We start from the raw sequence: 68939 nt of genomic DNA on the forward strand, positions 1-68939 counted from the left end.
AGGAGCAGAACCTGAAGCAAGCGTCCCCGCTCAAGGGCACATCCTGGTGCTATGACAGACTATGACAGGCAATACTATGACAGGGCAATACAACGCAAGACGTAACTTTACACAGGGCAGTACAAGGCCAATACACAGTCAAATAGGGAACGACCGATCACAAAATTGATGCACGGTCAAATAGAGTACAACAGCCTAAGAAGCTCTCAATACAGCGCCTGTCAACGCCAGAATACATCAGATGGCTCGCGGCACGGTGAGAGGGCAATACGACACAAGACTTGGGAAAATACAGGGCAGTACAAAGCAATACGTAGTCAAATATAGAACAGCCGATCAAAAACACCCTCAGTTCGGTGCGGTACAACCCCAGAGAGTGTAAAAGGACAGTTAAGACTATTTCATGGCAACACAACGCACAATGTAACACAATACAGGTTGCTACAACGCAATACAGAATAATAAACCACCGATCAAAACGCCACAATACGGTGCAGTACGATCCCACACGGTCTCGGGTGGCAGTCAAGACAACTATAGGGCGACACGATCCAAGATGCAACATTACACGACAGAGCAGAACGGAAGACGCAGTCAACTAAATACCAACCGATTAGGAGAACCGCAATACAGTGCGGGAGAAAACAAAAATAAGTGGAGATGCCAGTCAAGACAATGACAGAGCAATACGAGGCAAGAAATAACGCAATACAGGGCAGTACAGTGAAATACACGGTCAAATAAATAACTGATTAAGTATCCCGCAATACCGTGCGATGCAATGCCAAAACGCGTGAGACAGCAGTCGAGGCAGTGACAGAGCTATACAATGGAAGACATAACGCAGGGCTGTACAACACCGAAACGTATCAGATGGCACTCAGAACAACAACATGGCGATACAACGCAAGCCGCAACACAATACAAGGTGGTAACAAGGCAATACACGGGTCAAACACAGAACAACGAATAAAACCTGCACAATACGGATCGCTGCAATCCCAGAACGTCTAAAGTGACAGTGAACGGAATGACGGGGCAGTACAATGCAAGATACAACACTAGACAGGGCAACACGCATTCAAATAACGCAAAACCGATTAAAAAACCCACAATACACACCAGTACAATGCCGGAACAGATCAGATGGCAGTCCGGGCGAATAGAGGGCAACACAATGCCAAACGTGACACCATACAGGGCTGGACAAGGCAATACACTGTTGTGGCAGGCCGAGCGGCTAACTTCGCCTCTAAGAGAGAAGCAGTGAAACATTCAGAAACATCACCACAGTGATTCTCCAAAGGCAGCAGCGCACGTGACGGCGCTTTACCAGATTCCATATGGCCACGCACGCCGGATTATTTCCTGCCTAGGGGCCAGGGTCAGACAAGCTGTCTGGGAGACCCTCCCCTTGAGTCACGAGGCTCGGAAAGGACCCCCTTGCTTTCTAAACTCCTTCTCCGAGAGGAGTCTAGGTGCGGCTGGATCCAATTCCTAGCTCGGAAAGGACCCCCTTGCTTTCTAAACTCCTTCTCCGAGAGGAGTCTAGGTGCGGCTGGATCCAATTCCTAGCCCCGGACTTAGGCAATGGTTCACCTCTAAAGGATTGTATCTGCGCCATCGACCCTTTATATCACTGAGCTAAGGCTACAAGGTTTTGCATGCTATTAGTGACTTACTGAGAATCTGTTGCGGCAAGGCATATCTCAATCTCGAGGAGCAGAACCTTAATCGAGCGTCCCTGCTCAAGGGGAGATCCTGGCATGGAGGCCCCTGCCATGCAGAAGTAGTCAAAAGGCTCTTGGGCTGTCCACTACTTATGGGGTAAGCCAATTGACTTATAGTCACATCAGCACGGGAACAAAATATCTAGGTCCCCACTGTGTTGCCAACCATCCCCCAACTTCAAGTACCACTCAGAACAACTCCATGGATGATTGGGGCGCCAAAACGAAGGGGCGCCCACACCACCCCAGCAGTCAAATAAGGAACAACCAATGGAACTTTCACAATAAATAAGTACAATCCCAGACAGTCCAAAGTAACAGCCAAGACAATGACAGACCAATACAGTGCAAGACCTAACATCATACAGAGCAGTAAAAGGCAACGCGCAGCCAAGTCAAGAACAGTTAAAATACCCAAAATCCAGTGCAGCACTATGACACTGTCCCAAAACACAGTCAAAACAACAACAGAGTAATGCAACACGAGCCGTAACACAACACAGGGCAGCACAAGGCAATACACAGTCACACAAAGAACAGCCAATTAAAAAACCCACAACAGAACACCCTACAATCTCAGGAAGTCTCAGAGGGCCGTCACAGCAAATACAGGGCAATACGGTGCAAGACAACACAATACAGGCCACTGCCAGCCACTATCAGTCAAATAAATAACAGACAGTCAAAAAATTCACAGTGCAGTGCACTACTATGACACCATGGGTCAGGCGGCAATCATGACAACGACAGGGCAACACAAGGCAAGACGTAACCCAATACGGGGCCGGACAAGGCAATATGCAGTTGTGGCGGGTGGAGCCATTCACTTCAGTCCTAAGAGAAAAGTAGAGAAACATTCAGAAACATCAACACAGTGATTCTCCAAAGGCAGCAGCGCACATGACGGCGCTTTATCAGGTTCCGTGGCCACGTACCCTGGATTATTTCCTGCCTAGGGGCCAGGGTCAGACGAGCTGTCTGGGAGACCCTCCCCTTGAGTCACGAGGCTCGGAAAGGACCCCCTTGCTTTCTAAACTCCTTCTCCGAGAGGAGTCTAGGTGCGGCTGGATCCAATTCCTAGCCCCGGACTTGGGCAACGGTTCTCCTCTAAAGGATTATGTCTGTGCCATCAACCCTTTATGTGGCTCATAAAAAACAGCTGATGAAGGAAGTGGCAGTATGGTGGCCTACAACGGCAGAATAGATCAGATGACAATCAAGACAACAACAGAGCGATACAATGGAAGACGTAACACCACACGGGGCCGGACAAGGCAATACGCAGCCACATCAGAACCCACGAGAGACATCACACTACAGTCCAGACCTAGGACAGATTCTCTAACGTGACCGTCAAGACGACGGGGCAATACAACGCAAGACGTAACACAGGCCATATGCAGTTGTGGCGGGTGCAGTGATAAAATTCACTCCTAAGAGAGAGGCAGAGAAACATTTACAAACATAACAGCAGTGATTCACCAAAGGTAGCAGCGCACGTGATGGCACTTTACCAGACTGCACGGCCACGCACCCCGGGTCATTTACTGCCTTGGGGCCAGGGTCAGACGAGCTGTCAGGGAGACCCTCCCCTTGAGTCACGAGGCTCGGAAAGGACCCCCTTGCTTTCTAAACTCCTTCTCCGAGAGGAGTCTAGGTGCGGCTGGATCCCATCCTCGCCCCGGACTTGGGCAACGGTTCACCTCTAAAGGATCATATCTGCGTGATCAAACCCTTGGTATCGCTCAGCCAAGATGGCAAAGTCTGGCATGCTGTTAGTCACTGACCCAGAATCTGTTGTGGCAAGGCTTCTCTCAGCCTCGAGGAGCAGAACCTTAAGTGAGTGTCCCCGGGAAATGCTGGTGAACAGGCCGCTGCCTTGCAAGAAAGCTCCAAGGGCTCTTGGTCTGTCCGCTAGGTCTATAGCGAGCTAACTGACTCACAGTGTCTTGACTCTGGTGCCAGCCATCCCACAAAGTTCAAGTGCCACTCGTAGCGACTCCTCCTGGTCGTTATAGCTCGAGCAGCAGCCCGGGGGAAAAAGGGGGGTGACATCCCAACAGCGGTCAAATACAGAACAACCGGTTAAAAATTGCACAATACAGTGCCAGAGACTCTAAAATAACTGGCAAGACAACGACAGGGCAACACCATGCAAGATCTAACCTTACACAGGGCAGTACAAGGCAACGTACAATCAAATGCAGAGCAGACAATGAAAGAATTGACGGTACAGTGCCACGCAATGGTAGACTATATCAGATGTCGGTCACCACAATGACAGAGCAATACAAGGCAAGACGTAACGCGATACGGGGCCCTACCAGGCGACACAGTCAAGGAAACAACCACCCCATGAAAGAACTCACAACACAGCGCGGTCCTAGGACGGAAGGTGTAAAACGACCGTCGAGACAGTGACAGGGCAATACAATGCAAGATGCAACACCATACCAAGGCAACATGCAGCCAAATGAACAACCCATTAAGAAACCCAGCATACATTCAACTGTAATACCAGAAAAGATCAGAAGGCAGTCAAGACAATGACAGCGCACTATAACGCGAGAAGTAACACAATACAGGGCAGTACAAGGCATTACACAGGCAAATAAAGAAGAACCCATTAAAAACCACACAATACAGTGCGGTGCGAGGCCAGAGTAGATCAGAAGGCAGTCGAGACTACGACGGGGCAATATAATGCGAGGTGTTACATGGTACAGGGCAGTACAAGGCATTAGAAAGCCAAACGAAGAACAACCCCAAATGAAGAACAACCGATTAAAAAAACCCGCAATACAGCGTGGTACGAGGCCCGAACAGATCAGAAGGCAGTCAAGGCTACGACAGGGCAATATAACGCTAGACGTAACGCAATAGAGGGCGGTACAAGGCATTACACAGTCAAAGAACAACGGATTAAAAAAAAAAAAATGCAACACAGTATGGTACGATGCCAGAATAGATCACAGAGCAGTCAAGAGCGTGACGGGGCAACACGATGCGAAACCGATACTGAGTGAGGCGGAGCAATACTATTTCAAATATACAAGAACACAGTACGGAACCAAGTTCTTAAGCGTACGACGCAAGACCATCTCAAATGGCAGTCAAGGAAGTTCCTGAGCAACGTAATCCCGATTTGCACAAAATGGTGCCATCAGGCACCATCGCGTCGGTCAACACTAAGTTGTACTGCAATATCCCCCGCATCACACGCGCCGTACCCTCCTGCTCACCTGCTCCGCATGGATTCCGGATTCGGACTTCATGGCACTCTCTGGTTCTGGCACCTAAAACACCTAAGACACACAATATTCCTGTTGAGCTTACGGGAAACCGCCACCCCCATGCGCTACCTCTCTGCTACCCAGCTCACCTCCAACGCTCGTCCGGCTCCGGATGCCTGCGGCGCCTGCAAAACCAAAGACAAACACTCCCCTGAGCTCCCCAACGTGTCCACAACCGCCTCACTCGCTGGGACTACTCAGTGGGCGTGCAGCATCGCCCCTCTGACCCTGCGTGTCACACCAACCGAAGAAACGCACGCCGAGATACCGCCCAAAACCCTACCAAATTCCCATCTCCCGCTCCCTCACCTTGCCCGCCCGTCCTCCCCCGAGGCGTGCAACCTGAAGGCTCGCAAACCACCCATAAAACCCAACCGACACGGGTTGCTTTACAACTTGAAAGTTGCTCCCTCTGAGGCAGATGTGATACTTCAGCCCACCCGCCCCTGCTGACCTTGACTGGCTCATCCCCATCCCCACATCCCACATCATTCATTGCTTCAAAACTTCAAATTGGAAAGAACCAATACATACAGTACTCAGAGCCACATCTTCTCTCTAACACCACGTGCTGACCCACCTTCTTACGTCGCTCTCCTCCTCTACGCTGCCCCGCCAAGCTTGTCCCGCTGCATCTGCAAGAACGACATCAGAGAAATCACCCTGAGGCAGAGCAATAGAGTCATAACAACAAAAAGTCTTGCACCTTTTCACAAATACCACCTAAGGTCCAAATACAACCGTACACAAAGAAAATTACAAAAAAAAAATCCGCACCAAAACCAGCCATACCCTCTTGGACATGAGCTCTTCTTCACTGCTGCTGTGTTGCCTTCCCAACATGCCTCTGCTCTTCCCAAACAAAACAGAAGAGGTGTCTACACAGCCTCCCGATGGCTACCCTGAGATGACTCTAACACCTTTGCCCCGATCTACAGGGATTCACGTACTACATACAGACTCTCCACAGGATTCCACCCACCCTGGACACTACGCGCCCGGGCAGGGCAGCCCCGAGCCAAACACTCACGGTTACAGACAGACACTACACGGAACGCTACAAACGACACGCCTCAAAGATGAGAGAAAACTCTCAGCAAGAAAGATGACACGGGGACCAAAGTCACCATCGTGCAAGAAAATCTGTGGGATCGTGATGATGTCAACGTGAAGACGCTCTACGGAACCCCCTGAAGCAAACTGTAGAACGTGATGGTACGGAATAAGAATGGACTGTTGAGCCCAATAAGATGGACGTGCAGGAAGCCTGGCTTCAAGACCTAAGAACGTAACGACGCAGGGAAGAACTCCCAGACATGGAAGTGGGCCGTCCAGAAACTTCCGAGAGGCAAGACTGATGCACGCTTTAAGATGCTAACGCAAGAAGAGCATCAGATGAATGGTGCTACGCCCACAGGCCCGAGCAGTCGAGACCCTAAGAATGACGCCCAGGGCCCCACGTCGTGCTCCTGGAGCTCAAAGATGACCTCGAGACCCAAGAAGGGGCGAAGATACACAACACAGACCACATGAACGACATGACAACACGCACAGGCTGGAACTGCCCTGCCCGGGACACGCTAGCGTCACACTGAACAGTAAGCAACATCCTTTACCTTCCTAAATATGACTGTGCCCCGGGACAGCCCTCGCCACTACGCTAACGTCAAAGACCCCATTTTGCAATTGTCCACCTCGGCCCCTCTCCGGCGCCTGACTGTCAACTTAGCTTTTGGAGGGCCAGGCATCTGAATCCTTCTTCGATGCGGTCCGCAAAAACCAGCCATCCGATACATTTCCGCAGTCACCAGGTTCCTCCTCTTCCTCTGCAAAAGGAAAATAAAACATAACCCCAGAGGCCGCCACAGCACCAGCAATAAGCATCCTGAGAGGAGACGCCAACCTCTTCCACGACACCCTCAGCCTCCCAAAGGCCGTGGCGTTCTGCTCGCCCGCTCCGCGCCGATTCCGGAGTCCGAGGCTGCGGTGATAGTTATTCACAGCACCCAAGAGGCCAAGAAACACAACTTTACCACTGCGCTTCTGCCAAACCACCACACCATCGACTCCTATCTTCTGTCTTCATTCACATGAGAAAAAAAAGCACCCAATTGTATTCATAGAGGCGCCAGTCACATCTTCCCTCTAACGCCACACGCCGAGCCACCTCCGTACAGCACTCCTCTCGGCTCCCCTGCATCACCCTGCACATCTCGTCTCTCGGCATCTAAAAAGAGAAAAAAAAAAAAAAAATCAAGCATTACCCTGATGGCAGAGTGATAGCTTAATTCCAAAGGTCTTGTTTCTACTTCGGAACACTGTTCAATTAGATCCAACTACAGCCTGCCGTCAAAAAAAAAAACACCACAGAAAAAGCCCACAAACATTACACCCCACACAAAGCAGCCCGAACGTCTTTGAGATACTGCGTCCTTCACTGGCTGTGAACAGCCTCTCCGACTTGGCTCTGCTTATGCCAACACCCACTAATGAAACACCCCCGCACCCAACCTACTGAGAGCCAATTAATTCCAGACGACTACCCAACCTTTGCCTCGGTCTCCACAGATCCACATATTAACCATAGACTCCCGTCACTATTCTGCCTGCCCTGGACTCTACACACCCGGGCAGGGGGGCTCCGAGCCAGACACACACACAAGCACAGACCAACACTACACAGAACGCTAAAAACCACGCGCCTCAAGGATGAGAGAAAACTCTCAGCAAGAAGGATGACACCCGGACGGAAGTCACCGTCGGGCAAGACGACCTGGAGACCGTGGTGGTGATGCGAAGAGGCTCTATGGAAGCCCCTGAAACAGAGTGTAGGACATCATTGTCTGCGATAAGAAGGGACTGTCAAGACTGATAAGATGTATGCGGGGGAAGCCTGGCTTCAAGACCTAAGAACGTAATGACATAGGGAAGAAGTCCCAGTTGTAGACGCGGGCCATCCGGAAACTTCCAAGACGCAAGACCGATGCGAGCTTTAAGCTTCTAACGCAAGAAGACCAGCAGCTGAACGGTGCTATGCCCACGGGTGCAGGTGTTCGAGACCCTAGGGATGGTGCCTGAGGCACCATGCCGTGCTCCTGGAGCTTAAAGACGACCTCGAGACCCGAGAAAGGTCTAAGACACAGAACACGGACCACACGAAAGACACGACAACACACACAGGCTGGAACCGCCCTGCCCGGGAATGCCGAACAGTAAGCCACGTCCCTTACGTGCCTAAAGGAGACTGCGCTCCAGGACAAACCTCTCCCCTACGCCAACTTCAAAGACACCTTTTTGCAATTCTCAACCTCGTCCCCTCTCGGGCGCCAGTCTCTCAACTTAGCTTTTGGAGGGCCAGGGGTCCGAATCCATCCTTGAGGCAGTCCACAGAAAACAGCCATCCAGTACGTTCCTGTGGTCACCAGCTTCCTCCTCTTCCTCTGCAAAAGGAAAAGAAAAAAAAAAGTTATCCCAAAAGCAGCCACAGCACCAGCAATAAGCATCCTGAGAGGAGATGCCAACCTCTTCCACAACACCCTCAGCCTCATGAACGCCGAGGCATTCTGCTCGCCCGCTCAGCGCCAATTCCAGCGTCTGACACTGCGGCAACAGTTATTCACGGCACCTAAGATACCAAGAAACACAGCATTACCACCGCGCTACTGCCAACCCACCAGTCCCGTGCTCCTCCTCGATACTATCTGTCTTGCCTCAAATGCGAGAGCCTAGAACACACCAGGCTGCGACGACACCCGAACCCATCTGCAAAACCTGTCCAAGGACGACTCGTGAACCCGGCTCCCTTTTCTAGCCCTCCACCAGTGGCAAAGCTTTAGAAACCCCTTCTCTTCTCCCTGAGCTGCCAGGGAAGGAGCCCCACTTCTTCCCCACAGCTCCCACCCTTTATTTGCCAGCCCGAACACCCGGCGTTGGACGCTTCTCAAGAGCCACTCTTCCCAGCCTCTCCCTGCGTCCGCCACCACCTCCCATCTTCTGTCTTCCCACGGACTCCGGGCTCTGCTGCAGACCCACAGAGTCAGCGAAGCCCTGACCCGACCTACACCAGGGGCCTGCCGCAAGCCGCAAAGGCTCCAGGGACACGGCGAAACCCTGAGCACCGTGGGGGAAGGCGACGAGGCGCCCCACATCCTGAAACGCGTTACACCTTATAGCCCTGCTGCTTTCCTGAGAAATGCGAAAACTCCATCTACGGCTGCAGACAAGACGCTCACCCAGTCCCTGCAAAGTGATCTCATCACCTGCCCGATTGAGACAGATTCTATTGGCATCTTATCTGGGATACAGCAAAGCTAGTGGGAAAAAAAAAAAAACAAACAAGAAAGTTCCGTCTTCAATACAGCCAGGGATTCCAGGATAACGCGCCATGCCTGGAAGAGAGAAAACCATACCCTTAAACCATCTCACCCCCCCCGAATGCTCATTACCACGCGACTCACCTGAAAAACCGCACGGAAGAGAAGCGGCGCATGAGGCCGCTCTCTACTGTACGTGCTGCCAAACCTCACCTGGTCCCCAAGGTCTTGCCACCTCCAGCTTCCTACCTGCGGTTCTCTAAATGGGATAACGTCTCCACCCAAGGAGCTGAGCCGCCTCCGAAGCTGCAATCGACTGAAGGACAGGCAGAGCTCTGACCCTGGAGACGCCTGGCAGCAGAATGAGCTGCCCCAGCAGAGGCTGTGGGTTATATACCCCGGGCCCTGCCCACCCCCCTTCCCACCATCCCCTGGGAAAGGGGCCCGGCTGACCTCCAGGAGGCACAGAGCCTGCCAGAGGAGCAGCTGCTCCTTTCCTCACAGGCCTGAGAAGTCCAGCGTGCAAAACACCAAAACGGAGAAAGCGACCCTTAGAGGAACGGACAATACGTGCTCTTTTATTACAACTACGTCAATTGTGTCAGCAACGGGGCCCGGTAGGTACGTAAACTTAAACTTCTGCAGGGCGTAGACATAAAGAGAAAGACATCATCCTAACCTCCATAGGCAAGTAGACCATTAGGCCCGATAACCACGTTTTTAATCAAGACTCGATGTCCTTTAGTTTCCTTGTGAAAGAAAACCCACAATGCTGGGGGGGGTCATATGTCACTTCTAGCAAGACGACACGTATTACCCGACTTCTGCCAGAACCACGTTCTGGATAGGAAGGACGGACAGAGCGCAAGCAGAGGCTTGTGCGCCGCCTGTAATACAGCGGCTGAGAAAGAACCAACCCTTCCGACCGCCGCTCTCCTCAGCCGAGTCCGCTCCGGTGCCCCTTCTGTCATTGCTGTCATGGCTTAGGCTCGGCATTAAATGAAACGACAGATGCTCTCTTTTAACTTCTCTCCTGAGGGAGAAAACAATGTGAGGGAGACTTAGGAACTGAAAGAGAAACTGAACTCTAACGAAATATAAACAGAAAAGTAGTACCGAGGAAAGACAAGAATAACAGGAAAACAGTAGCAGAGAGAAAATATATACACACAACCCGGCATGGAGCTCCCAAGATGACCATCGCCTCACCCGCTGGCACGGGTAAAGTCCGGGACCAGACTCGGCGACAGACTGGAACCAGATTCCAGACCTGGTTGCATAAATGCACGGATCGGCGTCAAAGGACAATGACCAGACAGAGGAGTCCTCAAAGGCCAGACGACAGGTACCGACCCCTTCGATCCCCCCGCTTTTATACTGAGGGTGATGAGGATGGGATGCGATACCCCATCAGTCAGATTCGGGTCACCGGTCCCGTCTACTCTTCACCATGGGTGCAACCCCTCTACGCTTTTCTGCTTCCGACCCTCCGACGGGGCATATATAAAAGTCAGCTGCGCTGTGCTGTTATAGGAATAAGTATAAGCAAGAGCCTCTCTGCACGGCATCCCTTCGCATTAAGTGTAAATATAAGTTCTTGGCGCTCTGAAGGCAGATACTACCTGAAAAATACGTCATTACCTTCAGAGAGTTCAGTTCATTGGAAGAGACTTACCTGCAAAGTGACGTGACTGCAAACAACACCGGTTCTGTTGTACCTCAGACCAGCACTTCCACACATGGCTACGTAACCTCACATTCACACGAAAAAAAGAAGAAATGGCCAAATGTATTCATGGAGCCGCCGGTCACATCTTCCCTTTAATACCTCGGGCTCAGCCACCTTCGTCCCGCGCTCCCGTCAGCTCCCCTGCGTATCCCCGGCCACCTCATCTCTCTGCACCTGAAAAAAAAGCAACACAACATCAAACATTACCCAATGCGGAGCAGTAGCTTAACTCCAAAGGTCTTGTTTCTACTGAAGAACCCTGTTCACATAAGTCCAACTACAGCCTGTCATCCAGAGAAGAGACGCCTGCAAACGTTACACCCCACACAACGCAGGCTTACCATCTTTGAGATACTGTCCCCTTCACTGGCCACGAACACCCTCTCCAACTTGGCTGCGCTTGTGCCAGCGCCCGCTAATGAAACACCCGTCCACGCAGCCTCTCGAGAGCTAATCAAGTCGAGACGACTGAGCAACCTGTGCCCGGGTCTAGACAGATCCTCATATTCACTACAGACTGCCGTCGTGATTCTGCCTACCCTGGACGCTACGCACCCGGGCAGGGCAGCCCCGAGCCAGACACACACAGACTGACGCCACACAGAACACGACAAACGACGCGCCTCAAGGATGAGAGAAAACTCTCAGCAAGAGGGATGACACCGGGACCAAAGTCACCGTCGGGCAAGACGACCTGCGGCACTGTGATGGCGACGATGTGAAGAGGCTCCACAGAACCCCCTGAAACCAAGTGTAGAACTTCACAGTTCCTGAGGAGGGACTGTCGAGCCTGACAAGATGGACGCGTAGGAAGCCCAGCTTCAAGACCTAAGAGCGTAACGACGCAGGGAAGAAGCCCCAGTCGCTGAAGTGGGCCATCCGGAAAGTTCCAAGATGCAAGACCGATGCACGCTTTAAGATGCTAATGCAAGAAGAGAGGCAGACGGTTGGTGCTACGCCCACGGGTGCAGGCGTTCGACACCATAAGGATGGCGCCCGATGCACGTTCCGTGCTCCTGGAGCTTCAAGATGATCTCGAGACCCAGAAAAAGGGTCTAGGATGCAAAACACAGACCACACGAACGACACGACAACACACACAGGCTGGAACTGCCCTGCCCAGGTTGCGTTCACATCACACCGGACAGTAAGCTACGTCATTTACCTGCCCAAAGGAGACTGTGCCCCAGAACAGCCCTCCCCCCTACACTAACATCAAAGACCCCATTACACAGTTGTCAGCCTCCGCCCCTCTCCGGTGCTGGTCTCTCAACTTAGCTTTTGGAGGGCTAGCATCTGATTCCATCCTCGACATAGTCCACAAGACACAACCATCCGATACGTTCCTGCGGTCACCGGCTTACTCCTCTTCCTCTGCAAAAGGAAAAGGAAAAGTCATCGCAAGAGCAGCCCCAACACCAGCAATAAGTGCCCCGAGGGGAGATGCCGACCTCCTCCACAAAACCCCTCAAGCCTCCTGAACGCTGACGCAGTCTGATTGCCTGCCCCGCGCCGATTCTAGAGTGGGATGCTGCAGCGACGGTTATTCACGGCACCTAAGATACCAAGAAACACAACATGACCACCGCGCTTCTGCCAACCCACCAGTCCCGTGCTCCTCCTCGATACCATCTGTCTTGCCTCAAATGCGAGAGCCTAGAGCAGACTAGACACCATCGACAACCAAACCCAACTACAAGACTGGTTTGAGAAAGACACATGAACCCGCCTCCCTTGCCCAGCCATCCCCTAATGCCAAAACTTTAGAGACTCCCTCCCTTCTCCTGAGCCGTCAGGGAAGGAGACCCACTGCCCCCCCACAACTCCTGCCCCTGATTTTCCAACCGCTCCTCGGGACCTGCTCTTCTGAGCCCTGTGTGTGGCAGACACCTCCCGTCTTCTGCCTTCACAGAGACTCCGGGCTCTGCTACAGACCCGGAAAGCCAGGAAAACAGTTACAGAACCTACTGGTAGCCTCCTGCAAGAGCTTCAGGGCCACCGTGATGCCCTGTGTGCTCTGGGGGGAAACGATGAGCCATCCCTGCTGTTACATCCCTGCTGCTTTCTCAAAACAAACTCAATATATAGATACCTACAAAACGCTTGCCCTAAATCCTGCTCCAGTATCTCATAACGCACCCAATTAAGACTAACAAAAACACCAACTAACGTAGCATACATCAAAATTGGAAAAAAATACAACATTTTATCTTCAGTGAAGTCAGAAATTATAGTAAAACACACACCACCTGCCATAAGCAAGAAAAAAAAGAAGAGACGCATACTATTAAACCATTTAAACAAACTAAATGCTCCCTACGAAACTAAAGATATGGGGGGGAAAAAAAAAAGAAAAAAGATAACATACAACTCCACTTTCTGTGGCAACCACCCTTCCATTGAGGAGTCTCACCTCTGATGTCTCACCTACGCTAGTTCAAACGCCAAAACAAGCCTTCCCGAACGGCCGCACGAGCTCCAAGACAACACCGAAGGAGCTCCAGAGCTCTGACCCCGGAGAAGACCAGCAGCAGAACAAGCTCCTGACCCGAAGCTGTGGCTCATGTACCCCGGGCCCCGCCCACCACCTTTCCCACAATCCCCTGGGTAAAGGGTGGGGCCGCCCCCCTGAAGCATAAAAGCAGCTGAAGGGGCAGCAGGTGTTGTTATTTGCTTTAATTTTACCATCTAACAAGTAGTGAAGAGTGAGAGCGACCCTTGCTAGAAAAAGCATCATCTCCTCCTCCCATTGCATCAACGGTGTGTCCAGGGGAGCAGTTAGAGAGAGGTGAGACAGAAAAAAAATAAACATCAGACTTATCTCTACGGGAAAGTGGCTTATTCAATGCAATGGTAACATTATTATTAAAATTTATGTACTTGAGTGTCCTTCAAAACAAAAAAAATACAAACCCAGACACAATCTGTTACTACGGGGTCGTTCCTCATTTCTAGCGAGAGCGTGTGCACTAACGACCTTCTGCCAGAACCCCTTTCTGGATGGGAGCGAATAACAAAACAGAACCAGATTCTAGGAGAAAACTTCCTCAAAAACATCTTCCCCTGTGAAATAAGTTATTTATTGTAAACTGCTGGCAATTTAAAGTCATATTGATAATCTCGCTTTGACTTTTTACACCACAGCGCTACTTGCGTCCCAAAATACAGAAAGCAACAAAAAAGCATGGAATTACAAGTCACGTGTTTCCTGAACCTGCATAAAGCACCCTAATTAACATCTCAGTAGCTAGAACAAAAACGAGTTTATACACATAAACTCATATTTTACAATATCTGTAAAAATGAGAAAATCTTCTTTATTTCAATGCCTCACGCCCATATAGACAGGTTTTATTCTATTTTTAAACACACATTCCCCCCATGAATTTTCAGGCATTTTTGGGGGGGACCCAGTGTGACACCCCACACACCCCCTCCGGAAAAGGTCGTCTTTTGACTTAGAAATACCATCTGGAGTACAATTGCCGCCTGACATCAAAAAGAAACCAAACTACACAAACATGACACCCCACACAAAGCGGCTTTAACATCTCGGAGACGCAGTCTGCGTCACTACTGCGGAACAGCCCCTCCCACACAGCTCTGCTCATCCCAAAAAACCCCTTAATTAAAGAGCTGCCCACACCACCTGCTGGTGGCTCCTTGATGGGAGTTGACTGTGCCACCTTGGCCTCAACAGTCTCGTTACGTCAACGTATTACCCATAGAGTCCTGCTGCTCTTCCCCCTGCCCCTGACTCTACGCGACCGGGCAGAGCAGCTTCGAGCCCAACACGCACAAGCACAGACCAACGCTACACACAACGCCACAAACAACGCACCTCGCGGATCAGAGAAAACTCCCAGCAAGAAGGATGACACCCCGACGACGTAAGGGATTGTCAGGCAAGAAGACCTGCGGGCCCATGGCGGTGACGTGAGAAGGCTCGAGGGAAAGCCCAGGAAATGACGACAACGCAACGGCCCGGGACAACGAGTGACTCTCAGACTGAGGAGGTGTATGCGCGGGAAGCCGGTCTTCAAGACCGAAGAACTTAAGGATGCAGGGAAGAAGTCGCAGTCACTGAAAAGGGGTGGCTAGAGAACAGGGCTGCTCCCGCAGCCAGGAACAACGCCACAGATGAGGACCGTCCAGAAACTTCCGAGTTTCTAAAGACCCAGCCACGCTTTAAGCTTATGATGCAAGAAAAGCAGCCCCCGACTGGGGCAATGCCAATGGGGACAGGCATTCGAGGCTCTAGGGATGGTGCCTGAAGTACAGACCGCGCTCCTCAAGTGGAAAGAGGACACTGAGTCCCAAGGAAGGTTTAAGACACAGAAAACACACCACACAAACAACACAACAGACGCGGGCCAGAACTGCCCTGCCCAGCACACGCTACCTTTGTGCTGAAGAGTAACCCGCCCCCTTTACCTGCGCAGAGGACACTGCTCCTGGATACGCCTCTGCTCTACCCTGACTTGAAAACTCCTCCCTGAAACTGCCAACCTTGGCCCCCTCCAGCGCCTGTCCCTCTACTTCGCTTTCGGAGGGCCAGTGGCCTGAATTCATCCTTGACGAAAAAAACCCACAACAAACAGCTAACTGAGGCGTTCCTGCAGTCACCACGTTCCTCTTCATCGGCAAAACAAAGAGAAAGCACAGCTCCAGCAGCGACCGCCATGACAGTAGATGTCAACCTCTTCCACAACACCCTCGTCCTCAGAGGTGCCACGGCAATCCGCTCACCTGCGTCGCGTCGATTCCAGAGTCGGAGGCTGCCGCAACAATTATTTATGGCACCGACGATACCAACAAACACAAAATTACCATTGCGTTTCCGCGACATCACCAGTCCCGCGCTCCTCCTCCACACCGTCCAGCTCGCCTCAACTGCAAGAGACTAGAACAGACCGGACCCCGTCGACACCCAGATCCAAAGGCAAAACCGACACGACAGAGACTGACGAACCCAGTTTGCTGCCAGCTGCAGACACGCGAGGGACACCGTGGCACTCCGCGGGCAATGGGGGAAGGTGACGAGCCACGCCACACCCTGAGCGACGCTACGCCTTACGTCCCTGCTGCTTTCTTGAGAAACGCTAGTGCCATATGCAGCCGCATACAAAACGCTCGCCGTAACCCCTACAAGATAATCTCGTCGTCAGCCCAATTAAGAGAAACAATATCAGCAATTCACACAGCCTACTGCAAAACCGGTGAAAAACCCACAGTTCCATCTTCAAAGAAGTCAGGAATTCTAGGAAAACGCGGTGCTCCTAGAACAAAGCAAAGCAAAGCACGCTGTTAAACCATCCGGGCACCCCCCAAACACGCATCACGAAGTCACTGACCTGAGAAAAAGGAAACAAAAAAGCAGCAGACCAGCCAACTTTCTGCCGTACAGGCGGCTGGAGGTTTACTGCTCCCGAAGGCCTCAGCTCAGCCCTTCTCACCCCCGCCCCCCGAAACGCCAAAACGCGCCTCCCCAGACAGCTGAGCCCGCCCCAGAGCTGCCGCCAACCGAAGGCCCAGCAGAGCACCGACCCCCCGGGGCCCAGCAGCAGAACGAGCTCCTGAGCCCGGGCGGGGGCTCACGTACCCCGGGCCCCGCCCACCGCCCTTCCCACAATCCCCTGGGAAAGGGGCAGGGCCGACCCCCAGGAGACGCGAAGGCGGCCGCAGGAGCAGCAGCTGCTTTTCCCCTGCCTTAAGTTCCCCGCAGGCGAAGCACCACCCCTTTTTCTGTCCCTTTGGGACTCGCCTCTGGTGATTCTCTCACCGCCTTGGGTTGATTTCTGTCCAGTCGTTGCTGTGGAGAAGAGAGTTCCGCAGGGGTCGCTTTGTTTTTGCGATCTTCGGATATTTTTGTGGTTAACTGTTCATCGCGCTTTGCGGTCTGGGAAGAGTGCTGGAATCATGGGATTCCCAGAAGACTGATGGGCATTTCCGGGCTCCCGGAGGACTAAAGTACCACGGAGACGCGCGTCGGCTGCCTGAGGGGGCCCCTGGAGGACTAAACTGCCATAGAGACGCGTGCCGGCTGACTGAGGGGGCACTTCCGAGTTTCTGGAGGACTAAACTGCCATAGAGACACGCGTCGGCTGACTGAGGGGGCACTTCCGGGTTCACGGAGGACTAAAGTGCCATAGAGACGCGCGTCGGCTGACTGAGAGGGCACTTCCGGGGTCCTGGAGGACTAAAGTGCCATAGAGATGCGCGTCGGCTGACTGAAGGGACCCCTGGAGGACTAAACTGCCATAGAGACGCGCGTTGGCTGACTGAGGGGGCACTTCCGGGTTCCCGGAGGACTAAACTGCCATAGAGACGCGCGTCGGCTGACTGAGGGGGCACTTCCGGGTTTCTGGAGGACTAAACTGCCATAGAGACGCGCGTCGGCTGACTGAGGGGGCACTTCCGGGTTCACGGAGGACTAAAGTGCCATAGAGACGCGCGTCGGCTGACTGAGAGGGCACTTCCGGGTTTCTGGAGGACTAAAGTGCCATAGAGACGCACCTCGGCTGACTGAGGGGGCACTTCCGGGGTCCTGGAGGACTAAAGTGCCATAGAGATGCGCGTCGGCTGACTGAAGGGACCCCTGGAGGACTAAACTGCCATAGAGACGCGCGTCGGCTGACTGAGGGGGCACTTCCGGGTTCCCGGAGGACTAAACTGCCATAGAGACGCGCGTCGGCTGACTGAAGGGACCCCTGGAGGACTAAAGTGCGATAGAGACGCGCGTCGGCTGACTGAGGGGGCACTTCCGGGGTCCTTGAGGACCGCAGGGCCATGGAGATGGACGCCCGGAAAACTGCCGGGCACCACCGGGGGCGCGTTAACGCGTTAAGAGCCGATTACTGGAGGGCCGACGGCCGCTCTCGGGGCCGGGCGGGCGGCACCGATGCCGCTCCAGGCGGCGCAGAGCTCGCCGGTGCCCCGGCGGTCCCGGTTCGGCCTCCAGCCGCCGCTCTCTCGGGACAGGCGCCGGACCGGGCAGCCGCGAAGCCGCGCATGCGCACGCGCTGCGGAGCCGAGGGGCGGGGCCGAGGGGCGCGGGGGGCGTGGCCGGGGCTGCCGGGGGCGGGGGCGGGGAGGGCGGGAGGCGGGGCCACAGCGCACGCGCCGCTCCCCCCGCCCCCCCCCCCCCGCAGGACCCGCCCTCGGTCCCGCCGCTCCCACGCGCCGCCGCCGCCCGCGGCCCCTCAGCGCCGCCGGGCCCCGCGGCCTCTCTGCAGCCGCCGCCGCCGCGCCCCGGACCCGCCCAGCGCGGCCTTGCCCCCCGCAACCAGCCCCAGGGACGCGGCATCGCCCCGCGCGGGGCGGCGGGGCCGGAGGGGGGGGGGGCGGGGGGGGGCCTCGTCCGCCGGAACGGGAGAATCGGGGATATGGGCCTTTTCCCGCATGAATTATGGGGGTTTTTTCCGCATTTTTTTTTTGTTTTCCTTTCCGGCTGCACGAGCCCAGCTGCAGCCCCGGCCCCCGCAGTCGCGCCGCCCTTTACACAAACGTTAATCTGTGTTTTATACATATATTATATCTGTATTTTACACAAACGTTAATCTGTGTTTTATACATATATTATATCTGTATTTTACACAAACATTACATCTATATTTTACACAAACGCTGTATCTGTATTTTACACAAACGTTATATCTGTAATTTGTGTTTTCTGTTCACTCTTACGCGGAGAATCTGCCTAAACACGTACGTCCGCGCAGGCCGCCGGCTCACCCGTCTGTTCTGACACTAAAACCTTTCTGTAAATGCATTTTTTAAGTACTTTTATATTCTGGGACCTTTTGTGTAACGCAGAAGCACAGAATCAGCGAGTCCTCAGAGACGGAGGTTTTTATTTTGAACTTATTTCACACCCACAAACGAATATTATTTCTCAATACACACACTCCTTACGTATAAATGAGAGATTTCGGTCTGTCCCGACGCCTCACGCCCGCAGTTACAGGTTTTCCCATTTTTTTAACGCATCCCGAGAATTAGAGAGAATTAGAGAAATAGAGCCACGGCCCTACCGGAAAATGCTTCGCAGGCTGGCGCGGCGGCGCCAGGTGGGCACCGGTGGCGGCGAGGCTGACGGCCGCCTGAAAGCCCGCAGCCCCACGGGCTGTGGGGCCACGCGAGCGGCTGCCAAAGAGCTTTCCAACGAGGCACGGCTTTCCCTCCTGGCTCTTCGGGCGTGGGAGCTGTGGCCAGAGCCGCGGCCCTACCGGAAAATGCTTCGGGGGCTGGCGCGGCAGCGCCAGGTGGGCGCCGGTGGCGCCGAGGCTGACGGCCGCCGCAAAGCCTGCAGCCCCACGGGCTGTGGGGCCATGCGAGTGGCTGCCAAAGATCTTTCCAACGAGGCACGGCTTTCCCTCCTGGCTCTTCGGGCGTGGGAGCTGTGGCCAGAGCCGCAGCCCTACCGGAAAATGCTTCGCAGGCTGGCGCGGCAGCGCCAGGTGGGCGCCGGTGGCGCCGAGGCTGACGGCCGCCGCAAAGCCCGCAGCCCCACGGGCTGTGGGGCCACGCGAGCGGCTGCCAAAGAGCTTTCCAACGAGGCACGGCTTTCCCTCCTGGCTCTTCGGGCATGGGAGCTGTGGCCAGAGCCGCGGCCCTACCGGAAAAAGCTTCGCAGGTTGGCGCGGCGGCGCCAGGTGGGCGCCGGTGGCGCCGAGGCTGACGGCCGCCGCAAAGCCCGCAGCCCCACGGGCTGTGGGGCCACGCGAGCAGCTGCCAAAGAGCTTTCCAACGAGGCACGGCTTTCCCTCCTGGCTCTTCGGGCGTGGGAGCTGTGGCCAGAGCCGCGGCCCTACCGGAAAATGCTTCGCAGGCTGGCGCGGCGGCGCCAGCTGGGCGCCGATGGCACCGAGGCTGGCGGCCGCCGCGAAGCCCGCAGCCCCACGGGCTGTGGGGCCACGCGAGCGGCTGCCAAAGAGCTTTCCAACGAGGCACGGCTTTCCCTCCTGGCTCTTCGGGCGTGGGAGCTGTGGCCAGAGCCGCGGCCCTACCGGAAAATGCTTCGCAGGCTGGCTCGGCGGCGCCAGGTGGGCGCTGGTATCGCCGAGGCTGACGGCCGCCGCAAAGCCCGCAGCCCCACGGACTGTGGGGCCACGCGAGCGGCTGCCAAAGAGCTTTCCAACGAGGCACGGCTTTCCCTCCTGGCTCTTCGGGCGTGGGAGCTGTGGCCAGAGCCGCGGCCCTACCGGAAAATGCTTCGCAGGCTGGCTCGGCGGCGCCAGGTGGGCGTCGGTGGCACCGAGGCTGACGGCCGCCGCAAAGCCCGCAGCCCCACGGGCTGTGGGGCCACGCGAGCGGCTGCCAAAGAGCTTTCCAACGAGGCACGGCTTTCCCTCCTGGCTCTTCGGGCGTGGGAGCTGTGGACAGAGACGCGACCCTACCGGAAAATGCTTTGCAGGCTGGCTCGGCGGCGCCAGGTGGGCGCCAGTGGCGTCGAGGCTGACGGCTGCCAAAGAGCTTTCCAACGAGGCACGGCTTTCCCTCCTGGCTCTTCGGGCGTGGGAGCTGTGGCCAGAGCCGCGGCCCTACCGGAAAGTGCTTCGCAGGCTGGTGCGGCGGTGCCAGGTGGGCGCCGGTGGCGCCGAGGCTGACGGCCGCCGCAAAGCCCGCAGCCCCACGGGCTGTGGGGCCACGCGAGCGGCTGCCAAAGAGCTTTCCAACGAGGCACGGCTTTCCCTCCTGGCTCTTCGGGCGTGGGAGCTGTGGCCAGAGCCGCGGCCCTACCGGAAAATGCTTCGCAGGCTGGCTCGGCGGCGCCACGTGGGCGCCGGTGGCACCGAGGCTGACGGCCGCCGCAAAGCCCGCAACCCCATGGGCTGTGGGGCCACGCGAGCGGCTGCCAGAGAGGTTTCCAATGAGGCACGGCTTTCCCTCCTGGCTCTTCGGGTGTGGGAGCTGTGGCCAGAGCCGCGGCCCTACCGGAAAATGCTTCGGGGGCTGGCGCGGCGGCGCCAGGTGGGCGCCGGTGGCGCCGAGGCTGACGGCCGCTGGAAAGCCCGCAGCCCCACGGGCTGTGGGGCCACGCGAGTGGATGCCAAAGAGCTTTCCAACGAGGCACGGCTTTCCCTCCTGGCTCTTCGGGCGTGGGAGCTGTGGCCAGAGCCGCGGCCCTACCGGAAAATGCTTCGCAGGCTGGCTCGGCGGCGCCAGGTGGGCGCCGGTGGCGCCGAGGCTGACGGCCGCCGCAAAGCCCGCAGCCCCACGGGCTGTGGGGCCACGCGAGCGGCTGCCAAAGAGCTTTCCAACGAGGCACGGCTTTCCCTCCTGGCTCTTCGGGCGTGGGAGCTGTGGCCAGAGCCGCGGCCCTACCGGAAAGTGCTTCGCAGGCTGGTGCGGCGGTGCCAGGTGGGCGCCGGTGGCGCCGAGGCTGACGGCCGCCGCAAAGCCCGCAGCCCCACGGGCTGTGGGGCCACGCGAGCGGCTGCCAAAGAGCTTTCCAACGAGGCATGGCTTTCCCTCCTGGCTCTTTGGCCGTGGGAGCTGTGGCCAGAGCCGCGGCCCTACCGGAAAATGATTCGCAGGCTGGCTCGGCGGCGCCAGGTGGGCGCCGGTGGCGCCGAGGCTGACGGCTGCCAAAGAGCTTTCCAACGAGGCACGGCTTTCCCTCCTGGCTCTTCAGGCGTGGGAGCTGTGGCCAGAGCCGCGGCCCTACCGGAAAATGCTTCGCAGGCTGGCGCGGCGGTGCCAGGTGGGCGCCGGTGGCGCCGAGGCTGACGGCCGCCGCAAAGCCCGCAGCCCCACGGGCTGTGGGGCCACGCGAGCGGCTGCCAAAGAGCTTTCCAACGAGGCACGGCTTTCCCTCCTGGCTCTTCGGGCGTGGGAGCTGTGGCCAGAGCCGCGGCCCTACCGGAAAATGCTTCGCAGGCTGGCTCGGCGGCGCCAGGTGGGCGCCGGTGGCGCCGAGGCTGACGGCCGCCGCAAAGCCCGCAGCCCCACGGGCTGTGGGGCCACGCGAGCGGCTGCCAAAGAGCTTTCCAACGAGGCACGGCTTTCCCTCCTGGCTCTTCGGGCGTGGGAGCTGTGGCCAGAGCCGCGGCCCTACCGGAAAATGCTTCGCAGGCTGGCTCGGCGGCGCCACGTGGGCGCCGGTGGCACCGAGGCTGACGGCCGCCGCAAAGCCCGCAACCCCATGGGCTGTGGGGCCACGCGAGCGGCTGCCAGAGAGGTTTCCAATGAGGCACGGCTTTCCCTCCTGGCTCTTCGGGTGTGGGAGCTGTGGCCAGAGCCGCGGCCCTACCGGAAAATGCTTCGGGGGCTGGCGCGGCGGCGCCAGGTGGGCGCCGGTGGCGCCGAGGCTGACGGCCGCTGGAAAGCCCGCAGCCCCACGGGCTGTGGGGCCACGCGAGTGGATGCCAAAGAGCTTTCCAACGAGGCACGGCTTTCCCTCCTGGCTCTTCGGGCGTGGGAGCTGTGGCCAGAGCCGCGGCCCTACCGGAAAATGCTTCGCAGGCTGGCTCGGCGGCGCCAGGTGGGCGCCGGTGGCGCCGAGGCTGACGGCCGCCGCAAAGCCCGCAGCCCCACGGGCTGTGGGGCCACGCGAGCGGCTGCCAAAGAGCTTTCCAACGAGGCACGGCTTTCCCTCCTGGCTCTTCGGGCGTGGGAGCTGTGGCCAGAGCCGCGGCCCTACCGGAAAGTGCTTCGCAGGCTGGTGCGGCGGTGCCAGGTGGGCGCCGGTGGCGCCGAGGCTGACGGCCGCCGCAAAGCCCGCAGCCCCACGGGCTGTGGGGCCACGCGAGCGGCTGCCAAAGAGCTTTCCAACGAGGCACGGCTTTCCCTTCTGGCTCTTCGGGCGTGGGAGCTGTGGCCAGAGCCGCGGCCCTACCGGAAAATGCTTCGCAGGCTGGCTCGGCGGCGCCAGGTGGGCGCCGGTGGCACCGAGGCTGACGGCCGCCGCAAAGCCCGAAGCCCCACGGGCTGTGGGGCCACGCGAGCGGCTGCCAAAGAGCTTTCCAACGAGGCATGGCTTTCCCTCCTGGCTCTTCGGGCGTGGGAGCTGTGGCCAGAGCCGCGGCCCTAACGGAAAATGCTTCGCAGGCTGGCTCGGCGGCGCCACGTGGGCGGCGGTGGCACCGAGGCTGACGGCCGCCGCAAAGCCCGCAGCCCCACGGGCTGTGGGGCCACGCGAGCGGCTGCCAAAGAGCTTTCCAACGAGGCACGGCTTTCCCTCCTGGCTCTTCGGGCGTGGGAGCTGTCGCCAGAGACGCGGCCCTACCGGAAAATGCTTCGCAGGCTGGCTCGGCAGCGCCAGGTGGGCGCCGGTGGCGCCAAGGCTAACGGCCGCCGCAAAGCCCGCAGCCCCACGGGCTGTGGGGCCACGCGAGCGGCTGCCAAGGAGCTTTCCAACGAGGCATGGCTTTCCCTCCTGGCTCTTTGGCCGTGGGAGCTGTGGCCAGAGCCGCGGCCCTACCGGAAAATGATTCGCAGGCTGGCTCGGCGGCGCCAGGTGGGCGCCGGTGGCGCCGAGGCTGACGGCTGCCAAAGAGCTTTCCAACGAGGCACGGCTTTCCCTCCTGGCTCTTCGGGCGTGGGAGCTGTGGCCAGAGCCGCGGCCCTACCGGAAAATGCTTCGCAGGCTGGCGCGGCGGCGCCAGGTGGGCGCCGATGGCACCGAGGCTGGCGGCCGCCGCGAAGCCCGCAGCCCCACGGGCTGTGGGGCCACGCGAGCGGCTGCCAAAGAGCTTTCCAACGAGGCACGGCTTTCCCTCCTGGCTCTTCGGGCGTGGGAGCTGTGGCCAGAGCCGCGGCCCTACCGGAAAATGCTTCGCAGGCTGGCTCGGCGGCGCCAGGTGGGCGCTGGTATCGCCGAGGCTGACGGCCGCCGCAAAGCCCGCAGCCCCACGGACTGTGGGGCCACGCGAGCGGCTGCCAAAGAGCTTTCCAACGAGGCACGGCTTTCCCTCCTGGCTCTTCGGGCGTGGGAGCTGTGGCCAGAGCCGCGGCCCTACCGGAAAATGCTTCGCAGGCTGGCTCGGCGGCGCCAGGTGGGCGTCGGTGGCACCGAGGCTGACGGCCGCCGCAAAGCCCGCAGCCCCACGGGCTGTGGGGCCACGCGAGCGGCTGCCAAAGAGCTTTCCAACGAGGCACGGCTTTCCCTCCTGGCTCTTCGGGCGTGGGAGCTGTGGACAGAGACGCGACCCTACCGGAAAATGCTTTGCAGGCTGGCTCGGCGGCGCCAGGTGGGCGCCAGTGGCGTCGAGGCTGACGGCTGCCAAAGAGCTTTCCAACGAGGCACGGCTTTCCCTCCTGGCTCTTCGGGCGTGGGAGCTGTGGCCAGAGCCGCGGCCCTACCGGAAAGTGCTTCGCAGGCTGGTGCGGCGGTGCCAGGTGGGCGCCGGTGGCGCCGAGGCTGACGGCCGCCGCAAAGCCCGCAGCCCCACGGGCTGTGGGGCCACGCGAGCGGCTGCCAAAGAGCTTTCCAACGAGGCACGGCTTTCCCTCCTGGCTCTTCGGGCGTGGGAGCTGTGGCCAGAGCCGCGGCCCTACCGGAAAATGCTTCGCAGGCTGGCTCGGCGGCGCCACGTGGGCGCCGGTGGCACCGAGGCTGACGGCCGCCGCAAAGCCCGCAACCCCATGGGCTGTGGGGCCACGCGAGCGGCTGCCAGAGAGGTTTCCAATGAGGCACGGCTTTCCCTCCTGGCTCTTCGGGTGTGGGAGCTGTGGCCAGAGCCGCGGCCCTACCGGAAAATGCTTCGGGGGCTGGCGCGGCGGCGCCAGGTGGGCGCCGGTGGCGCCGAGGCTGACGGCCGCTGGAAAGCCCGCAGCCCCACGGGCTGTTGGGCCACGCGAGTGGCTGCCAAAGAGCTTTCCAACGAGGCACGGCTTTCCCTCCTGGCTCTTCGGGCGTGGGAGCTGTGGCCAGAGCCGCGGCCCTACCGGAAAATGCTTCGCAGGCTGGCTCGGCGGCGCCAGGTGGGCGCCGGTGGCGCCGAGGCTGACGGCCGCCGCAAAGCCCGCAGCCCCACGGGCTGTGGGGCCACGCGAGCGGCTGCCAAAGAGCTTTCCAACGAGGCACGGCTTTCCCTCCTGGCTCTTCGGGCGTGGGAGCTGTGGCCAGAGCCGCGGCCCTACCGGAAAGTGCTTCGCAGGCTGGTGCGGCGGTGCCAGGTGGGCGCCGGTGGCGCCGAGGCTGACGGCCGCCGCAAAGCCCGCAGCCCCACGGGCTGTGGGGCCACGCGAGCGGCTGCCAAAGAGCTTTCCAACGAGGCACGGCTTTCCCTCCTGGCTCTTCGGGCGTGGGAGCTGTGGCCAGAGCCGCGGCCCTACCGGAAAATGCTTCGCAGGCTGGCTCGGCGGCGCCAGGTGGGCGCCGGTGGCACCGAGGCTGACGGCCGCCGCAAAGCCCGAAGCCCCACGGGCTGTGGGGCCACGCGAGCGGCTGCCAAAGAGCTTTCCAACGAGGCATGGCTTTCCCTCCTGGCTCTTCGGGCGTGGGAGCTGTGGCCAGAGCCGCGGCCCTAACGGAAAATGCTTCGCAGGCTGGCTCGGCGGCGCCACGTGGGCGGCGGTGGCACCGAGGCTGACGGCCGCCGCAAAGCCCGCAGCCCCACGGGCTGTGGGGCCACGCGAGCGGCTGCCAAAGAGCTTTCCAACGAGGCACGGCTTTCCCTCCTGGCTCTTCGGGCGTGGGAGCTGTCGCCAGAGACGCGGCCCTACCGGAAAATGCTTCGCAGGCTGGCTCGGCAGCGCCAGGTGGGCGCCGGTGGCGCCAAGGCTAACGGCCGCCGGAAATCCCGCAGCCCCACGGGCTGTGGGGCCACGCGAGCGGCTGCCAAAGAGCTTTCCAACGAGGCACGGCTTTCCCTCCTGGCTCTTCGGGCGTGGGAGCTGTGGCCAGAGCCGCGGCCCTACCGGAAAATGCTTCGAAGGCCGGCTCGGCGGCGCCAGGTGGGCGGCGGTGGCGCCGAGCCTGATGGCCGGCGCAAAGCCCACAGCCCCACGGGCTGTGGGGCCACGCGAGCGGCTGCCAAGGAGCTTTCCAACGAGGCATGGCTTTCCCTCCTGGCTCTTTGGCCGTGGGAGCTGTGGCCAGAGCCGCGGCCCTACCGGAAAATGATTCGCAGGCTGGCTCGGCGGCGCCAGGTGGGCGCCGGTGGCGCCGAGGCTGACGGCTGCCAAAGAGCTTTCCAACGAGGCACGGCTTTCCCTCCTGGCTCTTCAGGCGTGGGAGCTGTGGCCAGAGCCGCGGCCCTACCGGAAAATGCTTCGCAGGCTGGCGCGGCGGTGCCAGGTGGGCGCCGGTGGCGCCGAGGCTGACGGCCGCCGCAAAGCCCGCAGCCCCACGGGCTGTGGGGCCACGCGAGCGGCTGCCAAAGAGCTTTCCAACGAGGCACGGCTTTCCCTCCTGGCTCTTCGGGCGTGGGAGCTGTGGCCAGAGCCGCGGCCCTACCGGAAAATGCTTCGCAGGCTGGCTCGGCGGCGCCAGGTGGGCGCCGGTGGCGCCGAGGCTGACGGCCGCCGCAAAGCCCGCAGCCCCACGGGCTGTGGGGCCACGCGAGCGGCTGCCAAAGAGCTTTCCAACGAGGCACGGCTTTCCCTCCTGGCTCTTCGGGCGTGGGAGCTGTGGCCAGAGCCGCGGCCCTACCGGAAAATGCTTCGGGGACTGGCGCGGCGGCGCCAGGTGGGCGCCGGTGGCGCCGAGGCTGACGGCCGCCGCAAAGCCCGCAGCCCCACGGGCTGTGGGGCCACGCGAGCGGCTGCCAAAGAGCTTTCCAACGAGGCATGGCTTTCCCTCCTGGCTCTTCGGGCGTGGGAGCTGTGGCCAGAGCCACGGCCCTACCGGAAAATGCTTCGCAGGCTGGCTCGGCGGTGCTAGGTGGGCGCCGGTGGCACCGAGGCTGACGGCCGCCGCAAAGCCCGCAGCCCCACGGGCTGTGGGGCCACGCGAGCGGCTGCCAAAGAGCTTTCCAACAAGGCACGGCTTTCCCTCCTGGCTCTTCGGGCGTGGGAGCTGTGGCCAGAGCCGCGGCCCTACCGGAAAATGCTTCGCAGGCTGGCGCGGCGGCGCCACGTGGGCGGCGGTGGCGCCGAGGCTGACGGCCGCCGCAAAGCCCGCAGCCCCACGGGCTGTGGGGCCACGCGAGCGGCTGCCAAAGAGCTTTCCAACGAGGCACGGCTTTCCCTCCTGGCTCTTCGGGCGTGGGAGCTGTGGCCAGAGCCGCGGCCCTACCGGAAAATGCTTCGCAGGCTGGCGCGGCAGCGCCACGTGGGCGGCGGTGGCGCCGAGGCTGACGGCCGCCGCAAAGCCCGCAGCCCCACGGGCTGTGGGGCCACGCGAGCGGCTGCCAAAGAGCTTTCCAACGAGGCACGGCTTTCCCTCCTGGCTCTTCGGGCGTGGGAGCTGTGGCCAGAGCCGCGGCCCTACCGGAAAATGCTTCGGGGACTGGCGCGGCGGCGCCAGGTGGGCGCCGGTGGCGCCGAGGCTGACGGCCGCCGCAAAGCCCGCAGCCCCACGGGCTGTGGGGCCACGCGAGCGGCTGCCAAAGAGCTTTCCAACGAGGCATGGCTTTCCCTCCTGGCTCTTCGGGCGTGGGAGCTGTGGCCAGAGCCACGGCCCTACCGGAAAATGCTTCGCAGGCTGGCTCGGCGGCGCTAGGTGGGCGCCGGTGGCACCGAGGCTGACGGCCGCCGCAAAGCCCGCAGCCCCACGGGCTGTGGGGCCACGCGAGCGGCTGCCAAAGAGCTTTCCAACAAGGCACGGCTTTCCCTCCTGGCTCTTCGGGCGTGGGAGCTGTGGCCAGAGCCGCGGCCCTACCGGAAAATGCTTCGCAGGCTGGCGCGGCGGCGCCACGTGGGCGGCGGTGGCGCCGAGGCTGACGGCCGCCGCAAAGCCCGCAGCCCCACGGGCTGTGGGGCCACGCGAGCGGCTGCCAAAGAGCTTTCCAACGAGGCACGGCTTTCCCTCCTGGCTCTTCGGGCGTGGGAGCTGTGGCCAGAGCCGCGGCCCTACCGGAAAATGCTTCGCAGGCTGGCGCGGCAGCGCCACGTGGGCGGCGGTGGCGCCGAGGCTGACGGCCGCCGCAAAGCCCGCAGCCCCACGGGCTGTGGGGCCACGCGAGCGGCTGCCAAAGAGCTTTCCAACGAGGCACGGCTTTCCCTCCTGGCTCTTCGGGCGTGGGAGCTGTGGCCAGAGCCGCGGCCCTACCGGAAAATGCTTCGCAGGCTGGCTCGGCGGCGCCAGGTGGGCGCCGGTGGCGCCGAGGCTGACGGCCGCCGCAAAGCCCGCAGCCCCACGGGCTGTGGGGCCACGCGAGCGGCTGCCAAAGAGCTTTCCAACGAGGCACGGCTTTCCCTCCTGGCTCTTCGGGCGTGGGAGCTGTTGCCAGAGCCGCGGCCCTACCGGAAAATGCTTCGCAGGCTGGCGCGGCGGAGCCATGTGGGCGGCGGTGGCGCCGAGGCTGACGGCCGCCGCAAAGCCCGCAGCCCCACGGGCTGTGGGGCCACGCGAGCGGCTGCCATAGAGCTTTCCAACGAGGCACGGCTTTCCCTCCTGGCTCTTCAGGCGTGGGAGATGTGGCCAGAGCCACGGCCCTACCGGAAAATGCTTCGCAGGCTGGCTCGGCGGCGCCAGGTGGGCGCCGGTGGCACCGAGGCTGACGGCCGCCGCAAAGCCCGCAGCCCCACGGGCTGTGAGGCCACGCGAGCGGCTGCCAAAGAGCTTTCCAACGAGGCACGGCTTTCCCTCCTGGCTCTTCGGGCGTGGGAGCTGTGGCCAGAGCCGCGGCCCTACCGGAAAATGCTTCGCAGGCTGGCTCGGCGGCACCACGTGGGCACCGGTGGCGCCGAGGCTGACGGCCGCCGCAAAGCCCGCAGCCCCACGGGCTGTGGGGCCACGCGAGCGGCTGCCAAAGAGCTTTCCAACGAGGCACGGCTTTCCCTCCTGGCTCTTCGGGCGTGGGAGCTGTTGCCAGAGCCGCGGCCCTACCGGAAAATGCTTCGCAGGCTGGCGCGGCGGAGCCATGTGGGCGCCGGTGGCGCCGAGGCTGACGGCCGCCGCAAAGCCCGCAGCCCCACGGGCTGTGGGGCCACGCGAGCGGCTGCCATAGAGCTTTCCAACGAGGCACGGCTTTCCCTCCTGGCTCTTCAGGCGTGGGAGATGTGGCCAGAGCCACGGCCCTACCGGAAAATGCTTCGCAGGCTGGCTCGGCGGCGCCAGGTGGGCGCCGGTGGCACCGAGGCTGACGGCCGCCGCAAAGCCCGCAGCCCCACGGGCTGTGAGGCCACGCGAGCGGCTGCCAAAGAGCTTTCCAACGAGGCACGGCTTTCCCTCCTGGCTCTTCGGGCGTGGGAGCTGTGGCCAGAGCCGCGGCCCTACCGGAAAATGCTTCGCAGGCTGGCTCGGCGGCACCACGTGGGCGCCAGTGGCGCCGAGGCTGACGGCCGCCGCAAAGCCCGCAGCCCCACGGGCTGTGGGGCCATGCGAGCGGCTGCCAAAGAGCTTTCCAACGAGGCACGGCTTTCCCTCCTGGCTCTTCGGGCGTCAGAGCTGTGGCCAGAGCCGCGGCCCTACCGGAAAATGCTTCGCAGGCTGGCTCGGCGGCACCACGTGGGCGCCGGTGGCGCCGAGGCTGACGGCCGCCGCAAAGCCCGCAGCCCCACGGGCTGTGGGGCCACGCGAGCGGCTGCCAAAGAGCTTTGCAACGAGGCACGGCTTTCCCTCCTGGCTCTTCGGGCGTGGGAGCTGTGGCCAGAGCCACGGCCCTACCGGAAAATGCTTCGCAGGCTGGCTCGGCGGCGCTAGGTGGGCGCCGGTGGCACCGAGGCTGACGGCCGCCGCAAAGCCCGCAGCCCCACGGGCTGTGGGGCCACGCGAGCGGCTGCCAAAGAGCTTTCCAACGAGGCACGGCTTTCCCTCCTGGCTCTTCGGGCGTGGGAGCTGTGGCCAGAGCCGCGGCCCTACCGGAAAATGCTTCGCAGGCTGGCGCGGCGGCGCCACGTGGGCGGCGGTGGCGCCGAGGCTGACGGCCGCCGCAAAGCCCGCAGCCCCACGGGCTGTGGGGCCACGCGAGCGGCTGCCAAAGAGCTTTCCAACGAGGCACGGCTTTCCCTCCTGGCTCTTCGGGCGTGGGAGCTGTGGCCAGAGCCGCGGCCCTACCGGAAAATGCTTCGCAGGCTGGCGCGGCAGCGCCACGTGGGCGGCGGTGGCGCCGAGGCTGACGGCCGCCGCAAAGCCCGCAGCCCCACGGGCTGTGGGGCCACGCGAGCGGCTGCCAAAGACCTTTCCAACGAGGCACGGCTTTCCCTCCTGGCTCTTCGGGCGTGGGAGCTGTGGCCAGAGCCGCGGCCCTACCGGAAAATGATTCGCAGGCTGGCTCGGCGGCGCCAGGTGGGCGCCGGTGGCGCCGAGGCTGACGGCCGCCGCAAAGCCCGCAGCCCCACGGGCTGTGGGGCCACGCGAGCGGCTGCCAAAGAGCTTTCCAACGAGGCACGGCTTTCCCTCCTGGCTCTTCGGGCGTGGGAGCTGTTGCCAGAGCCGCGGCCCTACCTGAAAATGCTTCGCAGGCTGGCGCGGCGGAGCCATGTGGGCGGCGGTGGCGCCGAGGCTGACGGCCGCCGCAAAGCCCGCAGCCCCACGGGCTGTGGGGCCATGCGAGTGGCTGCCAAAGAGCTTTCCAACGAGGCACGGCTTTCCCTCCTGGCTCTTCGGGCGTGGGAGCTGTGGCCAGAGCCGCGGCCCTACCGGAAAATGCTTCGCAGGCTGGATCGGCGGCGCCAGGTGGGCTCCGGTGGCGCCGAGGCTGACGGCCGCCGCAAAGCCCGCAGCCCCACGGGCTGTGGGGCCATGCGAGCGGCTGCCAAAGAGCTTTCCAACGAGGCACGGCTTTCCCTCCTGGCTCTTCGGGCGTGGGAGCTGTCGCCAGAGCCGCGGCCCTACCGGAAAATGCTTCGCAGGCTGGCTGGGCGGCGCCACGTGGGCGCCGGTGGCGCCGAGGCTGATGGCCGCCGCAAAGCCCGCAGCCCCACGGGCTGTGGGGCCACGCGAGCGGCTGCCAAAGAGCTTTCCAACGAGGCACGGCTTTCCCTCCTGGCTCTTCGGGCGTGGGAGCTGTGGCCAGAGCCGCGGCCCTACCGGAAAATGCTTCGCAGGCTGGCGCGGCGGCGCCAGGTGGGCGCCGGTGGCGCCGAGGCTGACGGCCGCCGCAAAGCCCGCAGCCCCACGGGCTGTGGGGCCACGCGAGCGGCTGCCAAAGAGCTTTCCAACGAGGCACGGCTTTCCCTCCTGGCTCTTCGGGCGTCAGAGCTGTGGCCAGAGCCGCGGCCCTACCGGAAAATGCTTCGCAGGCTGGCTCGGCGGCGCCAGGTGGGTGCCGGTGGCGCCGAGGCTGACGGCCGCCGCAAAGCCCGCAGCCCCACGGGCTGTGGGGCCACGCGAGCGGCTGCCAAAGAGCTTTCCAACGAGGCACGGCTTTCCCTCCTGGCTCTTCGGGCGTGGGAGCTGTGGCCAGAGACGCAGCCCTACCGGAAAATGCTTCGCAGGCTGGCGCGGCGGCGCCAAGTGGGCGCCGGTGGCGCCGAGGCTGACGGCCGCCGCAAAGCCCGCAGCCCCACGGGCTGTGGGGCCACGCGAGCGGCTGCCAAAGAGCTTTCCAACGAGGCACGTCTTTCTCTCCTGGCTCTTCGGGCGTCAGAGCTGTGGCCAGAGCCGCGGCCCTACCGGAAAATGCTTCGCAGGCTGGCTCGGCGGCACCACGTGGGCACCGGTGGCGCCGAGGCTGACGGCCGCCGCAAAGCCCGCAGCCCCACGGGCTGTGGGGCCACGCGAGCGGCTGCCAAAGAGCTTTCCAACGAGGCACGGCTTTCCCTCCTGGCTCTTCGGGCGTGGGAGCTGTGGCCAGAGCCGCGGCCCTACCGGAAAATGCTTCGCAGGCTGGCTCGGTGGCGCTAGGTGGGCGCCGGTGGCGCCGAGGCTGACGGCCGCCGCAAAGCCCGCAGCCCCACGGGCTGTGGGGCCACGCGAGCGGCTGCCATAGAGCTTTCCAACGAGGCACGGCTTTCCCTCCTGGCTCTTCGGGCGTGGGAGCTGTGGCCAGAGCCACGGCCCTACCGGAAAATGCTTCGCAGGCTGGCTCGGCGGCGCCAGGTGGGCGCCGGTGGCACCGAGGCTGACGGCCGCCGCAAAGCCCGCAGCCCCACGGGCTGTGAGGCCACGCGAGCGGCTGCCAAAGAGCTTTCCAACGAGGCACGGCTTTCCCTCCTGGCTCTTCGGGCATGGGAGCTGTGGCCAGAGCCGCGGCCCTACCGGAAAATGCTTCGCAGGCTGGCTCGGCGGCACCACGTGGGCGCCAGTGGCGCCGAGGCTGACGGCCGCCGCAAAGCCCGCAGCCCCACGGGCTGTGGGGCCATGCGAGCGGCTGCCAAAGAGCTTTCCAACGAGGCACGGCTTTCCCTCCTGGCTCTTCGGGCGTCAGAGCTGTGGCCAGAGCCGCGGCCCTACCGGAAAATGCTTCGCAGGCTGGCTCGGCGGCACCACGTGGGCGCCGGTGGCGCCGAGGCTGACGGCCGCCGCAAAGCCCGCAGCCCCACGGGCTGTGGGGCCACGCGAGCGGCTGCCAAAGAGCTTTGCAACGAGGCACGGCTTTCCCTCCTGGCTCTTCGGGCGTGGGAGCTGTGGCCAGAGCCGCGGCCCTACCGGAAAATGCTTCGCAGGCTGGCTCGGTGGCGCTAGGTGGGCGCCGGTGGCGCCGAGGCTGACGGCCGCCGCAAAGCCCGCAGCCCCACGGGCTGTGGGGCCACGCGAGCGGCTGCCAAAGAGCTTTCCAACGAGGCACGGCTTTCCCTCCTGGCTCTTCGGGCGTGGGAGCTGTGGCCAGAGCCGCGGCCCTACCGGAAAATGCTTCGCAGGCTGGCTCGGCGGCGCCAGGTGGGCGCCGGTGGCACCGAGGCTGACGGCCGCCGCAAAGCCCGCAGCCCCACGGGCTGTGAGGCCACGCGAGCGGCTGCCAAAGAGCTTTCCAACGAGGCACGGCTTTCCCTCCTGGCTCTTCGGGCGTGGGAGCTGTGGCCAGAGCCGCGGCCCTACCGGAAAATGCTTCACAGGCTGGCTCGGCGGCACCACGTGGGCGCCAGTGGCGCCGAGGCTGACGGCCGCCGCAAAGCCCGCAGCCCCACGGGCTGTGGGGCTACGCGAAAGGCTGCCAAAGAGCTTTCCAACGAGGCACGGCTTTCCCTCCTGGCTCTTCGGGCGTGGGAGCTGTGGCCAGAGCCGCGGCCCTACCGGAAAATGCTTCGCAGGCTGGCGCGGCGGCGCCAGGTGGGCGCCGGTGGCGCCGAGGCTGACGGCCGCCGCAAAGCCCGGAGCCCCACGGGCTGTGGGGCCATGCGAGCGGCTGCCAAAGAGCTTTCCAACGAGGCACGGCTTTCCCTCCTGGCTCTTCGGGCGTGCGAGCTGTGGCCAGAGCCGCGGCCCTACCGGAAAATGCTTCGCAGGCTGGCGTGGCGGCGCCAGGTGGGCGCCGGTGGCACCGAGGCTGACGGCCGCCGCAAAGCCCACAGCCCCACGGGCTGTTGGGCCACGCGAGCGGCTGCCAAAGAGCTTTCCAACGAGGCACGGCTTTCCCTCCTGGCTCTTCGGGCGTGGGAGCTGTGGCCAGAGACGCAGCCCTACCGGAAAATGCTTCGCAGGCTGGCTCGGAGGCGCCAGGTGGGCGCCGGTGGCGCCGAGGCTGACGGCCGCCGCAAAGCCCGCAGCCCCACGGGCTGTGGGGCCACGCGAGCGGCTGCCAAAGAGCTTTCCAACGAGGCACGGCTTTCCCTCCTGGCTCTTCGGGCGTGGGAGCTGTGGCCAGAGCCGCGGCCCTACCGGAAAATGCTTCGCAGGCTGGCGCGGCGGCGCCAGGTGGGCGCCGGTGGCACCGAGGCTGACGGCCGCCGCAAAGCCCGCAGCCCCACGGGCTGTGGGGCCATGGGAGCGGCTGCCAAAGAGCTTTCCAACGAGGCACGGCTTTCCCTCCTGGCTCTTCGGGCGTGGGAGCTGTGGCCAGAGCCGCGGCCCTACCGGAAAATGCTTCGCAGGCTGGCTCGGCGGCGCCAGGTGGGCGCCGGTGGCACCGAGGCTGACGGCCGCCGCAAAGCCCGCAGCCCCACGGGCTGTGGGGCCACGCGAGCGGCTGCCAAAGAGCTTTCCAACGAGGCACGGCTTTCCCTCCTGGCTCTTCGGGCATGGGAGCTGTGGCCAGAGACGCAGCCCTACCGGAAAATGCTTCGCAGGCTGGCTCGGAGGCACGAGGTGGGCGCCGGTGCGCCGAGGCTGACGGCCGCCGCAAAGCCCGCAGCCCCACGGGCTGTGGGGCCGCGCGAGCGGCTGCCAAAGAGCTTTCCAACGAGGCACGGCTTTCCCTCCTGGCTCTTCGGGCGTGGGAGCTGTCGCCAGAGCCGCGGCCCTACCGGAAAATGCTTTGCAGGCTGGCTCGGCGGCGCCAGGTGGGTGCCTGTGGCACCGAGGCTGACGGCCGCCGGAAAGCCCGCAGCCCCACGGGCTGTGGGGCCACGCGAGCGGCTGCCAAAGAGCTTTCCAACGAGGCACGGCTTTCCCTCCTGGCTCTTCGGGCGTGGGAGCTGTGGCCAGAGCCGCGGCCCTACCGGAAAATGCTTCGCAGGCTGGCTCGGCGGCGCCACGTTGGCGCCGGTGGCGCCGAGGATGATGGCCGCCGCAAAGCCCGCAGCCCCACGGGCTGTGGGGCCACTCGAGCGGCTGCCAAAGAGCTTTCCAACGAGGCACGGCTTTCCCTCCTGGCTCTTCGGGCGTGGGAGCTGTGGCCAGAGCCGTGGCCCTACCGGAAAATGCTTCGGGGGCTGATTCGGCGGCGCCAGGTGGGCGCCGGTGACGCCGAGGCTGACGGCCGCCGCAAAGCCCGCAGCCCCACGGGCTGTGGGGCCACGCGAGCGGCTGCCATAGAGCTTTCCAACGAGGCACGGCTTTCCCTCCTGGCTCTTCGGGCGTGGGAGCTGTGGCCAGAGCCGCGGCCCTACCGGAAAATGCTTCGCAGGCTGGCTGGGCGGCGCCACGTTGGCGCCGGTGTCGCCGAGGCTGACGGCCGCCGCAAAGCCCGCAGCCCCACGGGCTGTGGGGCTACGCGAGAGGCTGCCAAAGAGCTTTCCAACGAGGCACGGCTTTCCCTCCTGGCTCTTCGGGCGTGGGAGCTGTGGCCAGAGCCGCGGCCCTACCGGAAAATGCTTCGCAGGCTGGCGCGGCGGCGCCAGGTAGGCGCCGGTGGCGCCGAGGCTGACGGCCGCCGCAAAGCCCGCAGCCCCACGGGCTGTGGGGCCATGCGAGCGGCTGCCAAAGAGCTTTCCAACGAGGCACGGCTTTCCCTCCTGGCTCTTCGGGCGTGCGAGCTGTGGCCAGAGCCGCGGCCCTACCGGAAAATGCTTCGCAGGCTGGCGCGGCGGCGCCAGGTGGGCGCCGGTGGCACCGAGGCTGACGGCCGCCGCAAAGCCCGCAGCCCCACGGGCTGTTGGGCCACGTGAGCGGCTGCCAAAGAGCTTTCCAACGAGGCACGGCTTTCCCTCCTGGCTCTTCGGGCGTGGGAGCTGTGGCCAGAGACGCAGCCCTACCGGAAAATGCTTCGCAGGCTGGCTCGGAGGCGCCAGGTGGGCGCCGGTGGCGCCGAGGCTGACGGCCGCCGCAAAGCCCGCAGCCCCACGGGCTGTGGGGCCACGCGAGCGGCTGCCAAAGAGCTTTCCAACGAGGCACGGCTTTCCCTCCTGGCTCTTCGGGCGTGGGAGCTGTGGCCAGAGCCGCGGCCCTACCGGAAAATGCTTCGCAGGCTGGCTCGGCGGCGCCAGGTGGGCGCTGGTATCGCCGAGGCTGATGGCCGCCGCAAAGCCCGCAGCCCCACGGGCTGTGGGGCCACGCGAGCGGCTGCCAAAGAGCTTTCCAACGAGGCACGGCTTTCCCTCCTGGCTCTTCGGGCGTGGGAGCTGTGGCCAGAGCCGCGGCCCTACCGGAAAATGCTTCGCAGGCTGGCGCGGCGGCGCCACGTGGGCGCCGGTGGCGCCGAGGCTGACGGCCGCCGCAAAGCCCGCAGCCCCACGGGCTGTGGGGCCATGCGAGTGGCTGCCAAAGAGCTTTCCAACGAGGCACGGCTTTCCCTCCTGGCTCTTCGGGCGTGGGAGCTGTGGCCAGAGCCGCGGCCCTACCGGAAAATGCTTCGCAGGCTGGCTCGGCGGCGCCAGGTGGGCGCCGGTGGCACCGAGGCTGACGGCCGCCGCAAAGCCCGCAGCCCCACGGGCTGTGGGGCCACGCAAGCGGCTGCCAAAGAGCTTTCCAACGAGGCACGGCTTTCCCTCCTGGCTCTTCGGGCGTGGGAGCTGTGGCCAGAGCCGCGGCCCTACCGGAAAATGCTTCGCAGGCTGGCTCGGCGGCGCCAGGTGGGCGCCGGTGGCACCGAGGCTGACGGCCGGCGGAAAGCCTGCAGCCCCACGGGCTGTGGGGCCACGCGAGCGGCTGCCAAAGAGCTTTCCAACGAGGCACGGCTTTCCCTCCTGGCTCTTCGGGCGTGGGAGCTGTGGCCAGAGCCGCGGCCCTACCGGAAAATGCTTCGCAGGCTAGCTCGGTGGCGCTAGGTGGGCGCCGGTGGCGCCGAGGCTGACGGCCGCCGCAAAGCCCGCAGCCCCACGGGCTGTGGGGCCACGCGAGCGGCTGCCAAAGAGCTTTCCAACGAGGCACGGCTTTCCCTCCTGGCTCTTCGGGCGTGGGAGCTGTGGCCAGAGCCGCGGCCCTACCGGAAAATGCTTCGCAGGCTGGCGCGGCGGCGCCAGGTGGGCGCCGGTGGCGCCGAGGCTGACGGCCGCCGCAAAGCCCGGAGCCCCACGGGCTGTGGGGCCATGCGAGCGGCTGCCAAAGAGCTTTCCAACGAGGCACGGCTTTCCCTCCTGGCTCTTCGGGCGTGCGAGCTGTGGCCAGAGCCGCGGCCCTACCGGAAAATGCTTCGCAGGCTGGCGTGGCGGCGCCAGGTGGGCGCCGGTGGCACCGAGGCTGACGGCCGCCGCAAAGCCCACAGCCCCACGGGCTGTTGGGCCACGCGAGCGGCTGCCAAAGAGCTTTCCAACGAGGCACGGCTTTCCCTCCTGGCTCTTCGGGCGTGGGAGCTGTGGCCAGAGACGCAGCCCTACCGGAAAATGCTTCGCAGGCTGGCTCGGAGGCGCCAGGTGGGCGCCGGTGGCGCCGAGGCTGACGGCCGCCGCAAAGCCCGCAGCCCCACGGGCTGTGGGGCCACGCGAGCGGCTGCCAAAGAGCTTTCCAACGAGGCACGGCTTTCCCTCCTGGCTCTTCGGGCGTGGGAGCTGTGGCCAGAGCCGCGGCCCTACCGGAAAATGCTTCGCAGGCTGGCGCGGCGGCGCCAGGTGGGCGCCGGTGGCACCGAGGCTGACGGCCGCCGCAAAGCCCGCAGCCCCACGGGCTGTGGGGCCATGCGAGCGGCTGCCAAAGAGCTTTCCAACGAGGCACGGCTTTCCCTCCTGGCTCTTCGGGCGTGGGAGCTGTGGCCAGAGCCGCGGCCCTACCGGAAAATGCTTCGCAGGCTGGCTCGGCGGCGCCAGGTGGGCGCCGGTGGCACCGAGGCTGACGGCCGCCGCAAAGCCCGCAGCCCCACGGGCTGTGGGGCCACGCGAGCGGCTGCCAAAGAGCTTTCCAACGAGGCACGGCTTTCCCTCCTGGCTCTTCGGGCATGGGAGCTGTGGCCAGAGACGCAGCCCTACCGGAAAATGCTTCGCAGGCTGGCTCGGAGGCACGAGGTGGGCGCCGGTGCGCCGAGGCTGACGGCCGCCGCAAAGCCCGCAGCCCCACGGGCTGTGGGGCCGCGCGAGCGGCTGCCAAAGAGCTTTCCAACGAGGCACGGCTTTCCCTCCTGGCTCTTCGGGCGTGGGAGCTGTCGCCAGAGCCGCGGCCCTACCGGAAAATGCTTTGCAGGCTGGCTCGGCGGCGCCAGGTGGGTGCCTGTGGCACCGAGGCTGACGGCCGCCGGAAAGCCCGCAGCCCCACGGGCTGTGGGGCCACGCGAGCGGCTGCCAAAGAGCTTTCCAACGAGGCACGGCTTTCCCTCCTGGCTCTTCGGGCGTGGGAGCTGTGGCCAGAGCCGCGGCCCTACCGGAAAATGCTTCGCAGGCTGGCTCGGCGGCGCCACGTTGGCGCCGGTGGCGCCGAGGATGATGGCCGCCGCAAAGCCCGCAGCCCCACGGGCTGTGGGGCCACTCGAGCGGCTGCCAAAGAGCTTTCCAACGAGGCACGGCTTTCCCTCCTGGCTCTTCGGGCGTGGGAGCTGTGGCCAGAGCCGTGGCCCTACCGGAAAATGCTTCGGGGGCTGATTCGGCGGCGCCAGGTGGGCGCCGGTGACGCCGAGGCTGACGGCCGCCGCAAAGCCCGCAGCCCCACGGGCTGTGGGGCCACGCGAGCGGCTGCCATAGAGCTTTCCAACGAGGCACGGCTTTCCCTCCTGGCTCTTCGGGCGTGGGAGCTGTGGCCAGAGCCGCGGCCCTACCGGAAAATGCTTCGCAGGCTGGCTGGGCGGCGCCACGTTGGCGCCGGTGTCGCCGAGGCTGACGGCCGCCGCAAAGCCCGCAGCCCCACGGGCTGTGGGGCTACGCGAGAGGCTGCCAAAGAGCTTTCCAACGAGGCACGGCTTTCCCTCCTGGCTCTTCGGGCGTGGGAGCTGTGGCCAGAGCCGCGGCCCTACCGGAAAATGCTTCGCAGGCTGGCGCGGCGGCGCCAGGTAGGCGCCGCTGGCGCCGAGGCTGACGGCCGCCGCAAAGCCCGCAGCCCCACGGGCTGTGGGGCCATGCGAGCGGCTGCCAAAGAGCTTTCCAACGAGGCACGGCTTTCCCTCCTGGCTCTTCGGGCGTGCGAGCTGTGGCCAGAGCCGCGGCCCTACCGGAAAATGCTTCGCAGGCTGGCGCGGCGGCGCCAGGTGGGCGCCGGTGGCACCGAGGCTGACGGCCGCCGCAAAGCCCGCAGCCCCACGGGCTGTTGGGCCACGTGAGCGGCTGCCAAAGAGCTTTCCAACGAGGCACGGCTTTCCCTCCTGGCTCTTCGGGCGTGGGAGCTGTGGCCAGAGACGCAGCCCTACCGGAAAATGCTTCGCAGGCTGGCTCGGAGGCGCCAGGTGGGCGCCGGTGGCGCCGAGGCTGACGGCCGCCGCAAAGCCCGCAGCCCCACGGGCTGTGGGGCCACGCGAGCGGCTGCCAAAGAGCTTTCCAACGAGGCACGGCTTTCCCTCCTGGCTCTTCGGGCGTGGGAGCTGTGGCCAGAGCCGCGGCCCTACCGGAAAATGCTTCGCAGGCTGGCTCGGCGGCGCCAGGTGGGCGCTGGTATCGCCGAGGCTGATGGCCGCCGCAAAGCCCGCAGCCCCACGGGCTGTGGGGCCACGCGAGCGGCTGCCAAAGAGCTTTCCAACGAGGCACGGCTTTCCCTCCTGGCTCTTCGGGCGTGGGAGCTGTGGCCAGAGCCGCGGCCCTACCGGAAAATGCTTCGCAGGCTGGCGCGGCGGCGCCACGTGGGCGCCGGTGGCGCCGAGGCTGACGGCCGCCGCAAAGCCCGCAGCCCCACGGGCTGTGGGGCCATGCGAGTGGCTGCCAAAGAGCTTTCCAACGAGGCACGGCTTTCCCTCCTGGCTCTTCGGGCGTGGGAGCTGTGGCCAGAGCCGCGGCCCTACCGGAAAATGCTTCGCAGGCTGGCTCGGCGGCGCCAGGTGGGCGCCGGTGGCACCGAGGCTGACGGCCGCCGCAAAGCCCGCAGCCCCACGGGCTGTGGGGCCACGCAAGCGGCTGCCAAAGAGCTTTCCAACGAGGCACGGCTTTCCCTCCTGGCTCTTCGGGCGTGGGAGCTGTGGCCAGAGCCGCGGCCCTACCGGAAAATGCTTCGCAGGCTGGCTCGGCGGCGCCAGGTGGGCGCCGGTGGCACCGAGGCTGACGGCCGGCGGAAAGCCTGCAGCCCCACGGGCTGTGGGGCCACGCGAGCGGCTGCCAAAGAGCTTTCCAACGAGGCACGGCTTTCCCTCCTGGCTCTTCGGGCGTGGGAGCTGTGGCCAGAGCCGCGGCCCTACCGGAAAATGCTTCGCAGGCTAGCTCGGTGGCGCTAGGTGGGCGCCGGTGGCGCCGAGGCTGACGGCCGCCGCAAAGCCCGCAGCCCCACGGGCTGTGGGGCCACGCGAGCGGCTGCCAAAGAGCTTTCCAACGAGGCACGGCTTTCCCTCCTGGCTCTTCGGGCGTGGGAGCTGTGGCCAGAGCCGCGGCCCTACCGGAAAATGCTTCGCAGGCTGGCTCGGCGGCGCCACGTTGGCGCCGGTGGCGCCGAGGCTGATGGCCGCCGCAAAGCCCGCAGCCCCACGGGCTGTGGGGCCACTCGAGCGGCTGCCAAAGAGCTTTCCAACGAGGCACGGCTTTCCCTCCTGGCTCTTCGGGCGTGGGAGCTGTGGCCAGAGCCGCGGCCCTACCGGAAAATGCTTCGCAGGCTGGCTCGGCGGCGCCAGGTGGGCGGCGGTGGCGCCGAGGCTGACGGCCGCCGCAAAGCCCGCAGCCCCACGGGCTGTGGGGCCATGCGAGCGGCTGCCAAAGAGCTTTCCAACGAGGCGCGGCTTTCCCTCCTGGCTCTTCAGGCGTGGGAGCTGTGGCCAGAGCCGCGGCCCTACCGGAAAATGCTTCGCAGGCTGGCTCGGCGGCGCCAGGTGGGCGGCGGTGGCGCCGAGGCTGACGGCCGCCGCAAAGCCCGCAGCCCCACGGGCTGTGGGGCCACGCGAGCGGCTGCCAAAGAGCTTTCCAACGAGGCACGGCTTTCCCTCCTGGCTCTTTGGGCGTGGGAGCTGTGGCCAGAGCCGCGGCCCTACCGGAAAATGCTTCGCAGGCTGGCTCGGCGGCGCCACGTGGGCGCCAGTGGCAACGAGGCTGACGGCCGCCGCAAAGCCCGCAGCCCCACGGGCTGTGGGGCCACGCGAGCGGCTGCCAAAGAGCTTTCCAACGAGGCACGGCTTTCCCTCCTGGCTCTTCGGGCATGGGAGCTGTGGTCAGAGACGCAGCCCTACCGGAAAATGCTTCGCAGGGTGGCTCGGAGGCGCCAGGTGGGCGCCGGTGCGCCGAGGCTGACGGCCGCCGCAAAGCCCGCAGCCCCACGGGCTGTGGGGCCACGCGAGCGGCTGCCAAAGAGCTTTCCAACGAGGCACGGCTTTCCCTCCTGGCTCTTCGGGCGTGGGAGCTGTGGCCAGAGCCGCGGCCCTACCGGAAAATGCTTTGCAGGCTGGCTCGGCGGCGCCAGGTGGGCGCCGGTGGCACCGAGGCTGACGGCCGGCGGAAAGCCCGCAGCCCCACGGGCTGTGGGGCCACGCGAGCGGCTGCCAAAGAGCTTTCCAACGAGGCACGGCTTTCCCTCCTGGCTCTTCGGGCGTGGGAGCTGTGGCCAGAGCCGCGGCCCTACCGGAAAATGCTTCGCAGGCTGGCTCGGCGGCGCCACGTGGGCGCCGGTGGCGCCGAGGCTGACGGCCGCCGCAAAGCCCGCAGCCCCACGGGCTGTGGGGCCACGCGAGCGGCTGCCAAAGAGCTTTCCAACGAGGCACGGCTTTCCCTCCTGGCTCTTCGGGCGTGGGAGCTGTGGCCAGAGCCGCGGCCCTACCGGAAAATGCTTCGCAGGCTGGCTCGGCGGCGCCAGGTGGGCGCCGGTGGCACCGAGGCTGACGGCCGCCGCAAAGCCCGCAGCCCCACGGGCTGTGGGGCCACGCGAGCGGCTGCCAAAGAGCTTTGCAACGAGGCACGGCTTTCCCTCCTGGCTCTTCGGGCGTGGGAGCTGTGGCCAGAGCCGCGGCCCTACCGGAAAATGCTTCGCAGGCTGGCTCGGCGGCGCCACGTTGGCGCCGGTGGCGCCGAGGCTGATGGCCGCCGCAAAGCCCGCAGCCCCACGGGCTGTGGGGCCACGCGAGCGGCTGCCAAAGAGCTTTCCAACGAGGCACGGCTTTCCCTCCTGGCTCTTCGGGCGTGGGAGCTGTGGCCAGAGCCGCGGCCCTACCGGAAAATGCTTCGCAGGCTGGCGCAGCGGCGCCAGGTGGGCGCCGGTGGCACCGAGGCTGATGGCCGCCGCAAAGCCCGCAGCCCCACGGGCTGTGGGGCCACGCAAGCGGCTGCCAAAGAGCTTTCCAACGAGGCACGGCTTTCCCTCCTGGCTCTTCGGGCGTGGGAGCTGTGGCCAGAGCCGCGGCCCTACCGGAAAATGCTTCGCAGGCTGGCGCGGCGGCGCCACGTGGGCGCCGGTGGCGCCGAGGCTGACGGCCGCCGCAAAGCCCGCAGCCCCACGGGCTGTGGGGCCATGCGAGTGGCTGCCAAAGAGCTTTCCAACGAGGCACGGCTTTCCCTCCTGGCTCTTCGGGCATGGGAGCTGTGGCCAGAGCCGCGGCCCTACCGGAAAATGCTTTGCAGGCTGGCTCGGCGGCGCCAGGTGGGCGCCGGTGGCACCGAGGCTGACGGCCGCCGCAAAGCCCGCAGCCCCACGGGCTGTGGGGCCACGCGAGCGGCTGCCAAAGAGCTTTCCAACGAGGCACGGCTTTCCCTCCTGGCTCTTCGGGCATGGGAGCTGTGGCCAGAGACGCAGCCCTACCGGAAAATGCTTCGCAGGCTGGCTCGGAGGCGCCAGGTGGGCGCCGGTGCGCCGAGGCTGACGGCCGCCGCAAAGCCCGCAGCCCCACGGGCTGTGGGGCCACGCGAGCGCCTGCCAAAGAGCTTTCCAACGAGGCACGGCTTTCCCTCCTGGCTCTTCGGGCGTGGGAGCTGTGGCCAGAGCCGCGGCCCTACCGGAAAATGCTTTGCAGGCTGGCTCGGCGGCGCCAGGTGGGCGCCGGTGGCACCGAGGCTGACGGCCGCCGCAAAGCCCGCAGCCCCACGGGCTGTGGGGCCACGCGAGCGGCTGCCAAAGAGCTTTCCAACGAGGCACGGCTTTCCCTCCTGGCTCTTCGGGCGTGGGAGCTGTGGCCAGAGCCGCGGCCCTACCGGAAAATGCTTCGCAGGCTGGCGCGGCGGCGCCAGGTGGGCGCCGGTGGCGCCGAGGCTGACGGCCGCCGCAAAGCCCGCAGCCCCACGGGCTGTGGGGCTACGCGAAAGGCTGCCAAAGAGCTTTCCAACGAGGCACGGCTTTCCCTCCTGGCTCTTCGGGCATGGGAGCTGTGGCCAGAGACGCAGCCCTACCGGAAAATGCTTCGCAGGCTGGCTCGGAGGCACGAGGTGGGCGCCGGTGCGCCGAGGCTGACGGCCGCCGCAAAGCCCGCGGCCCCATGGGCTGTGGGGCCACGCGAGCGGCTGCCAAAGAGCTTTCCAACGAGGCACGGCTTTCCCTCCTGGCTCTTCGGGCGTGGGAGCTGTCGCCAGAGCCGCGGCCCTACCGGAAAATGCTTTGCAGGCTGGCTCGGCGGCGCCAGGTGGGCGCCGGTGGCACCGAGGCTGACGGCCGCCGGAAAGCCCGCAGCCTCACGGGCTGTGGGGCCACGCGAGCGGCTGCCAAAGAGCTTTCCAAGGAGGCACGGCTTTCCCTCCTGGCTCTTCGGGCGTGGGAGCTGTGGCCAGAGCCGCGGCCCTACCGGAAAATGCTTCGCAGGCTGGCGCGGCGGCGCCACGTGGGCGCCGGTGGCGCCGAGGCTGACGGCCGCCGCAAAGCCCGCAGCCCCACGGGCTGTGGGGCCACGCGAGCGGCTGCCAAAGAGCTTTCCAACGAGGCACGGCTTTCCCTCCTGGCTCTTCGGGCGTGGGAGCTGTGGCCAGAGCCGCGGCCCTACCGGAAAATGCTTCGCAGGCTGGCTCGGCGGCGCCACGTTGGCGCCGGTGGCGCCGAGGCTGATGGCCGCCGCAAAGCCCGCAGCCCCACGGGCTGTGGGGCCACTCGAGCGGCTGCCAAAGAGCTTTCCAACGAGGCACGGCTTTCCCTCCTGGCTCTTCGGGCGTGGGAGCTGTGGCCAGAGCCGCGGCCCTACCGGAAAATGCTTCGCAGGCTGGCTCGGCGGCGCCAGGTGGGCGCCGGTGGCGCCGAGGCTGACGGCCGCCGCAAAGCCCGCAGCCCCACGGGCTGTGGGGCCACGCGAGCGGCTGCCAAAGAGCTTTCCAACGAGGCACGGCTTTCCCTCCTGGCTCTTCGGGCGTGGGAGCTGTGGCCAGAGACGCAGCCCTACCGGAAAATGCTTCGCAGGCTGGCGCGGCGGCGCCAGGTGGGCGCCGGTGGCGCCGAGGCTGACGGCCGCCGCAAAGCCCGCAGCCCCACGGGCTGTGGGGCCATGCGAGCGGCTGCCAAAGAGCTTTCCAACGAGGCACGGCTTTCCCTCCTGTCTCTTCGGGCGTGGGAGCTGTGGCCAGAGCCGCGGCCCTACCGGAAAATGCTTCGCAGGCTGGCTCGGCGGCGCCAGGTGGGCGCCGGTGGCACCGAGGCTGACGGCCGCCGCAAAGCCCGCAGCCCCACGGGCTGTGGGGCCACGCGAGCGGCTGCCAAAGAGCTTTCCAACGAGGCACGGCTTTCCCTCCTGGCTCTTCGGGCATGGGAGCTGTGGCCAGAGCCGCGGCCCTACCGGAAAATGCTTCGCAGGCTGGCTCGGCGGCGCCAGGTGGGCGCTGGTGGCACCGAGGCTGACGGCCGCCGCAAAGCCCGAAGCCCGACGGGCTGTGGGGCCACGCGAGCGGCTGCCATAGAGCTTTCCAACGAGGCACGGCTTTCCCTCCTGGCTCTTCGGGCGTGGGAGCTGTGGCCAGAGACGCGGCCCTACCGGAAAATGCTTCGCAGGCTGGCTCGGCGGTGCCAGGTGGGCGCCGGTGGCAACGAGGCTGACGGCCACCGGAAAGCCCGCAGCCCCACAGGCTGTGAGGCCACGCGAGCGGCTGCCAAAGAGCTTTCCAACGAGGCACGGCTTTCCCTCCTGGCTCTTCGGGCGTGGGAGCTGTGGCCAGAGCCGCGGCCCTACCGGAAAATGCTTCGCAGGCTGGCGCAGCGGCGCCAGGTGGGCGGCGGTGGCGCCGAGGCTGACGGCCGCCGCAAAGCCCGCAGCCCCACGGGCTGTGGGGCCACGCGAGCGGCTGCCAAAGAGCTTTCCAACGAGGCACGGCTTTCCCTCCTGGCTCTTTGGGCGTGGGAGCTGTGGCCAGAGACGCGGCCCTACCGGAAAATGCTTCGCAGGCTGGCTCGGAGGCGCCAGGTGGGCGCCGGTGGCGCCGAGGCTGACGGCCGGCGGAAAGCCCGCAGCCCCACGGGCTGTGGGGCCACGCGAGCGGCTGCCAAAGAGCTTTCCAACGAGGCACGGCTTTCCCTCCTGGCTCTTCGGGCGTGGGAGCTGTCGCCAGAGCCGCGGCCCTACCGGAAAATGCTTCGCAGGCTGGCTTGGCGGCACCACGTGGGCGCCGGTGGCGCTGAGGCTGACGGCCGCCGCAAAGCCCGCAGCCCCACGGGCTGTGGGGCCACGCGAGCGGCTGCCAAAGAGCTTTCCAACGAGGCACGGCTTTCCCTCCTGGCTCTTCGGGCGTGGGAGCTGTGGCCAGAGCCGCGGCCCTACCGGAAAATGCTTCGCAGGCTGGCGCGGCGGCGCCAGGTGGGCGGCGGTGGCGCCGAGGCTGACGGCCGCCGCAAAGCCCGCAGCCCCACGGGCTGTGGGGCCACGCGAGCGGCTGCCAAAGAGCTTTCCAACGAGGCACGGCTTTCCCTCCTGGCTCTTCGGGCGTGGGAGCTGTGGCCAGAGACGCAGCCCTACCGGAAAATGCTTCGCAGGCTGGCGCGGCGGCACCACGTGGGCGCCGGTGGCGCCGAGGCTGATGGCCGCCGGAAAGCCTGCAGCCCCACGGGCTGTGGGGCCATGCGAGCGGCTGCCAAAGAGCTTTCCAACGAGGCACGTCTTTCCCTCCTGGCTCTTCGGGCGTCAGAGCTGTGGCCAGAGCCGCGGCCCTACCGGAAAATGCTTCGCAGGCTGGCTCGGCGGCACCACGTGGGCGCCGGTGGCGCCGAGGCTGACGGCCGCCGCAAAGCCCGCAGCCCCACGGGCTGTGGGGCCACGCGAGCGGCTGCCAAAGAGCTTTCCAACGAGGCACGGCTTTCCCTCCTGGCTCTTCGGGCGTGGGAGCTGTGGCCAGAGCCGCGGCCCTACCGGAAAATGCTTCGCAGGCTGGCGCGACGGCACCACGTGGGCGCCGGTGGCGCCGAGGCTGACGGCCGCCGCAAAGCCCGCAGCCCCACGGGCTGTGGGGCCACGCGAGCGGCTGCCAAAGAGCTTTCCAACGAGGCACGGCTTTCCCTCCTGGCTCTTCGGGCGTGGGAGCTGTGGCCAGAGCCGCGGCCCTACCGGAAAATGCTTCGCAGGCTGGCTCGGCGGCACCACGTGGGCGCCAGTGGCGCCGAGGCTGACGGCCGCCGCAAAGCCCGCAGCCCCACGGGCTGTGGGGCCACGCAAGCGGCTGCCAAAGAGCTTTCCCACGAGGCACGGCTTTCCCTCCTGGCTCTTCGGGCGTGGGAGCTGTGGCCAGAGCCGCGGCCCTACTGGAAAATGCTTCGCAGGCTGGCTGGGCGGCGCCACGTCGGCGCCGGTGTCGCCGAGGCTGACGGCCGCTGCAAAGCCCGCAGCCCCACGGGCTGTGGGGCCACGCAAGCGGCTGCCAAAGAGCTTTCCCACGAGGCACGGCTTTCCCTCCTGGCTCTTCGGGCGTGGGAGCTGTGGCCAGAGCCGCGGCCCTACTGGAAAATGCTTCGCAGGCTGGCTGGGCGGCGCCACGTCGGCGCCGGTGTCGCCGAGGCTGACGGCCGCCGCAAAGCCCGCAGCCCCACGGGCTGTGGGGCTACGCGAAAGGCTGCCAAAGAGCTTTCCAACGAGGCACGGCTTTCCCTCCTGGCTCTTCGGGCGTGGGAGCTGTGGCCAGAGACGCAGCCCTACCGGAAAATGCTTCGCAGGCTGGCTCGGAGGCGCCAGGTGGGCGCCGGTGGCACCGAGGCTGACGGCCGCCGCAAAGCCCGCAGCCCCACGGGCTGTGGGGCCACGCGAGCGGCTGCCAAAGAGCTTTCCAACGAGGCACAGCTTTCCCTCCTGGCTCTTCGGGCGTGGGAGCTGTGGCCAGAGCCGCGGCCCTACCGGAAAATGCTTCGCAGGCTGGCTCGGCGGCGCCAGGTGGGCGCCGGTGGCGCCGAGGCTGATGGCCGCCGCAAAGCCCGCAGCCCCACGGGCTGTGGGGCCACGCGAGCGGCTGCCAAAGAGCTTTCCAACGAGGCACGGCTTTCCCTCCTGGCTCTTTGGGCGTGGGAGCTGTGGCCAGAGCCGCGGCCCTACCGGAAAATGCTTCGCAGGCTGGCGCGGCGGCGCCACGTGGGCGCCGGTGGCGCCGAGGCTGACGGCCGCCGCAAAGCCCGCAGCCCCACGGGCTGTGGGGCCATGCGAGTGGCTGCCAAAGAGCTTTCCAACGAGGCACGGCTTTCCCTCCTGGCTCTTCGGGCGTGGGAGCTGTGGCCAGAGCCGCGGCCCTACCGGAAAATGCTTCGCAGGCTGGCTCGGCGGCGCCAGGTGGGCGCCGGTGGCACCGAGGCTGACGGCCGCCGCAAAGCCCGCAGCCCCACGGGCTGTGGGGCCACGCGAGCGGCTGCCAAAGAGCTTTCCAACGAGGCACGGCTTTCCCTCCTGGCTCTTCGGGCATGGGAGCTGTGGCCAGAGACGCAGCCCTACCGGAAAATGCTTCGCAGGCTGGCTCGGCGGCGCCAGGTGGGCGCCGGTGCGCCGAGGCTGACGGCCGCCGCAAAGCCCGCAGCCCCACGGGCTGTGGGGCCACGCGAGCGGCTGCCAAAGAGCTTTCCAACGAGGCACGGCTTTCCCTCCTGGCTCTTCGGGCGTGGGAGCTGTCGCCAGAGCCGCGGCCCTACCGGAAAATGCTTTGCAGGCTGGCTCGGCGGCGCCAGGTGGGCGCCGGTGGCACCGAGGCTGACGGCCGCCGGAAAGCCCGCAGCCCCACGGGCTGTGGGGCCACGCGAGCGGCTGCCAAAGAGCTTTCCAAGGAGGCACGGCTTTCCCTCCTGGCTCTTCGGGCGTGGGAGCTGTGGCCAGAGCCGCGGCCCTACCGGAAAATGCTTCGCAGGCTGGCGCGGCGGCGCCACGTGGGCGCCGGTGGCGCCGAGGCTGACGGCCGCCGCAAAGCCCGCAGCCCCACGGGCTGTGGGGCCACGCGAGCGGCTGCCAAAGAGCTTTCCAACGAGGCACGGCTTTCCCTCCTGGCTCTTCGGGCGTGGGAGCTGTGGCCAGAGCCGCGGCCCTACCGGAAAATGCTTCGCAGGCTGGCTCGGCGGCGCCACGTTGGCGCCGGTGGCGCCGAGGCTGATGGCCGCCGCAAAGCCCGCAGCCCCACGGGCTGTGGGGCCACTCGAGCGGCTGCCAAAGAGCTTTCCAACGAGGCACGGCTTTCCCTCCTGGCTCTTCGGGCGTGGGAGCTGTGGCCAGAGCCGCGGCCCTACCGGAAAATGCTTCGCAGGCTGGCTCGGCGGCGCCAGGTGGGCGCCGGTGGCGCCGAGGCTGACGGCCGCCGCAAAGCCCGCAGCCCCACGGGCTGTGGGGCCACGCGAGCAGCTGCCAAAGAGCTTTCCAACGAGGCACGGCTTTCCCTCCTGGCTCTTCGGGCGTGGGAGCTGTGGCCAGAGACGCAGCCCTACCGGAAAATGCTTCGCAGGCTGGCGCGGCGGCGCCAGGTGGGCGCCGGTGGCGCCGAGGCTGACGGCCGCCGCAAAGCCCGCAGCCCCACGGGCTGTGGGGCCATGCGAGCGGCTGCCAAAGAGCTTTCCAACGAGGCACGGCTTTCCCTCCTGTCTCTTCGGGCGTGGGAGCTGTGGCCAGAGCCGCGGCCCTACCGGAAAATGCTTCGCAGGCTGGCTCGGCGGCGCCAGGTGGGCGCCGGTGGCACCGAGGCTGACGGCCGCCGCAAAGCCCGCAGCCCCACGGGCTGTGGGGCCACGCGAGCGGCTGCCAAAGAGCTTTCCAACGAGGCACGGCTTTCCCTCCTGGCTCTTCGGGCATGGGAGCTGTGGCCAGAGCCGCGGCCCTACCGGAAAATGCTTCGCAGGCTGGCTCGGCGGCGCCAGGTGGGCGCTGGTGGCACCGAGGCTGACCGCCGCCGCAAAGCCCGAAGCCCGACGGGCTGTGGGGCCACGCGAGCGGCTGCCATAGAGCTTTCCAACGAGGCACGGCTTTCCCTCCTGGCTCTTCGGGCGTGGGAGCTGTGGCCAGAGACGCGGCCCTACCGGAAAATGCTTCGCAGGCTGGCTCGGCGGTGCCAGGTGGGCGCCGGTGGCAACGAGGCTGACGGCCACCGGAAAGCCCGCAGCCCCACAGGCTGTGAGGCCACGCGAGCGGCTGCCAAAGAGCTTTCCAACGAGGCACGGCTTTCCCTCCTGGCTCTTCGGGCGTGGGAGCTGTGGCCAGAGCCGCGGCCCTACCGGAAAATGCTTCGCAGGCTGGCGCAGCGGCGCCAGGTGGGCGCCGGTGGCGCCGAGGCTGACGGCCGCCGCAAAGCCCGCAGCCCCACGGGCTGTGGGACCACGCGAGCGGCTGCCAAAGAGCTTTCCAACGAGGCACGGCTTTCCCTCCTGGCTCTTCGGGCGTGGGAGCTGTGGCCAGAGCCGCGGCCCTACCGGAAAATGCTTCGCAGGCTGGCTCGGCGGCGCCAGGTGGGCGCCGGTGGCACCGAGGCTGACGGCCGCCGCAAAGCCCGCAGCCCCACGGGCTGTGGGGCCACGCGAGCGGCTGCCAAAGAGCTTTCCAACGAGGCACGGCTTTCCCTCCTGGCTCTTCGGGCGTGGGAGCTGTGTCCAGAGCCGCGGCCCTACCCGAAAATGCTTCGCAGGCTGGCTCGGCGACGCCAGGTGGGCGCCGGTGGCACCGAGGCTGATGGCCGCCGCAAAGCCCGCAGCCCCACGGGCTGTGGGGCCACGCGAGCGGCTGCCAAAGAGCTTTCCAACGAGGCACGTCTTACCCTCCTGGCTCTTCGGGCGTGGGAGCTGTGGCCAGAGCCGCGGCCCTACCGGAAAATGCTTCGCAGGCTGGCTCGGCGTCGCCAGGTGGGCGCCGGTGGCACCGAGGCTGACGGCCGCCGCAAAGCCCGCAGCCCCACGGGCTGTGGGGCCACGCGAGCGGCTGCCAAAGAGCTTTCCAACGAGGCACGGCTTTCCCTCCTGGCTCTTCGGGCGTGGGAGCTGTGGCCAGAGCCGCGGCCCTACCGGAAAATGCTTCGCAGGCTGGCGCGGCGGCGCCACGTGGGCGCCGGTGGCGCCGAGGCTGACGGCCGCCGCAAAGCCCGCAGCCCCACGGGCTGTGGGGCCACGCGAGCGGCTGCCAAAGAGCTTTCCAACGAGGCACGGCTTTCCCTCCTGGCTCTTCGGGCGTGGGAGCTGTGGCCAGAGCCGCGGCCCTACCGGAAAATGCTTCGCAGGCTGGCTCGGCGGCGCCAGGTGGGCGCCGGTGGCACCGAGGCTGACGGCCGCCGCAAAGCCCGCAGCCCCACGGGCTGTGGGGCCACGTGAGCGGCTGCCAAAGAGCTTTCCAACGAGGCACGGCTTTCCCTCCTGGCTCTTTGGGCGTGGGAGCTGTGGCCAGAGACGCAGCCCTACCGGAAAATGCTTCGCAGGCTGGCTCGGAGGCGCCAGGTGGGCGCCGGTGGCGCCGAGGCTGACGGCCGCCGCAAAGCCCGCAGCCCCACGGGCTGTGGGGCCACGCGAGCGGCTGCCAAAGAGCTTTCCAACGAGGCACGGCTTTCCCTCCTGGCTCTTCGGGCGTGGGAGCTGTGTCCAGAGCCGCGGCCCTACCCGAAAATGCTTCGCAGGCTGGCTCGGCGACGCCAGGTGGGCGCCGGTGGCACCGAGGCTGATGGCCGCCGCAAAGCCCGCAGCCCCACGGGCTGTGGGGCCACGCGAGCGGCTGCCAAAGAGCTTTCCAACGAGGCACGGCTTTCCCTCCTGGCTCTTCGGGCGTGGGAGCTGTGGCCAGAGCCGCGGCCCTACCGGAAAATGCTTCGCAGGCTGGCTCGGCAGCACCACGTGGGCGCCAGTGGCGCCGAGGCTGACGGCCGCCGCAAAGCCCGCAGCCCCACGGGCTGTGGGGCCACGCAAGCGGCTGCCAAAGAGCTTTCCCACGAGGCACGGCTTTCCCTCCTGGCTCTTCGGGCGTGGGAGCTGTGGCCAGAGCCGCGGCCCTACCGGAAAATGCTTCGCAGGCTGGCTGGGCGGCGCCACGTTGGCGCCGGTGTCGCCGAGGCTGACGGCCGCCGCAAAGCCCGCAGCCCCACGGGCTGTGGGGCTACGCGAGCGGCTGCCAAAGAGCTTTCCAACGAGGCACGGCTTTCCCTCCTGGCTCTTCGGGCGTGGGAGCTGTGGCCAGAGCCGCGGCCCTACCGGAAAATGCTTCGCAGGCTGGCGCGGCGGCGCCAGGTAGGCGCCGGTGGCGCCGAGGCTGACGGCCGCCGCAAAGCCCGCAGCCCCACGGGCTGTGGGGCCATGCGAGCGGCTGCCAAAGAGCTTTCCAACGAGGCACGGCTTTCCCTCCTGGCTCTTCGGGCGTGCGAGCTGTGGCCAGAGCCGCGGCCCTACCGGAAAATGCTTCGCAGGCTGGCGCGGCGGCGCCAGGTGGGCGCCGGTGGCACCGAGGCTGACGGCCGCCGCAAAGCCCGCAGCCCCACGGGCTGTTGGGCCACGCGAGCGGCTGCCAAAGAGCTTTCCAACGAGGCACGGCTTTCCCTCCTGGCTCTTCGGGCGTGGGAGCTGTGGCCAGAGACGCAGCCCTACCGGAAAATGCTTCGCAGGCTGGCTCGGAGGCGCCAGGTGGGCGCCGGTGGCGCCGAGGCTGACGGCCGCCGCAAAGCCCGCAGCCCCACGGGCTGTGGGGCCACGCGAGCGGCTGCCAAAGAGCTTTCCAACGAGGCACGGCTTTCCCTCCTGGCTCTTCGGGCGTGGGAGCTGTGGCCAGAGCCGCGGCCCTACCGGAAAATGCTTCGCAGGCTGGCTCGGCTCGCCAGGTGGGCGCTGGTATCGCCGAGGCTGATGGCCGCCGCAAAGCCCGCAGCCCCACGGGCTGTGGGGCCACGCGAGCGGCTGCCAAAGAGCTTTCCAACGAGGCACGGCTTTCCCTCCTGGCTCTTCGGGCGTGGGAGCTGTGGCCAGAGCCGCGGCCCTACCGGAAAATGCTTCGCAGGTGGCGCGGCGGCGCCACGTGGGCGCCGGTGGCACCGAGGCTGACGGCCGCCGCAAAGCCCGCAGCCCCACGGGCTGTGGGGCCACGCGAGCGGCTGCCAAAGAGCTTTCCAACGAGGCACGGCTTTCCCTCCTGGCTCTTCGGGCGTGGGAGCTGTGGCCAGAGACGCAGCCCTACCGGAAAATGCTTCGCAGGCTGGCTCGGAGGCGCCAGGTGGGCGCCGGTGGCGCCGAGGCTGACGGCCGCCGCAAAGCCCGCAGCCCCACGGGCTGTGGGGCCACGCGAGCGGCTGCCAAAGAGCTTTCCAACGAGGCACGGCTTTCCCTCCTGGCTCTTCGGGTGTGGGAGCTGTGGCCAGAGCCGCGGCCCTACCGGAAAATGCTTCGCAGGCTGGCACGGCGGCACCACGTGGGCGCCGGTGGCGCCGAGGCTGACGGCCGCCGCAAAGCCCGCAGCCCCACGGGCTGTGGGGCCACGCGAGCGGCTGCCAAAGAGCTTTCCAACGAGGCACGGCTTTCCCTCCTGGCTCTTCGGGCGTGGGAGCTGTGGCCAGAGACGCAGTCCTACCGGAAAATGCTTCGCAGGCTGGCTCGGCGGCGACAGGTGGGCGCCGGTGGCGCCAAGGCTGACGGCCGCCGCAAAGCCCGCAGCCCCACGGGCTGTGGGGCCACGCGAGCGGCTGCCAAAGAGCTTTCCAACGAGGCACGGCTTTCCCTCCTGGCTCTTCGGGCGTGGGAGCTGTGGCCAGAGACGCGGCCCTACCGGAAAATGCTTCGCAGGCTGGCGCGGCGGCGCCAGGTGGGCGCTGGTATCACCGAGGCTGATGGCTGCCGCAAAGCCCGCAGCCCCACGGGCTGTGGGGCCACGCGAGCGGCTGCCAAAGAGCTTTCCAACGAGGCACGGCTTTCCCTCCTGGCTCTTCGGGCGTGGGAGCTGTGGCCAGAGCCGCGGCCCTACCGGAAAATGCTTCGCAGGCTGGCTCAGAGGCGCCAGGTGGGCGCCGGTGGCGCCGAGGCTGACGGCCGCTGCAAAGCCCGCAGCCCCACGGGCTGTGGGGCCACGCGAGCGGCTGCCAAAGAGCTTTCCAACGAGGCACGGCTTTCCCTCCTGGCTCTTCGGGCGTGGGAGCTGTCGCCAGAGCCGCGGCCCTACCGGAAAATGCTTCGCAGGCTGGCACGGCGGCACCACGTGGGCGCCGGTGGCGCTGAGGCTGACGGCCGCCGCAAAGCCCGCAGCCCCACGGGCTGTGGGGCCATGCGAGCGGCTGCCAAAGAGCTTTCCAACGAGGCACGTCTTTCCCTCCTGGCTCTTCGGGCGTGGGAGCTGTGGCCAGAGCCGCGGCCCTACCGGAAAATGCTTCGCAGGCTGGCTCGGCGGCGCCAGGTGGGCGCCGGTGGCACCGAGGCTGACGGCCGCCGCAAAGCCCGCAGCCCCACGGGCTGTGGGGCCATGCGAGCGGCTGCCAAAGAGCTTTCCAACGAGGCACGTCTTTCCCTCCTGGCTCTTCGGGCGTGGGAGCTGTGGCCAGAGCCGCGGCCCTACCGGAAAATGCTTCGCAGGCTGGCTCAGAGGCGCCAGGTGGGCGCCGGTGGCGCCGAGGCTGACGGCCGCTGCAAAGCCCGCAGCCCCACGGGCTGTGGGGCCACGCGAGCGGCTGCCAAAGAGCTTTCCAACGAGGCACGGCTTTCCCTCCTGGCTCTTCGGGCGTGGGAGCTGTCGCCAGAGCCGCGGCCCTACCGGAAAATGCTTCGCAGGCTGGCACGGCGGCACCACGTGGGCGCCGGTGGCGCTGAGGCTGACGGCCGCCGCAAAGCCCGCAGCCCCACGGGCTGTGGGGCCATGCGAGCGGCTGCCAAAGAGCTTTCCAACGAGGCACGGCTTTCCCTCCTGGCTCTTCGGGCGTGGGAGCTGTGGCCAGAGCCGCGGCCCTACCGGAAAATGCTTCGCAGGCTGGCTCGGCGGCGCCAGGTGGGCGCCGGTGGCACCGAGGCTGACGGCCGCCGCAAAGCCCGCAGCCCCACGGGCTGTGGGGCCATGCGAGCGGCTGCCAAAGAGCTTTCCAACGAGGCACGTCTTTCCCTCCTGGCTCTTCGGGCGTGGGAGCTGTGGCCAGAGCCGCGGCCCTACCGGAAAATGCTTCGCAGGCTGGCTCGGCGGCGCCAGGTGGGCGCCGGTGGCACCGAGGCTGACGGCCGCCGCAAAGCCCGCAGCCCCACGGGCTGTGGGGCCACGCGAGCGGCTGCCAAAGAGCTTTCCAACGAGGCACGGCTTTCCCTCCTGGCTCTTCGGGCGTGGGAGCTGTGGCCAGAGCCGCGGCCCTACCGGAAAATGCTTCGCAGGCTGGCTCGGCGGCGCCAGGTGGGCGCCGGTGGCACCGAGGCTGACGGCCGCCGCAAAGCCCGCAGCCCCACGGGCTGTGGGGCCACGCGAGCGGCTGCCAAAGAGCTTTCCAACGAGGCACGGCTTTCCCTCCTGGCTCTTCGGGCGTGGGAGCTGTGGCCAGAGCCGCGGCCCTACCGGAAAATGCTTCGCAGGCTGGCTCGGCGGCGCCAGGTGGGCGCCGGTGGCACCGAGGCTGACGGCCGCCGCAAAGCCCGCAGCCCCACGGGCTGTGGGGCCACGCGAGCGGCTGCCAAAGAGCTTTCCAACGAGGCACGGCTTTCCCTCCTGGCTCTTCGGGCGTGGGAGCTGTGGCCAGAGCCGCGGCCCTACCGGAAAATGCTTCGCAGGCTGGCTCGGCGGCGCCAGGTGGGCGCTGGTGGCACCGAGGCTGACGGCCGCCGCAAAGCCCGAAGCCCGACGGGCTGTGGGGCCACGCGAGCGGCTGCCAAAGAGCTTTCCAACGAGGCACGGCTTTCCCTCCTGGCTCTTCGGGCGTGGGAGCTGTGGCCAGAGCCGCGGCCCTACCGGAAAATGCTTCGCAGGCTGGCTCGGCGGTGCCAGGTTGGCGCCGCTGGCAACGAGGCTGACGGCCACCGGAAAGCCCGCAGCCCCACAGGCTGTGAGGCCACGCGAGCGGCTGCCAAAGAGCTTTCCAACGAGGCACGGCTTTCCCTCCTGGCTCTTCGGGCGTGGGAGCTGTGGCCAGAGCCGCGGCCCTACTGGAAAATGCTTCGCAGGCTGGCTCAGCGGCGCCAGGTGGGCGCCGGTGGCGCCGAGGCTGACGGCCGCCGCAAAGCCCGCAGCCCCACGGGCTGTGGGACCACGCGAGCGGCTGCCAAAGAGCTTTCCAACGAGGCACGGCTTTCCCTCCTGGCTCTTCGGGCGTGGGAGCTGTGGCCAGAGCCGCGGCCCTACCGGAAAATGCTTCGCAGGCTGGCTCGGCGGCGCTAGGTGGGCGCCGGTGGCACCGAGGCTGACGGCCGCCGCAAAGCCCGCAGCCCCACGGGCTGTGGGGCCACGCGAGCGGCTGCCAAAGAGCTTTCCAACGAGGCACGGCTTTCCCTCCTGGCTCTTCGGGCGTGGGAGCTGTGGCCAGAGCCGCGGCCCTACCGGAAAATGCTTCGCAGGCTGGCTCGGCGGCGCCAGGTGGGCGCTGGTGGCACCGAGGCTGACGGCCGCCGCAAAGCCCGAAGCCCGACGGGCTGTGGGGCCACGCGAGCGGCTGCCATAGAGCTTTCCAACGAGGCACGGCTTTCCCTCCTGGCTCTTCGGGCGTGGGAGCTGTGGCCAGAGACGCGGCCCTACGGGAAAATGCTTCGCAGGCTGGCTCGGCGGTGCCAGGTGGGCGCCGGTGGCAACGAGGCTGACGGCCACCGGAAAGCCCGCAGCCCCACAGGCTGTGAGGCCACGCGAGCGGCTGCCAAAGAGCTTTCCAACGAGGCACGGCTTTCCCTCCTGGCTCTTCGGGCGTGGGAGCTGTGGCCAGAGCCGCGGCCCTACCGGAAAATGCTTCGCAGGCTGGCGCAGCGGCGCCAGGTGGGCGCCGGTGGCGCCGAGGCTGACGGCCGCCGGAAAGCCCGCAGCCCCACACCCTGAGGGGCCACGCAAGCGGCTGCCAAAGAGCTTTCCAACGAGGCACGGCTTTCCCTCCTGGCTCTTCGGGCGTGGGAGCTGTGGCCAGAGCCGCGGCCCTACCGGAAAATGCTTCGCAGGCTGGCGCGGCGGCGCCACGTGGGCGCCGGTGGCGCCGAGGCTGACGGCCGCCGCAAAGCCCGCAGCCCCACGGGCTGTGGGGCCATGCGAGTGGCTGCCAAAGAGCTTTCCAACGAGGCACGGCTTTCCCTCCTGGCTCTTCGGGCGTGGGAGCTGTGGCCAGAGCCGCGGCCCTACCGGAAAATGCTTCGCAGGCTGGCTCGGCGGCGCCAGGTGGGCGCCGGTGGCACCGAGGCTGACGGCCGCCGCAAAGCCCGCAGCCCCACGGGCTGTGGGGCCACGCGAGCGGCTGCCAAAGAGCTTTCCAACGAGGCACGGCTTTCCCTCCTGGCTCTTCGGGCATGGGAGCTGTGGCCAGAGACGCAGCCCTACCGGAAAATGCTTCGCAGGCTGGCTCGGAGGCGCCAGGTGGGCGCCGGTGCGCCGAGGCTGACGGCCGCCGCAAAGCCCGCAGCCCCACGGGCTGTGGGGCCACGCGAGCGCCTGCCAAAGAGCTTTCCAACGAGGCACGGCTTTCCCTCCTGGCTCTTCGGGCGTGGGAGCTGTGTCCAGAGCCGCGGCCCTACCGGAAAATGCTTTGCAGGCTGGCTCGGCGGCGCCAGGTGGGCGCCGGTGGCACCGAGGCTGACGGCCGCCGCAAAGCCCGCAGCCCCACGGGCTGTGGGGCCACGCGAGCGGCTGCCAAAGAGCTTTCCAACGAGGCACGGCTTTCCCTCCTGGCTCTTCGGGCGTGGGAGCTGTGGCCAGAGCCGCGGCCCTACCGGAAAATGCTTCGCAATCTGGCGCGGCGGCGCCACGTGGGCGCCGGTGGCGCCGAGGCTGACGGCCGCCGCAAAGCCCGCAGCCCCACGGGCTGTGGGGCCACGCGAGCGGCTGCCAAAGAGCTTTCCAACGAGGCACGGCTTTCCCTCCTGGCTCTTCGGGCGTGGGAGCTGTGGCCAGAGCCGCGGCCCTACCGGAAAATGCTTCGCAGGCTGGCTCGGCGGCGCCACGTTGGCGCCGGTGGCGCCGAGGCTGATGGCCGCCGCAAAGCCCGCAGCCCCACGGGCTGTGGGGCCACTCGAGCGGCTGCCAAAGAGCTTTCCAACGAGGCACGGCTTTCCCTCCTGGCTCTTCAGGCGTGGGAGCTGTGGCCAGAGCCGCGGCCCTACCGGAAAATGCTTCGCAGGCTGGCTCGGCGGCGCCAGGTGGGCGGCGGTGGCGCCGAGGCTGACGGCCGCCGCAAAGCCCGCAGCCCCACGGGCTGTGGGGCCACGCGAGCGGCTGCCAAAGAGCTTTCCAACGAGGCACGGCTTTCCCTCCTGGCTCTTTGGGCGTGGGAGCTGTGGCCAGAGACGCGGCCCTACCGGAAAATGCTTCGCAGGCTGGCTCGGAGGCGCCAGGTGGGCGCCGGTGGCGCCGAGGCTGACGGCCGCCGCAAAGCCCGCAGCCCCACGGGCTGTGGGGCCACGCGAGCGGCTGCCAAAGAGCTTTCCAACGAGGCACGGCTTTCCCTCCTGGCTCTTCGGGCGTGGGAGCTGTCGCCAGAGCCGCGGCCCTACCGGAAAATGCTTCGCAGGCTGGCACGGCGGCACCACGTGGGCGCCGGTGGTGCCGAGGCTGACGGCCGCCGCAAAGCCCGCAGCCCCACGGGCTGTGGGGCCACGCGAGCGGCTGCCAAAGAGCTTTCCAACGAGGCACGGCTTTCCCTCCTGGCTCTTCGGGCGTGGGAGCTGTGGCCAGAGCCGCGGCCCTACCGGAAAATGCTTCGCAGGCTGGCGCGGCGTCGCCAGGTGGGCGCCGGTGGCGCCGAGGCTGACGGCCGCCGCAAAGCCCGCAGCCCCACGGGCTGTGGGGCCACGCGAGCGGCTGCCAAAGAGCTTTCCAACGAGGCACGGCTTTCCCTCCTGGCTCTTCGGGCGTGGGAGCTGTGGCCAGAGCCGCGGCCCTACCGGAAAATGCTTCGCAGGCTGGCGCGGCGGCACCACGTGGGCGCCGGTGGCGCCGAGGCTGACGGCCGCCGGAAAGCCTGCAGCCCCACGGGCTGTGGGGCCATGCGAGCGGCTGCCAAAGAGCTTTCCAACGAGGCACGTCTTTCCCTCCTGGCTCTTCGGGCGTCAGAGCTGTGGCCAGAGCCGCGGCCCTACCGGAAAATGCTTCGCAGGCTGGCTCGGCGGCACCACGTGGGCGCCGGTGGCGCCGAGGCTGACGGCCGCCGCAAAGCCCGCAGCCCCACGGGCTGTGGGGCCACGCGAGCGGCTGCCAAAGAGCTTTCCAACGAGGCACGGCTTTCCCTCCTGGCTCTTCGGGCGTGGGAGCTGTGGCCAGAGCCGCGGCCCTACCGGAAAATGCTTCGCAGGCTGGCTCGGTGGCGCTAGGTGGGCGCCGGTGGCGCCGAGGCTGACGGCCGCCGCAAAGCCCGCAGCCCCACGGGCTGTGGGGCCACGCGAGCGGCTGCCAAAGAGCTTTCCAACGAGGCACGGCTTTCCCTCCTGGCTCTTCGGGCGTGGGAGCTGTGGCCAGAGCCGCGGCCCTACCGGAAAATGCTTCGCAGGCTGGCTCGGCGGCACCACGTGGGCGCCAGTGGCGCCGAGGCTGACGGCCGCCGCAAAGCCCGCAGCCCCACGGGCTGTGGGGCCACGCAAGCGGCTGCCAAAGAGCTTTCCCACGAGGCACGGCTTTCCCTCCTGGCTCTTCGGGCGTGGGAGCTGTGGCCAGAGCCGCGGCCCTACTGGAAAATGCTTCGCAGGCTGGCTGGGCGGCGCCACGTCGGCGCCGGTGTCGCCGAGGCTGACGGCCGCCGCAAAGCCCGCAGCCCCACGGGCTGTGGGGCCACGCAAGCGGCTGCCAAAGAGCTTTCCCACGAGGCACGGCTTTCCCTCCTGGCTCTTCGGGCGTGGGAGCTGTGGCCAGAGCCGCGGCCCTACTGGAAAATGCTTCGCAGGCTGGCTGGGCGGCGCCACGTGGGCGCCGGTGTCGCCGAGGCTGACGGCCGCCGCAAAGCCCGCAGCCCCACGGGCTGTGGGGCTACGCGAAAGGCTGCCAAAGAGCTTTCCAACGAGGCACGGCTTTCCCTCCTGGCTCTTCGGGCGTGGGAGCTGTGGCCAGAGACGCAGCCCTACCGGAAAATGCTTCGCAGGCTGGCTCGGAGGCGCCAGGTGGGCGCCGGTGGCGCCGAGGCTGACGGCCGCCGCAAAGCCCGCAGCCCCACGGGCTGTGGGGCCACGCGAGCGGCTGCCAAAGAGCTTTCCAACGAGGCACAGCTTTCCCTCCTGGCTCTTCGGGCGTGGGAGCTGTGGCCAGAGCCGCGGCCCTACCGGAAAATGCTTCGCAGGCTGGCTCGGCGGCGCCAGGTGGGCGCTGGTATCGCCGAGGCTGATGGCCGCCGCAAAGCCCGCAGCCCCACGGGCTGTGGGGCCACGCGAGCGGCTGCCAAAGAGCTTTCCAACGAGGCACGGCTTTCCCTCCTGGCTCTTCGGGCGTGGGAGCTGTGGCCAGAGCCGCGGCCCTACCGGAAAATGCTTCGCAGGCTGGCGCGGCGGCACCACGTGGGCGCCGGTGGCGCCGAGGCTGACGGCCGCCGCAAAGCCCGCAGCTCCACGGGCTGTGGGGCCATGCGAGTGGCTGCCAAAGAGCTTTCCAACGAGGCACGGCTTTCCCTCCTGGCTCTTCGGGCGTGGGAGCTGTGGCCAGAGCCGCGGCCCTAACGGAAAATGCTTCGCAGGCTGGCTCGGCGGCGCCAGGTGGGCGCCGGTGGCACCGAGGCTGACGGCCGCCGCAAAGCCCGCAGCCCCACGGGCTGTGGGGCCACGCGAGCGGCTGCCAAAGAGCTTTCCAACGAGGCACGGCTTTCCCTCCTGGCTCTTCGGGCATGGGAGCTGTGGCCAGAGACGCAGCCCTACCGGAAAATGCTTCGCAGGCTGGCTCGGAGGCACGAGGTGGGCGCCGGTGCGCCGAGGCTGACGGCCGCCGCAAAGCCCGCAGCCCCACGGGCTGTGGGGCCACGCGAGCGGCTGCCAAAGAGCTTTCCAATGAGGCACGGCTTTCCCTCCTGGCTCTTCGGGCGTGGGAGCTGTCGCCAGAGCCGCGGCCCTACCGGAAAATGCTTTGCAGGCTGGCTCGGCGGCGCCAGGTGGGCGCCGGTGGCACCGAGGCTGACGGCCGCCGGAAAGCCCGCAGCCCCACGGGCTGTGGGGCCACGCGAGCGGCTGCCAAAGAGCTTTCCAAGGAGGCACGGCTTTCCCTCCTGGCTCTTCGGGCGTGGGAGCTGTGGCCAGAGCCGCGGCCCTACCGGAAAATGCTTCGCAGGCTGGCGCGGCGGCGCCACGTGGGCGCCGGTGGCGCCGAGGCTGACGGCCGCCGCAAAGCCCGCAGCCCCACGGGCTGTGGGGCCACGCGAGCGGCTGCCAAAGAGCTTTCCAACGAGGCACGGCTTTCCCTCCTGGCTCTTCGGGCGTGGGAGCTGTGGCCAGAGCCGCGGCCCTACCGGAAAATGCTTCGCAGGCTGGCTCGGCGGCGCCACGTTGGCGCCGGTGGCGCCGAGGCTGATGGCCGCCGCAAAGCCCGCAGCCCCACGGGCTGTGGGGCCACTCGAGCGGCTGCCAAAGAGCTTTCCAACGAGGCACGGCTTTCCCTCCTGGCTCTTCGGGCGTGGGAGCTGTGGCCAGAGACGCAGCCCTACCGGAAAATGCTTCGCAGGCTGGCGCGGCGGCGCCAGGTGGGCGCCGGTGGCGCCGAGGCTGACGGCCGCCGCAAAGCCCGCAGCCCCACGGGCTGTGGGGCCATGCGAGCGGCTGCCAAAGAGCTTTCCAACGAGGCACGGCTTTCCCTCCTGGCTCTTCGGGCGTGGGAGCTGTGGCCAGAGCCGCGGCCCTACCGGAAAATGCTTCGCAGGCTGGCTCGGCGGCGCCAGGTGGGCGCCGGTGGCACCGAGGCTGACGGCCGCCGCAAAGCCCGCAGCCCCACGGGCTGTGGGGCCACGCGAGCGGCTGCCAAAGAGCTTTCCAACGAGGCACGGCTTTCCCTCCTGGCTCTTCGGGCATGGGAGCTGTGGCCAGAGACGCAGCCCTACCGGAAAATGCTTCGCAGGCTGGCTCGGAGGCACGAGGTGGGCGCCGGTGGCGCCGAGGCTGACGGCCGCCGCAAAGCCCGCAGCCCCACGGGCTGTGGGGCCACGCGAGCGGCTGCCAAAGAGCTTTCCAACGAGGCACGGCTTTCCCTCCTGGCTCTTCGGGCGTGGGAGCTGTGGCCAGAGCCGCGGCCCTACCGGAAAATGCTTTGCAGGCTGGCTCGGCGGCGCCAGGTGGGCGCCGGTGGCACCGAGGCTGACGGCCGCCGGAAAGCCCGCAGCCCCACGGGCTGTGGGGCCACGCGAGCGGCTGCCAAAGAGCTTTCCAACGAGGCACGGCTTTCCCTCCTGGCTCTTCGGGCGTGGGAGCTGTGGCCAGAGCCGCGGCCCTACCGGAAAATGCTTCGCAGGCTGGCGCGGCGGCGCCACGTGGGCGCCGGTGGCGCCGAGGCTGACGGCCGCCGCAAAGCCCGCAGCCCCACGGGCTGTGGGGCCACGCGAGCGGCTGCCAAAGAGCTTTCCAACGAGGCACGGCTTTCCCTCCTGGCTCTTCGGGCGTGGGAGCTGTGGCCAGAGCCGCGGCCCTACCGGAAAATGCTTCGCAGGCTGGCTCGGCGGCGCCACGTTGGCGCCGGTGGCGCCGAGGCTGATGGCCGCCGCAAAGCCCGCAGCCCCACGGGCTGTGGGGCCACTCGAGCGGCTGCCAAAGAGCTTTCCAACGAGGCACGGCTTTCCCTCCTGGCTCTTCGGGCGTGGGAGCTGTGGCCAGAGCCGCGGCCCTAGCGGAAAATGCTTCGCAGGCTGGCTCGGCGGCGCCAGGTGGGCGCCGGTGGCGCCGAGGCTGACGGCCGCCGCAAAGCCCGCAGCCCCACGGGCTGTGGGGCCACGCGAGCGGCTGCCAAAGAGCTTTCCAACGAGGCACGGCTTTCCCTCCTGGCTCTTCGGGCGTGGGAGCTGTGGCCAGAGACGCAGCCCTACCGGAAAATGCTTCGCAGGCTGGCACGGCGGCGCCACGTGGGCGCCGGTGGCGCCGAGGCTGACGGCCGCCGGAAAGCCCGCAGCCCCACGGGCTGTGAGGCCACGCGAGCGGCTGCCAAAGAGCTTTCCAACGAGGCACGGCTTTCCCTCCTGGCTCTTCGGGCGTGGGAGCTGTGGCCAGAGCCGCGGCCCTACCGGAAAATGCTTCGCAGGCTGGCTCGGCAGCACCACGTGGGCGCCAGTGGCGCCGAGGCTGACGGCCGCCGCAAAGCCCGCAGCCCCACGGGCTGTGGGGCCACGCAAGCGGCTGCCAAAGAGCTTTCCCACGAGGCACGGCTTTCCCTCCTGGCTCTTCGGGCGTGGGAGCTGTGGCCAGAGCCGCGGCCCTACCGGAAAATGCTTCGCAGGCTGGCTGGGCGGCGCCACGTTGGCGCCGGTGTCGCCGAGGCTGACGGCCGCCGCAAAGCCCGCAGCCCCACGGGCTGTGGGGCTACGCGAGCGGCTGCCAAAGAGCTTTCCAACGAGGCACGGCTTTCCCTACTGGCTCTTCGGGCGTGGGAGCTGTGGCCAGAGCCGCGGCCCTACCGGAAAATGCTTCGCAGGCTGGCGCGGCGGCGCCAGGTAGGCGCCGGTGGCGCCGAGGCTGACGGCCGCCGCAAAGCCCGCAGCCCCACGGGCTGTGGGGCCATGCGAGCGGCTGCCAAAGAGCTTTCCAACGAGGCACGTCTTTCCCTCCTGGCTCTTCGGGCGTGCGAGCTGTGGCCAGAGCCGCGGCCCTACCGGAAAATGCTTCGCAGGCTGGCGCGGCGGCGCCAGGTGGGCGCCGGTGGCACCGAGGCTGACGGCCGCCGCAAAGCCCGCAGCCCCACGGGCTGTTGGGCCACGCGAGCGGCTGCCAAAGAGCTTTCCAACGAGGCACGGCTTTCCCTCCTGGCTCTTCGGGCGTGGGAGCTGTGGCCAGAGACGCAGCCCTACCGGAAAATGCTTCGCAGGCTGGCTGGGAGGCGCCAGGTGGGCGCCGGTGGCGCCGAGGCTGACGGCCGCCGCAAAGCCCGCAGCCCCACGGGCTGTGGGGCCACGCGAGCGGCTGCCAAAGAGCTTTCCAACGAGGCACGGCTTTCCCTCCTGGCTCTTCGGGCGTGGGAGCTGTGGCCAGAGCCGCGGCCCTACCGGAAAATGCTTCGCAGGCTGGCTCGGAGGCGCCAGGTGGGCGCCGGTGGCGCCGAGGCTGACGGCCGCCGCAAAGCCCGCAGCCCCACGGGCTGTGGGGCCACGCGAGCGGCTGCCAAAGAGCTTTCCAACGAGGCACGGCTTTCCCTCCTGGCTCTTCGGGCGTGGGAGCTGTGGCCAGAGCCGCGGCCCTACCGGAAAATGCTTCGCAGGCTGGCACGGCGGCACCACGTGGGCGCCGGTGGCGCCGAGGCTGACGGCCGCCGCAAAGCCCGCAGCCCCACGGGCTGTGGGGCCACGCGAGCGGCTGCCAAAGAGCTTTCCAACGAGGCACGGCTTTCCCTCCTGGCTCTTCGGGCGTGGGAGCTGTGGCCAGAGACGCAGTCCTACCGGAAAATGCTTCGCAGGCTGGCTCGGAGGCGCCAGGTGGGCGCTGGTGGCGCCGAGGCTGACGGCCGCCGCAAAGCCCGCAGCCCCACGGGCTGTGGGGCCACGCGAGCGGCTGCCAAAGAGCTTTCCAACGAGGCACGGCTTTCCCTCCTGGCTCTTCGGGCGTGGGAGCTGTCGCCAGAGCCGCGGCCCTACCGGAAAATGCTTCGCAGGCTGGCACGGCGGAACCACGTGGGCGCCGGTGGCGCCAAGGCTGACGGCCGCCGCAAAGCCCGCAGCCCCACGGGCTGTGGGGCCACGCGAGCGGCTGCCAAAGAGCTTTCCAACGAGGCACGGCTTTCCCTCCTGGCTCTTCGGGCGTGGGAGCTGTGGCCAGAGCCGCGGCCCTACCGGAAAATGCTTTGCAGGCTGGCTCGGCGGCACCACGTGGGCGCCGGTGGCGCCGAGGCTGACGGCCGCCGCAAAGCCCGCAGCCCCACGGGCTGTGGGGCCACGCGAGCGGCTGCCAAAGAGCTTTCCAACGAGGCACGGCTTTCCCTCCTGGCTCTTCGGGCGTGGGAGCTGTGGCCAGACCCACGGCCCTACTGGAAAATGCTTCGCAGGCTGGCTCGGCGGCGCCAGGTGGGCGCCGGTGGCACCGAGGCTGACGGCCGCCGCAAAGCCCGCAGCCCCACGGGCTGTGGGGCCACGCGAGCGGCTGCCAAAGAGCTTTCCAACGAGGCACGGCTTTCCCTCCTGGCTCTTCGGGCGTGGGAGCTGTCGCCAGAGCCGCGGCCCTACCGGAAAATGCTTCGCAGGCTGGCACGGCGGCACCACGTGGGCGCCGGTGGCGCCGAGGCTGACGGCCGCCGCAAAGCCCGCAGCCCCACGGGCTGTGGGGCCACGCGAGCGGCTGCCAAAGAGCTTTCCAACGAGGCACGGCTTTCCCTCCTGGCTCTTCGGGCGTGGGAGCTGTGGCCAGAGCTGCGGCCCTACCGGAAAATGCTTTGCAGGCTGGCTCGGCGGCACCACGTGGGCGCCGGTGGCGCCGAGGCTGACGGCCGCCGCAAAGCCCGCAGCCCCACGGGCTGTGGGGCCACGCGAGCGGCTGCCAAAGAGCTTTCCAACGAGGCACGGCTTTCCCTCCTGGCTCTTCGGGCGTGGGAGCTGTGGCCAGAGCCGCGGCCCTACCGGAAAATGCTTCGCAGGCTGGCTCGGCGGCGCCACGTGGGCGCCGGTGGCGCCGAGGCTGACCGCCGCCGCAAAGCCCGCAGCCCCACGGGCTGTGGGGCCACGCGAGCGGCTGCCAAAGAGCTTTCCAACGAGGCACGGCTTTCCCTCCTGGCTCTTCGGGCGTGGGAGCTGTGGCCAGAGCCGCGGCCCTACCGGAAAATGCTTTGCAGGCTGGCTCGGCGGCACCACGTGGGCGCCGGTGGCGCCGAGGCTGACGGCCGCCGCAAAGCCCGCAGCCCCACGGTGTGTGGGGCCACGCGAGCGGCTGCCAAAGAGCTTTCCAACGAGGCACGGCTTTCCCTCCTGGCTCTTCGGGCGTGGGAGCTGTGGCCAGAGCCGCGGCCCTACCGGAAAATGCTTCGCAGGCTGGCTCGGCGGCGACAGGTGGGCGCCGGTGGCGCCGAGGCTGACGGCCGCCGCAAAGCCCGCAGCCCCACGGGCTGTGGGGCCACGCGAGCGGCTGCCAAAGAGCTTTCCAACGAGGCACGGCTTTCCCTCCTGGCTCTTCGGGCGTGGGAGCTGTGGCCAGAGCCGCGGCCCTACCGGAAAATGCTTCGCAGGCTGGCGCGGCGGCGCCAGGTGGGCGCTGGTATCACCGAGGCTGATGGCTGCCGCAAAGCCCGCAGCCCCACGGGCTGTGGGGCCACGCGAGCGGCTGCCAAAGAGCTTTCCAACGAGGCACGGCTTTCCCTCCTGGCTCTTCGGGCGTGGGAGCTGTGGCCAGAGCCGCGGCCCTACCGGAAAATGCTTCGCAGGCTGGCTCAGAGGCGCCAGGTGGGCGCCGGTGGCGCCGAGGCTGACGGCCGCTGCAAAGCCCGCAGCCCCACGGGCTGTGGGGCCACGCGAGCGGCTGCCAAAGAGCTTTCCAACGAGGCACGGCTTTCCCTCCTGGCTCTTCGGGCGTGGGAGCTGTCGCCAGAGCCGCGGCCCTACCGGAAAATGCTTCGCAGGCTGGCACGGCGGCACCACGTGGGCGCCGGTGGCGCTGAGGCTGACGGCCGCCGCAAAGCCCGCAGCCCCACGGGCTGTGGGGCCATGCGAGCGGCTGCCAAAGAGCTTTCCAACGAGGCACGGCTTTCCCTCCTGGCTCTTCGGGCGTGGGAGCTGTGGCCAGAGCCGCGGCCCTACCGGAAAATGCTTCGCAGGCTGGCTCGGCGGCGCCAGGTGGGTGCCTGTGGCACCGAGGCTGACGGCCGCCGCAAAGCCCGCAGCCCCACGGGCTGTGGGGCCATGCGAGCGGCTGCCAAAGAGCTTTCCAACGAGGCACGTCTTTCCCTCCTGGATCTTCGGGCGTGGGAGCTGTGGCCAGAGCCGCGGCCCTACCCGAAAATGCTTCGCAGGCTGGCTCAGAGGCGCCAGGTGGGCGCCGGTGGCGCCGAGGCTGACGGCCGCTGCAAAGCCCGCAGCCCCACGGGCTGTGGGGCCACGCGAGCGGCTGCCAAAGAGCTTTCCAACGAGGCACGGCTTTCCCTCCTGGCTCTTCGGGCGTGGGAGCTGTCGCCAGAGCCGCGGCCCTACCGGAAAATGCTTCGCAGGCTGGCACGGCGGCACCACGTGGGCGCCGGTGGCGCTGAGGCTGACGGCCGCCGCAAAGCCCGCAGCCCCACGGGCTGTGGGGCCATGCGAGCGGCTGCCAAAGAGCTTTCCAACGAGGCACGGCTTTCCCTCCTGGCTCTTCGGGCGTGGGAGCTGTGGCCAGAGCCGCGGCCCTACCGGAAAATGCTTCGCAGGCTGGCTCGGCGGCGCCAGGTGGGCGCCGGTGGCACCGAGGCTGACGGCCGCCGCAAAGCCCGCAGCCCCACGGGCTGTGGGGCCATGCGAGCGGCTGCCAAAGAGCTTTCCAACGAGGCACGTCTTTCCCTCCTGGCTCTTCGGGCGTGGGAGCTGTGGCCAGAGCCGCGGCCCTACCGGAAAATGCTTCGCAGGCTGGCTCGGCGGCGCCAGGTGGGCGCCGGTGGCACCGAGGCTGACGGCCGCCGCAAAGCCCGCAGCCCCACGGGCTGTGGGGCCACGCGAGCGGCTGCCAAAGAGCTTTCCAACGAGGCACGGCTTTCCCTCCTGGCTCTTCGGGCGTGGGAGCTGTGGCCAGAGCCGCGGCCCTACCGGAAAATGCTTCGCAGGCTGGCTCGGCGGCGCCAGGTGGGCGCCGGTGGCACCGAGGCTGACGGCCGCCGCAAAGCCCGCAGCCCCACGGGCTGTGGGGCCACGCGAGCGGCTGCCAAAGAGCTTTCCAACGAGGCACGGCTTTCCCTCCTGGCTCTTCGGGCGTGGGAGCTGTGGCCAGAGCCGCGGCCCTACCGGAAAATGCTTCGCAGGCTGGCTCGGCGGCGCCAGGTGGGCGCTGGTGGCACCGAGGCTGACGGCCGCCGCAAAGCCCGAAGCCCGACGGGCTGTGGGGCCACGCGAGCGGCTGCCATAGAGCTTTCCAACGAGGCACGGCTTTCCCTCCTGGCTCTTCGGGCGTGGGAGCTGTGGCCAGAGACGCGGCCCTACCGGAAAATGCTTCGCAGGCTGGCTCGGCGGTGCCAGGTGGGCGCCGGTGGCAACGAGGCTGACGGCCACCGGAAAGCCCGCAGCCCCACAGGCTGTGAGGCCACGCGAGCGGCTGCCAAAGAGCTTTCCAACGAGGCACGGCTTTCCCTCCTGGCTCTTCGGGCGTGGGAGCTGTGGCCAGAGCCGCGGCCCTACCGGAAAATGCTTCGCAGGCTGGCGCAGCGGCGCCAGGTGGGCGCCGGTGGCGCCGAGGCTGACGGCCGCCGCAAAGCCCGCAGCCCCACGGGCTGTGGGACCACGCGAGCGGCTGCCAAAGAGCTTTCCAACGAGGCACGGCTTTCCCTCCTGGCTCTTCGGGCGTGCGAGCTGTGGCCAGAGCCGCGGCCCTACCGGAAAATGCTTCGCAGGCTGGCTCGGCGGCGCCAGGTGGGCGCCGGTGGCACCGAGGCTGACGGCCGCCGCAAAGCCCGCAGCCCCACGGGCTGTGGGGCCACGCGAGCGGCTGCCAAAGAGCTTTCCAACGAGGCACGGCTTTCCCTCCTGGCTCTTCGGGCGTGGGAGCTGTGGCCAGAGCCGCGGCCCTACCGGAAAATGCTTCGCAGGCTGGCTCGGCGGCGCCAGGTGGGCGCTGGTGGCACCGAGGCTGACGGCCGCCGCAAAGCCCGAAGCCCGACGGGCTGTGGGGCCACGCGAGCGGCTGCCATAGAGCTTTCCAACGAGGCACGGCTTTCCCTCCTGGCTCTTCGGGCGTGGGAGCTGTGGCCAGAGCCGCGGCCCTACGGGAAAATGCTTCGCAGGCTGGCTCGGCGGTGCCAGGTGGGCGCCGGTGGCAACGAGGCTGACGGCCACCGGAAAGCCCGCAGCCCCACAGGCTGTGAGGCCACGCGAGCGGCTGCCAAAGAGCTTTCCAACGAGGCACGGCTTTCCCTCCTGGCTCTTCGGGCGTGGGAGCTGTGGCCAGAGCCGCGGCCCTACCGGAAAATGCTTCGCAGGCTGGCGCAGCGGCGCCAGGTGGGCGCCGGTGGCGCCGAGGCTGACGGCCGCCGGAAAGCCCGCAGCCCCACGGGCTGTGGGACCACGCGAGCGGCTGCCAAAGAGCTTTCCAACGAGGCACGGCTTTCCCTCCTGGCTCTTCGGGCGTGGGAGCTGTGGCCAGAGACGCAGCCCTACCGGAAAATGCTTCGCAGGCTGGCTCGGCGGCGCCAGGTGGGCGCCGGTGGCACCGAGTCTGACGGCCGCCGCAAAGCCCGCAGCCCCACGGGCTGTGGGGCCACGCGAGCGGCTGCCAAAGAGCTTTCCAACGAGGCACGGCTTTCCCTCCTGGCTCTTCGGGCGT

Source organism: Larus michahellis, unplaced genomic scaffold, assembly GCF_964199755.1.
Source record: "Larus michahellis unplaced genomic scaffold, bLarMic1.1 SCAFFOLD_53, whole genome shotgun sequence".
NCBI classification, from domain to species: domain Eukaryota; kingdom Metazoa; phylum Chordata; class Aves; order Charadriiformes; family Laridae; genus Larus; species Larus michahellis.